General features: G+C 47.7%; 1 protein-coding gene across 1 annotated transcript; it reads right to left on the bottom strand.

Moving 5' to 3' along the window:
* Positions 1–25735: 25735 nt before the first annotated feature.
* MEGF8 (multiple EGF like domains 8) lies at positions 25736–66968 on the bottom strand. Its single transcript, XM_077259956.1, has 43 exons — positions 66862–66968; positions 60314–60527; positions 59966–60129; positions 58778–58987; positions 58457–58637; positions 58214–58302; positions 56911–57124; positions 55585–55765; positions 55262–55410; positions 55007–55132; positions 53410–53564; positions 53219–53326; positions 52980–53130; positions 52731–52894; positions 52256–52450; positions 51537–51737; positions 51179–51406; positions 50982–51100; positions 49991–50122; positions 41753–41866; positions 41434–41676; positions 41155–41339; positions 40868–41078; positions 40589–40787; positions 40362–40497; positions 39984–40198; positions 38249–38359; positions 37731–37849; positions 37445–37649; positions 37101–37272; positions 36862–37025; positions 33993–34137; positions 33610–33841; positions 33312–33441; positions 32679–32889; positions 32383–32597; positions 31480–31687; positions 31229–31394; positions 30210–30402; positions 29421–29591; positions 29206–29336; positions 28861–28987; positions 25736–28692 (listed from the first exon to the last, which is right to left on the bottom strand). The coding sequence occupies exons 2-43, from the start codon at positions 60498–60500 to the stop codon at positions 27466–27468; spliced, it is 8184 nt and encodes a 2727-aa protein (XP_077116071.1). The 5' UTR covers positions 60501–60527; positions 66862–66968; the 3' UTR covers positions 25736–27465.
* Positions 66969–72089: the final 5121 nt, after the last annotated feature.

Here is a 72089-nt window from a genome sequence, read left to right as displayed (position 1 = left end):
ACCTGCTAGCTAAAGCCTAGTCCCATACACCTAGATCCATCAATAGTGGACATATCAGAACAGGAACGGTTGTTGCCTTCAACTTGGACAAAGGATGGGGATTCATCAGGGAACAAGTAGGACACAGGGAACTATTTGTCAACTGCAGGGATGTGGAATCACACCTCTTAATGGGACACCCTGACCGTGACCTATATCCGGCACCATGGAGAAAGAGGATACTAAGCTATAACCGTGTAGCCACTGCGAGTGGACAGCAAACCTGGGCTACACAGACCTATTGGGAATACTTTTCTAAGGAGTCACCTGCTGACCCCCGTGTTTAGGAACTTCCCCAGTCAGGAAGCTGCACACGCCAGGACCTGCCCTGGAAGAAACAGTAATTAAAGAGACATTCACCTGCGTGAAAGTGAAGTTGTGAATATGTTATGTTGATGTTTTTCTTTACAGTTAAAATGGACAGTGCTACCTGAGAACTGTTTTATAAATAGTTTGGCACCTGTTTCGGTGCCCCTCTTCTTGAAATTGCCATGCCCTGGTAGCGTAAGCAGGACTGTAGTACACATGTTTTGCTTTTCAGACCTGGAGCAGAACTGCATGGCGCAGCGGAGAGCAGGAGAGCAGGAATGATCAATGCACCTTGTAAACTTTAATGTTTATTATTATTATTTATTGTTATAGCGCCATTTATTCCATGGTGCTTTACATGTGAGGAGGGGTATACATAATGATGTTTGCACTTTACCTGTGTGCACTTGTAATAAATAGTTTTGTTATGCAACGTTTAAGAACCGTACCTCCCATAAAGGGATGCTTAAGCTTTCACCAGTTAACCTGTTGACATGCATGTCCAAAAATTGTCTTTAACCTGTATGCTTATGTTTTTCTTTTCCCAGTCCGGGAGTACTGGAGTTAATGGGGGGGGGGGAGTGTAACACCCCAGAAAACCGGTTGTTACAGTGATGTTGCCTTCCTTTCGGAAGGAGGATTCTCTTTACCAGGTAAGCACACACATGCAACACATTCGGAATCCAGGCCAGGAGGGGGAGCTCAGGACCCGAATTCAGGGGAGCTTCCCTGAGCTTTAAGTATTCTGTCCTGGAGGAGGAGTTAGCTAGTTGGAGAAGGGAGTCCGAGAGAGACACTGAGTGAGAAGGACATCTGGAACAGACAGAGAGGCCTAGCAGCCACGTGGGAGCTGCAGCCTCTGGGAAGAGATATAACCTGAAGTGTTGTTGTATGCAGTGGAGCATTGAGGAAAGGAGCACAGGAGTGGAACAGGGCTCAGAGGGGAACTGTGACAGGGCACCCTCTGAACCAAAGTGCAGAAACCGGGTACCGGGAGCCCGAGGCTATTGTGGGACTCTAAGACACTTAGCAGAACCGGAGGGCACTAGCCTACACGTTAACTGCCCACACCAAGCCTGAGGTACAGCAGTACTCTAAGAGCCTGGGTCGTGGCAGAGACCCTATAAAAAGGCTCAAACTGCCTACCGTGTAGGCAACTGTCCCAGGACAGGATGAGAGGATTCCTTGCCAGCAAGCTACAAGCAGCAGGGACCTCGTCATCTTAGCACAAGTAGGAAAGGCTTACTTACCTCACCTGGGAGAGGGATCACCTTTGCCTCCAAGCAGGCCGGACCACATCACCATCCGTGCCTGGTACCCTGCACTGTGGACTACTACCACCAGTAAACCAGGTAAAGACATTACAACTTGTGTCCTCTACTTATTCATCAGCATACAACATCCTTGCCACACACCTTAGGAGCCCTGGGGACCCCGCTTTACCTGTGGGAAGCGTCACCAACTAGCCGCCATACCATCACCCCAGAGGACCCCTTTAAGCGGCGTCGGTCCCTAGTGACCGAAAACCACAAGTGGCCTCACAAATAGACTTTAATACTAAATCCCCTAAAAGACCTTTCCCCTTTAATTGGGCGCCCAGGGCCACAGACTGAGTCGCAGCCACCGTGACATCCCCTTTAAGTGAGACCGGACCTGGTGCCGAGAACCCCACTGCCCAGGTGGGCGACTCACATGCGCCACTACATCAGCACCAGAGGCGAAAGTGATGTGTGTGCTCTAGCCTGGAGCTCAGTGATACTTTCAGTACGCGAGTCATGGTCCAATGCACATGCACCACTACGTCATTCCCGGAAATGGAGGTGACGTGTGCACTCCAGCCTGGAGCACAACCACAGTGATACCTCTGGTATGTGCATTATGGTCCTACACGCATGCGCCACTACGTCATTCCAGGAAGTGGAGGTAACGTATGCGCTCCAGCCTGGAGCACAACCACAGTGGTACTTCCAGTACGCGCGCCATAGTCCAATGCGTATATGTCATTACGTCATTATATATTATATATATTATATATGTCATTACATCATTCCCGGAAATGGAGGCGACGTGTGCACTCCAGCCTGGAGCTGAACCACAGTGATACCTCTGGTATGCGCATCATGGTCCTATGCGCATGCACCACTACGTCATTCCAGGAAGTGGCGGTAACGTATGCGCTCAAGCCTGGAGCACAACCACAGTGGTACTTCCAGTATGCGCGCCATAGTCCAATGCGTATGCGTCACTACTTCGTTTCCGGAAATGGTGGTGATGTATGCGCTCCAGCCTGGAGCACAACCACAGTGATACCTCCGGTACACAATCGTGCGCACTTCTCATTATACACTATTGCACGTGTCATAGGTCGGATTGAGAATATAAAATATGATGAGGGGAACAAATGAGGGAGGGAGAAAGAAGAAAGGAAGGGTCTTTTCAGATTAATATATATGATAAAGTATCAAATAAAGACACACCTATTGATATGGAGTAGGGAGATGAATTATATATGTCCTACGATGGGAGTACCACTAACTCAGCAATGAAGAGCATGACATTCTAATTGGAAACATACCCCCATCAGTTGATTGATGGAGAAATAACCAGAGTATCTCCCAACAGAGAGGCAAAAGAGGACAGGGAAGACCACAAGGGAACCAAATCAAAGAAAACACATATACGAGAGCTGCTCATTTAGTCCCTTTGGGGATAGGGATGGTATCCTGAATATCCACTCAGACTCCCTTTTTACAATGGCTTTATCAAGGTTGCCACCTCTCGTTTTTGGTCTTATTAACTCAATCATAGTCCTTCAGCATTAGGATCTGCTAATCAAATTCCCCATTGTTTTTTTAGGATCTGGAATACTTTCTCAGATTGATTGTCAAAATGCCCCGTTTCAGGGCTACTTGATGGTGACTATCCCATCTTATGAGGCTGTTCATGGCTGTCAGTTTTCGATATGTGCAGGTGCCAATAGATCTATCCTCTTATTTTGTTTTTGTCAGACCAAAGAATGCAATATTGTATTTCTGACACTCAAACGTGAATCCAAAGCCAAGCAGGTTATTATGCTTCCCACGAAGAGCCTAAAATCAGCCTCTGAGCCAGACCAGAACACCAAGATGTCATCGATGTATCTGGCCCAGAGGCTGGTGTATGGGTGCCACCATCTTTCCTCTTCTCCCTTTCCTCCCACTAGCCCAGGAACAAGTTGGCACTAGCCCAGGAACAAGTTGGCATAAGTGGGGGTACATGGACTCCGTATGGCATTGCCCCTGAGCTGGTGGAAGCACCTGCCAAAGAGGAAATAGTTGTGGGTCAATGTGAACATTAGTCTGTTATGGTCCTAACATTCGACTGCTCTTGTCTTCAAGAAATGTCTGACTGCAAATAGACCTGCATCATGTGGGACGCGACTGTAGAGTTCATCCACGTCACTGGAGGCCAAGATGGTATTATCCTCTACAGTAACATCCTCCAATATGGTGAGCAGGTGTGACGTGTTTCAGACGTATCAAGGCAATGAAGTAACAAAAGGACGTAGTATACCATCAATATAGATACCAGTGTTCTGTGACAGGGAGTGAATCTCAACAACTATAGAGCGGCCTTTTCATGGATTTAGACTCTTATGGACTTTCGGTAGGGATTGTTGGCATCTCAGGTGTTAGGTATTTATATTCACTATTTGAGATAATTCCCTTATTCCTACTAGCCTCCAAAATATAAACACGGGTCTTGGTATAATCAGCAGTAGGATCGTTAAATAGGATTTCATAGGTGTTCTAATCTTCCAAGATGGATCTACACATCGTCAAGATATTTACTGTGGGAGAGGAGTACTAGATGTCCCTCCTTTATCTGATGCTTTAATTATCAACTGTTTATTTTTCTCCTGTTCCATTAGTGCTCGTAATTCATACTCAGAAAAATTAGAACTATGGTGGGGGGTTTTGTTTGTAACCTTACCCAGATCTTCCTCCACCAATTTCAGAAAAATATTGATATTTGTGTTCTCATTGTTGCGGGACATTCTGGTACTTCTCTTTTTTAAGTTTGTGTATGGCCCCTATCCTTATCACCTTCCTGTAGTAACCCCATCAGTGCCTGGTACCCCTCAATGTCTTCATCCATTAACCCAAGCTGGTGGCATTGCTCCCGGTCATGTTGTTGGAAAAAATATTTTCCACTTAAGATTCCCCCCAAAGATATTTATATCCCAGACCCAATTAAAGCAATTGAACGCATCCATGGGAACAAAGTTAAAAAGAACCTGTCATCAGGATTTTGCTAAGTAAACCACAGGCATTGTCAGGTTGGCGCTGTTACATTGATTAAAGTGATACCTGTTTTGAACAAATCCGTCTTGCAGTTCTTGTTTAATCTGCGTTTGAAGTTTTGAGTTAATGAGATGCTCGTGCTTCGGGGCGGACCTGTGGGTGGGTCTGTTTTTGGTGCTCTGGTCTCATCGTCATCATTCTGGGCTTAAACCTTCAGTGACCTGCCTCCTACTTTAAATATGGCACCTGCTCAGTTTTGGTCAAGACAACAGAGACTTGTCATCTAAGCCCAGATGACACCTCAGGCCTGCAGGACATCCAGACTACGCTTTCAATATTTACTGACACACATTGAAATAGATTTTCATCATCAACCCCCTCCTACCTCCTAAGTAAGACTCAATTATCCATTACAGTTAACGGCTGCCCACTCTCCCCAGTCCCACAAGCTCGCTGTCTCTGGGTAATCCTTGACACTGATCTCTCCTTCAAACCGCGTATCCAAGCCCTTTCCACTTCCTGCCTAATAGTGGTAAAATCATTGATACAGAAGACTACTGCAAAAGGCAAATACAAAAACTAGCAGCAGAGGAAAAACAGCGTAAAACCAAATGGGAAGCTATGGAACAAAGGAACCTGCTAGCTAAAGCCTAGTCCCATACACCTAGATCCATCAATAGTGGACATATCAGAACAGGAACGGTTGTTGCCTTCAACTTGGACAAAGGATGGGGATTCATCAGGGAACAAGTAGGACACAGGGAACTATTTGTCAACTGCAGGGATGTGGAATCACACCTCTTAATGGGACACCCTGACCGTGACCTATATCCGGCACCATGGAGAAAGAGGATACTAAGCTATAACCGTGTAGCCACTGCGAGTGGACAGCAAACCTGGGCTACACAGACCTATTGGGAATACTTTTCTAAGGAGTCACCTGCTGACCCCCGTGTTTAGGAACTTCCCCAGTCAGGAAGCTGCACACGCCAGGACCTGCCCTGGAAGAAACAGTAATTAAAGAGACATTCACCTGCGTGAAAGTGAAGTTGTGAATATGTTATGTTGATGTTTTTCTTTACAGTTAAAATGGACAGTGCTACCTGAGAACTGTTTTATAAATAGTTTGGCACCTGTTTCGGTGCCCCTCTTCTTGAAATTGCCATGCCCTGGTAGCGTAAGCAGGACTGTAGTACACATGTTTTGCTTTTCAGACCTGGAGCAGAACTGCATGGCGCAGCGGAGAGCAGGAGAGCAGGAATGATCAATGCACCTTGTAAACTTTAATGTTTATTATTATTATTTATTGTTATAGCGCCATTTATTCCATGGTGCTTTACATGTGAGGAGGGGTATACATAATGATGTTTGCACTTTACCTGTGTGCACTTGTAATAAATAGTTTTGTTATGCAACGTTTAAGAACCGTACCTCCCATAAAGGGATGCTTAAGCTTTCACCAGTTAACCTGTTGACATGCATGTCCAAAAATTGTCTTTAACCTGTATGCTTATGTTTTTCTTTTCCCAGTCCGGGAGTACTGGAGTTAATGGGGGGGGGGGAGTGTAACACCCCAGAAAACCGGTTGTTACAGTGATGTTGCCTTCCTTTCGGAAGGAGGATTCTCTTTACCAGGTAAGCACACACATGCAACACATTCGGAATCCAGGCCAGGAGGGGGAGCTCAGGACCCGAATTCAGGGGAGCTTCCCTGAGCTTTAAGTATTCTGTCCTGGAGGAGGAGTTAGCTAGTTGGAGAAGGGAGTCCGAGAGAGACACTGAGTGAGAAGGACATCTGGAACAGACAGAGAGGCCTAGCAGCCACGTGGGAGCTGCAGCCTCTGGGAAGAGATATAACCTGAAGTGTTGTTGTATGCAGTGGAGCATTGAGGAAAGGAGCACAGGAGTGGAACAGGGCTCAGAGGGGAACTGTGACAGGGCACCCTCTGAACCAAAGTGCAGAAACCGGGTACCGGGAGCCCGAGGCTATTGTGGGACTCTAAGACACTTAGCAGAACCGGAGGGCACTAGCCTACACGTTAACTGCCCACACCAAGCCTGAGGTACAGCAGTACTCTAAGAGCCTGGGTCGTGGCAGAGACCCTATAAAAAGGCTCAAACTGCCTACCGTGTAGGCAACTGTCCCAGGACAGGATGAGAGGATTCCTTGCCAGCAAGCTACAAGCAGCAGGGACCTCGTCATCTTAGCACAAGTAGGAAAGGCTTACTTACCTCACCTGGGAGAGGGATCACCTTTGCCTCCAAGCAGGCCGGACCACATCACCATCCGTGCCTGGTACCCTGCACTGTGGACTACTACCACCAGTAAACCAGGTAAAGACATTACAACTTGTGTCCTCTACTTATTCATCAGCATACAACATCCTTGCCACACACCTTAGGAGCCCTGGGGACCCCGCTTTACCTGTGGGAAGCGTCACCAACTAGCCGCCATACCATCACCCCAGAGGACCCCTTTAAGCGGCGTCGGTCCCTAGTGACCGAAAACCACAAGTGGCCTCACAAATAGACTTTAATACTAAATCCCCTAAAAGACCTTTCCCCTTTAATTGGGCGCCCAGGGCCACAGACTGAGTCGCAGCCACCGTGACATCCCCTTTAAGTGAGACCGGACCTGGTGCCGAGAACCCCACTGCCCAGGTGGGCGACTCACATGCGCCACTACATCAGCACCAGAGGCGAAAGTGATGTGTGTGCTCTAGCCTGGAGCTCAGTGATACTTTCAGTACGCGAGTCATGGTCCAATGCACATGCACCACTACGTCATTCCCGGAAATGGAGGTGACGTGTGCACTCCAGCCTGGAGCACAACCACAGTGATACCTCTGGTATGTGCATTATGGTCCTACACGCATGCGCCACTACGTCATTCCAGGAAGTGGAGGTAACGTATGCGCTCCAGCCTGGAGCACAACCACAGTGGTACTTCCAGTACGCGCGCCATAGTCCAATGCGTATATGTCATTACGTCATTATATATTATATATATTATATATGTCATTACATCATTCCCGGAAATGGAGGCGACGTGTGCACTCCAGCCTGGAGCTGAACCACAGTGATACCTCTGGTATGCGCATCATGGTCCTATGCGCATGCACCACTACGTCATTCCAGGAAGTGGCGGTAACGTATGCGCTCAAGCCTGGAGCACAACCACAGTGGTACTTCCAGTATGCGCGCCATAGTCCAATGCGTATGCGTCACTACTTCGTTTCCGGAAATGGTGGTGATGTATGCGCTCCAGCCTGGAGCACAACCACAGTGATACCTCCGGTACACAATCGTGCGCACTTCTCATTATACACTATTGCACGTGTCATAGGTCGGATTGAGAATATAAAATATGATGAGGGGAACAAATGAGGGAGGGAGAAAGAAGAAAGGAAGGGTCTTTTCAGATTAATATATATGATAAAGTATCAAATAAAGACACACCTATTGATATGGAGTAGGGAGATGAATTATATATGTCCTACGATGGGAGTACCACTAACTCAGCAATGAAGAGCATGACATTCTAATTGGAAACATACCCCCATCAGTTGATTGATGGAGAAATAACCAGAGTATCTCCCAACAGAGAGGCAAAAGAGGACAGGGAAGACCACAAGGGAACCAAATCAAAGAAAACACATATACGAGAGCTGCTCATTTAGTCCCTTTGGGGATAGGGATGGTATCCTGAATATCCACTCAGACTCCCTTTTTACAATGGCTTTATCAAGGTTGCCACCTCTCGTTTTTGGTCTTATTAACTCAATCATAGTCCTTCAGCATTAGGATCTGCTAATCAAATTCCCCATTGTTTTTTTAGGATCTGGAATACTTTCTCAGATTGATTGTCAAAATGCCCCGTTTCAGGGCTACTTGATGGTGACTATCCCATCTTATGAGGCTGTTCATGGCTGTCAGTTTTCGATATGTGCAGGTGCCAATAGATCTATCCTCTTATTTTGTTTTTGTCAGACCAAAGAATGCAATATTGTATTTCTGACACTCAAACGTGAATCCAAAGCCAAGCAGGTTATTATGCTTCCCACGAAGAGCCTAAAATCAGCCTCTGAGCCAGACCAGAACACCAAGATGTCATCGATGTATCTGGCCCAGAGGCTGGTGTATGGGTGCCACCATCTTTCCTCTTCTCCCTTTCCTCCCACTAGCCCAGGAACAAGTTGGCACTAGCCCAGGAACAAGTTGGCATAAGTGGGGGTACATGGACTCCGTATGGCATTGCCCCTGAGCTGGTGGAAGCACCTGCCAAAGAGGAAATAGTTGTGGGTCAATGTGAACATTAGTCTGTTATGGTCCTAACATTCGACTGCTCTTGTCTTCAAGAAATGTCTGACTGCAAATAGACCTGCATCATGTGGGACGCGACTGTAGAGTTCATCCACGTCACTGGAGGCCAAGATGGTATTATCCTCTACAGTAACATCCTCCAATATGGTGAGCAGGTGTGACGTGTTTCAGACGTATCAAGGCAATGAAGTAACAAAAGGACGTAGTATACCATCAATATAGATACCAGTGTTCTGTGACAGGGAGTGAATCTCAACAACTATAGAGCGGCCTTTTCATGGATTTAGACTCTTATGGACTTTCGGTAGGGATTGTTGGCATCTCAGGTGTTAGGTATTTATATTCACTATTTGAGATAATTCCCTTATTCCTACTAGCCTCCAAAATATAAACACGGGTCTTGGTATAATCAGCAGTAGGATCGTTAAATAGGATTTCATAGGTGTTCTAATCTTCCAAGATGGATCTACACATCGTCAAGATATTTACTGTGGGAGAGGAGTACTAGATGTCCCTCCTTTATCTGATGCTTTAATTATCAACTGTTTATTTTTCTCCTGTTCCATTAGTGCTCATAATTCATACTCAGAAAAATTAGAACTATGGTGGGGGGTTTTGTTTGTAACCTTACCCAGATCTTCCTCCACCAATTTCAGAAAAATATTGATATTTGTGTTCTCATTGTTGCGGGACATTCTGGTACTTCTCTTTTTTAAGTTTGTGTATGGCCCCTATCCTTATCACCTTCCTGTAGTAACCCCATCAGTGCCTGGTACCCCTCAATGTCTTCATCCATTAACCCAAGCTGGTGGCATTGCTCCCGGTCATGTTGTTGGAAAAAATATTTTCCACTTAAGATTCCCCCCAAAGATATTTATATCCCAGACCCAATTAAAGCAATTGAACGCATCCATGGGAACAAAGTTAAAAAGAACCTGTCATCAGGATTTTGCTAAGTAAACCACAGGCATTGTCAGGTTGGCGCTGTTACATTGATTAAAGTGATACCTGTTTTGAACAAATCCGTCTTGCAGTTCTTGTTTAATCTGCGTTTGAAGTTTTGAGTTAATGAGATGCTCGTGCTTCGGGGCGGACCTGTGGGTGGGTCTGTTTTTGGTGCTCTGGTCTCATCGTCATCATTCTGGGCTTAAACCTTCAGTGACCTGCCTCCTACTTTAAATATGGCACCTGCTCAGTTTTGGTCAAGACAACAGAGACTTGTCATCTAAGCCCAGATGACACCTCAGGCCTGCAGGACATCCAGACTACGCTTTCAATATTTACTGACACACATTGAAATAGATTTTCATCATCAACCCCCTCCTACCTCCTAAGTAAGACTCAATTATCCATTACAGTTAACGGCTGCCCACTCTCCCCAGTCCCACAAGCTCGCTGTCTCTGGGTAATCCTTGACACTGATCTCTCCTTCAAACCGCGTATCCAAGCCCTTTCCACTTCCTGCCGCCTTCAACTCAAAAATATTTCACAGATCCGTACATTCCTAAACCAAGAATCTGCAAAAACCCTAGTCCATGCCCTCATCATCTCCTGCCTCGACTACTGTAACCTCCTGCTCTGTGGCCTCCCCTCTGACACTTTCGCACCCCTCCAATCTATTCTAAACTCAGCTGCTCGACTAATCCACCTGTCCCCCCGCTATTCCCTTGCCTCTCCCCTCTGTCAATCCCTTCACTGGCTCCCCATTATCCAGAGACTCCAGTACAAAAGCCTGACCATGACATACAAAGCCATCCACAACCTGTCTCCTCCTTACATCTGTGACCTCGTCTCCCAGTACTTTCCTGCACGCAACCTCCGATCCTCACAAGATCTCCTTCTCTTCTCCCCTCTTATCTCCTCTTCCTACAATCATATACAAGATTTCTCTAGCGCATCACCCCTACTCTGGAACTCTCTACCCCAACATATCAGACTCTCGCCTACTATCGAAACCTTCAAAAAGAACCTGAAGACCTACCTCTTCCGGCAAGTCTACAACCTGCAGTAATCACCGATCGACCAAACCACTGCATGACCAACTCTATCCTCACCTACTATATCCTCACCCATCCCTTGTAGATTGTGAGCCTTCGTGGGCATGGTCCTCTCTCCTCCTGTACCAGTTGCAACTTGTATTGTTCAAGATTATTGCACCTGTTTTTATTATGTATACCCCTCCTCATATGTAAAGCGTCATGGAATAAATGGCGCTATAATAATAAATAATAATAAAATAATAATTATGGCCTCCCCTAGGCCTAAAGAGAACCTGTCACTTGCCATAAATATGTAATATTTTTACCTGGTGTAAATGCTGTTGTTCTCCTAAGTTTTTTGTCTTGCTCTTGCACCTCTCCATCACAAAGATATAGTCCCCATTTCCAAGTATATAAATCTAGACTATTCACAGCCAATTGAGTGTTGTCACACTCAAAAAAAACCACAGAGGGCCATGTCCACTTGCCTAACAAGACTAGATTTATATAGAGGGAATTGATGTCAATGAACACTAGGCTGAGGCTCTCTTGGACTCCGGGAGCCTAGCGACACTAATGCATGGGTCATTGGTCTCCGGGTTAAAATCCAGTGGTGGGGAAAATCAGGGTTGTTGGTATACACGGTGAGTTTCAGGAGTATCGGACGGCAGAAGTTACCTTTTCCACTTCATGCAGAGAGGTTAAACGTGGTGGGAGCAGTAAAAACCCTTCCTTATGGGACTGTTTTGGGAAGAGACTTAACCCTGTTCTGGTCTCTGTGGGAGAGCAAAATGAACCCTCCCAGGGTAAAGGTCTGCACAGGCGTGGAACTCAAAGATCCAGTGTCGGGGATACCTGCTCTACAGGTCACCCTCATAGGGAAAGAGTGTAAACCCAATAGGTTTCCCCTAGAAGTGTTAGCAGGAGAGGTCAAGGAGACCACATTAATCACAAAGTTACAAGTGTCCCGGGGGACTTTTGGGATAGATCAGCTCCAGGATCCCACAGTGACCCGGGCACGGGAAAAGGTAATAGAGATAAATGGGGTGGCTCAGCAACCCGGGGCAGAGGCAGTTTTTCCGCTTAAGGCAGTAAACTAGGAGTTTTTATATTAGGTTAACAAAATCTGAGGCAAAGCAATGGAACAGCTGACAGTGCCCCAATTGTACCATTGGGCAGTGCTCAAGAAGATGGCCCACAAATACATGCTGGGTGGTCACCTAAAGGATAAAAAGACGCAGGAGGCTATTCTACAACAGTTCTTTTGGCATAGGATTTATTCCGAGGTTCAGAGGGTTTCTGAGTCTTGCCCTTAGTGTCAGCTGATCATATCCACAATAGTCCACTGGTTCCTTAGCCCATTATAGAGGTACCTTTTGAGAAGATGGCTATTGATCTGGTAGGGCCCATAGTAAAGTTAGCCTGTAGCTACCAACACATATTAGCGGTAGTAGACTACGCTACTTGTTACCTGGGGGCATGTTCTGTTGCCTTGGGCTACCGATGGAGATCTTTATGGATTAGCTGTCTCTTTTTATTTCTAAGGTGACAAAGGAACTGTGCAAGCTGCTCCAGATTAAACAGTTGCGCACATCGGTGTGCCATCCACATACCGAAGGACTAGTGAAAGATTTAGCAAAACCCTTCAATCTATGCTCAAAAAAGTGGTCTCCAACAATGGGAGCGATTGGGATATGTTACTACCATATTTTATGTTTGCCATCTGAGAGGTACCGCAGACCAACAGGGTTCTCGCCATTCAAGCTTTTATATGGTAGACATCCCAGGGGCCTGCTGCATATAGCCAGAGAGACGTGGGAACAGGAGACTACTCCCCATAAAAGCGTAGAAGAGTATGTAGGACCGAATAGCGGCAGTGATTCCTATAGTAAAGGATCATCTTGTGGATGCACAGGCAGCGCAGAGCCAAGCGTATAGTAGAAAGGCCAGTCAGGTCCTTTAAAACAGGAATCGGGTATTAGTCTAAAGGTACCTTCACTAAGCGACGCTGCAGCGATATCGACAACGATGCCGATCGCTGCAGCGTCGCTGTGTGGTCGCTGGAGAGCTGTCACACAGGCAGCTCTCCAGCGACCAACTATGCCGAAGTCCCCGGGTAACCAGGGTAAACATCGGGTTACTAAGCGCAGGGCCGCGCTTAGTAACCCGATGTTTACCCTGGTTACCAGCGTAAATGTAAAAAAAAAACAAACAGTACATACTTACATTCCGGTGTCCGTAACGTCCCCCGGCGTCTGCTTCCTGCACTGACTGTGAGTGCCGGCCGTAAGGCACAGCACAGCGGTTACGTCACCGCTGTGTTCTGCTTTTACTTTACGGCCGGCACTCACAGTCAGTGCGGGAAGCGGACGGCGGGGGACGTGTGACAGACAGCAGAAGGTGAGTATGTACGGTTTGTTTTCTTTACTTTTACAATGGTAACCAGGGTAAATATCGGGTTACTAAGCACGGCCCTGCGCTAGTAACCCGATATTTACCCTGGTTACCTTTGTAAAACATTGCTGGCATCGTTGCTTTTGGTGTCAAACACGACGATACACGCCGATCTGACGACCAAATAAAGTTCTGGACTTTCAGCAATGACCAGCGATATCACAGCAGGATCCAGATCGCTGCTGCGTGTCAAACACAACGATATCGCTATCCAGGACGCTGCAACGTCACGGATCGCTATCGTTATCGTTGCAAAGTCGCTTAGTGTGAAGGTACCTTTAGTGCCCACCGCAGTGGCAACTTTAACGCCCCAGTTAACCGGTTGTTCCAGTGATGTTGCCTTCCTTTCGGAGAGGGTAATATCATGCTTGGAGGCAAGAAGGATTCTCTTTACCAGGTAACGCACCCACATTCAACACATTCCGAATACAGGCCAGAAGGGGTAGCTCAGGACCCGGATTCAGGGGAGCTTCTGCAGCTTTAAGTGTTCTGGTCTGGAGGAGGAGTTAGGCACCCTCCGAGCCGAAGCGCAGGAACCGGCACCGGGAGCCCGAGGCTGTGTTGTACCCTAGAACACATAGCAGAACCGGAGGACATAGGACTGTATGTTATTTGCCCACACCACGTTATTTGCCCACACCAAGGTGAAGCAGCACCTGAAGAGCCCGGGTCATGATAGAGACCCTATAAAAAGGCTCAAGCTACAGTAGGCAGCAGGGACCTCGCATACTAGCGCGTGTAGGAAGGCTAAGGCTATGTTCACACGTTGCGGATTTTGCTGCGGATCAGCAGCTGCGGGTCCGCAGCAGTTTCCCATGCGCTTACCGTACAATGTAAACCTATGGGAAACGCAATGCGCAGTGCACATGCTGCGGAAAAAAACGTGCGAAAACGCAGCATGTCAATTCTTTGTGCGGAATTTACAGCGGTTTTACACCTGCTCCATAATAGAAATCCGCAGGTGTAAAACCGCAGTGGAATCTGCACAAAAACCGTGGTAAATCCGCGGTAATTCCGCAGGAAATCCGCAGGTAAAACATAGTGCTTTTTACCTGCGGTTTTCACAAATCCTCTGCAGACCTCAAGAATACGTGTGCACATACCCTAACGGACCTCACCTGGGAGAGGGATCCACTATTGCCTCCAGGCCGGCCGAACCACTTCACCACCTGTGCCTGGTACCCTGGACTGTGGACTGCTACCACCAGTAAACCAGGTAAAGACTTTGCAACTTTGTCATCCGTTATTTACCTGCAACCTACCATCCTTGCCATACACCTTGGGAGCCCTGGAGATCCCGCTTCACCGGTGGGAAGCATCACTATCTTGCTGCAACAACATCATCCAGAGGACCCCTTTAAGCAGCGTCGGTCCCCTCTGAGAACCACAGGTGGCATCATGAATAGACTAATTCCAAATACCCTTTAAAGACCTTCCCCCCCTTTAAGTGAGCGCCCAGGGCCACGGACCGGGTCGCAGCCACCGTGACATCCCCCTTTAAGTGTGACAGAACCCGGTACTGAGTACCCCACTGCCCACACGGGAGACTCACAACTACAGTGGCCAAGTGCCATATTAAGTCCGGGAAAAGTTTGGGGAAGTGAATTACAGGGTATATCAGCCTGGGAAGAGGAAACCCGAGGAACTATATTATGTAAATCTGCTAAATATATGGAAAGACCAGGAGTGTATGGTTACAGATGTGACTCCGACCATAAGACACCGGCCCGAAAGGAAGCCAGGAGTCAAGTAAAGATAAGCGATGCTCTCTTAAGGTACCGTCACACTAAGCGACGCTGCAGCAATACAGACAACGATGCCGATCGCTGCAGCGTCGCTGTTTGGACGCTGGAGAGCTGTCACACAGACCGCTCTCCAGCGACCAACGATGCCGAGGTCCCTGGGTAACCAGGGTAAACATCGGGTTGCTAAGCACAGGGCCGCGCTTAGTAACCCGATGTTTACCCTGGTTACCAGTGTAAAATGTAAAAAAACAAACACTACATGCTCACCTTCGCGTCTCCCGGCGTCCGCTTCCTGCACTGACTGAGCGCCGGCCCTAACAGCAGAGCGGTGACGTCACCGCTGTGCTGTGCTTTCACTTTACGGGCGGCGCTCAGTCAGTGTATGAAGCGGACGGCGAGGGACGTGTGACAGACATCAGAAGGTGAGTATGTACTGTTTGTTTTTTTACGTTTTACACTGGTAACCAGGGTAAACATCGGGTTACTAAGCGCGGCCCTGCGCTTAGTAACCCGATATTTACCCTGGTTACCATTGTAAAACATCGCTGGTATCGTTGCTTTTGCTGTCAAACACAACGATACACGGCGATCTGACGACCAAATAAAGTTCTGAACTTTAATCAACGACCAGCGATATCACAGCAGGATCCTGATCGCTGCTGCGTGTCAAACACAACGATATCGCTATCCAGGACGCTGCAACGTCACGGATCGCTAGCGATATCGTTTAGTGTGACGGTACCTTTAGAACTGCGCAGCCGAACGTCTGTAATTCAACATGACTATGTCACCGAACCTCAGGGCAGGTACAAATGAAACTGTACCATGTGCTGGACCAGAGGCAAACCATCGCCGCTTAGGTGAAACAAATGCTCGAGCTAGAAGTTATTAAGGAGTCCAGGAGTAAGTGGGCAAGCCCCATTGTACTGATTCCGAATCTGGACAAATCGTTAACATTTTGTAACGATTAAAAAAAATTAATGAAATGCCAAAATTTGACCTTTATTCAATGCCTGGGGCAGGCCCAGTACTTCACGATGCTCGATCTGACGAAGGGAGACTGGCAGGTGCCTCTGACAGAGTTGGCAAAAGAAAAGACCACAGTCATAACGCTGGAGGGTCTCTGTCGCTATGTTGTCTTGCCTTTTGGGTTACACGGGAGATAGTTTTAGAGCCCCATCAGTACTATGAGTCAGCTATCATCTATAGCACCGACTGCCACACCCACCTGTCTCAGGTACAAGCTGAAGTGGATATTCTTTGAGTAGTGGGCTTGATGGTGAACTAAAAAAAAAAATTGGGGGTACTTGATTGGCCTTGGGGTTATCAAACCTCAAAGAAACAAAATCAAGACCATTCAAAACTGGACCCAGCCTCTTACTACTAAACAGGTAAAAGCATTCCTCAGGATAATTGGGTTTTATCAATGATTTATACCCAATTTTTCTGGGAGACCAGCACCTTTGACCGATCTCTTAAAGGGGAAAGAAATCGGTCATGGTTCAGTGGAACCCTCAGGCGGAGGGAGCATTGCAGTTCATGAAGTTGGAGTTGTGCGGACAGACCATCCTCACCAGTCCCAACTTCGAGAAAAGCTTCATAGTGAAAATGGATGCCTCTGAGGTAGGCCTAGGAGCGGTTCTGTCACAGGAAGTGAACGGAGAAAAACATCTAGTCGCCTAAGTAGGAAACTTAACCCAGCAGAGAAAAATTATAGCGTAGTGGAGGAGTGCTTGGCCATTAGGTGGACCTTGGAGTCCCGACGTTATTTACTCAGGCGTCTGATTCGATTGGTAATAATGGAGCATTCACCCTTGGTCTGGATGAGAAATACCAAGGAGAGGAATGCTCGAATCACCAGATGATTTTTGTCATTGCAAAACTTTAGTTTCTTGGTGGAACATCGAGCTGGGAAGTCACAGGGAAATGCAGATGCCATGTCACGGGCAGATGCCATGTCAGGGGAATCATATATGAGGGTAATTATGTGTCCCCCAGGATGTGCATAGAAACATACTGAACCTGCTGGAGAGTATTGCAATTACTGCCACAGCTGTGGTTACAATGCAAAATAAAAACCAGTGTGGACTTGGCCAAGCTATTTGACCAAAGTCAGATTTAGGAAAACCTGACATGGGCTTTTATTTTTGGAGAGATCTGTAGGAAGCTAGTGGGACTGATCTTTCCCTCCACAACGGGTCTTGGAAGGAGCCCATGTCCATGATTTCCATTTAAACTTTCAGTTAAAGTTTGGGTTTTCTATTTAGTTTGGCTGCTAAAAACATTTAAGTTGAATTCTCTTGGGTCAGAGCCTCTTACCGCACTGTCGTGAAAGCCGAGCATTACAACCTTTAGTTCTGATGAAGGCCATATGATTCACCAAAACATCAATTGTATACAGTGACTTACCTGTGTGAAATAACGTTTATTTACTCTTTTCGCATCAACTTTGGAGTGTCAAGTTTATCTCTTTTATACAGTTTTGGAGTGGAATCCTATTTGAGCACCCATTATTAGGAAAGCCGCACAGCCTTTTTTAATTAGATTTATATAGAGGGAATAGATGGCAATATCTACTCCTCCATGGTCACACCTCATCTGGAATACTGTGTCCAGTTCTGGGCACCACATTTATTAAAAAAAAAAAAAAAAAAAAATTGAAAAGGGGATCAAGCTCAGAAAAGAGCTACCAGGATGGTGAGCGGACTGCAAAGTATGTTCACGAGGAACGGTTAAAGGATCTGGGAAAGTTTAGCTTGCCGAAAAGAAGGCTAAGAGGAGACCTAATATCTGAAGGGATATCACAGTGTAGAGAGATCATTCTCATTTGGACATGACAACATGAGAAGCAATCGACTGAAAGGAAGAAGATTAGATATTAGAAAAACTTTCTAATATCTCGGGATTCTCGGGTATGCACTGAGTATCGCGGGTGCTCGAGTCACATATTAGAGTTCCAGCGGCTGCATGCTTTGTGACTGTTAGACAGCCACAAAATATGCCAGGATTGCCCGTGTTTGTCAGGTAGCCCCCGCAAGTTTTGTGGCTGTCTAACAGCTGCAAAGCATGCGGCCGCAGGGACTCAAACATGTCACTCGAGCACATACCCGAGAATCCTAGGCAAACTCAAGTAACAAGCACTTGTGCTCAAAACTAGTGGCGAGTTCTCCTTCAATGGAAGTCTTCAGAGGCTGGACAGACATCTGTCTGAGATGGTTTAGTGAATCCTGCATTGAGCAGGGGGTTGGATACGATGACGACCCTGAAGGTCTCTTCAAACTCCAACATTCTATGATTTTATGATCTCAGGATTGGAGAGGCGCAGGAAAAAAAGAAAATCAATGCCGGATTCAGGGGAACCGTGGCAATTACACCAGGTAAAAAAAAAATGACAATTATGACAAGTGACCAGTTCCCTCATAAAACTATTTTGACAGGCCCAGTAGACTCCAGGACTACCCACTCTGGCTGATGGTATACATACCAAAACTGGGTCAATATTTGCCCAATTCTTCCAACGCCAGGCCCTTTCAGTCCCCTAACCAAAACTCCGCCTTTTTTGGCCTAGTCTTCCTCCACACCTTCCATGTGCCCATCATCCAGATAACTCTCATTCCCCGCCCAGTCACAACGCTACACATGACGTCCCGGAGCTGTTGATCCAGCCAAATTTACAATAACCCCATAATTGTCTAAAATGCATCTATTTTATGCTTGTCTAAAATTTTGAAAAAAAATTGCCAGGCAAAATCCTCAGAAAAATATGTGAAAGCTGTAATGGCAGCCATGTTGGTTGTCACCCAGGTGTCCCATAGCAACCAATCACATCAGCTTATGTTTTTCAAAACTCCAAAAATAAATCAAAGCTGTGCTGTGATTGGTTGCTATGGTCAACAAAGACTTAGACTTTGATTTACTGCCGATTTGTTTTACCCCAGGGGTTGAACTTGACGACAATAGTGTTTAATTACTAGTTGAAGGGGTTTTTTGCCCTGCTCGCTCTTGACTCGTGGGCCTGCCATATTGAACTTACAGATACGGTGGAACGACTTTTGCAGCCGTAATAAAATTATACTCGTTACAATAATTGTGAGCCGCTGTCCAGGCCGGGTTGCCCTGACAACCTCGCTGTATCGCTGCCCCTATAATGCAAAGAGCTGTGAGGTCATTTAGAAAATTACAGCGTGAAATAATGGAAGGCATGAAAACACAGACAATGACTTCTTTTTAGCAATTCTGAAAAATATTGGCAGCGTAAAAAGCTTCTTTGTGAATGTGTTTCTATTTTTTTGTGTGCAAACAGTCGAAACGACAAACGATTCAGTAAACGGTAGTGATAGGCCGGGCAGGAATGAGTTAAGCAATCGATCTGATGATGAGTCCGTCTCGCAGGGGCCGCATTCACGAACTGTCGGATTGTGCCAAGGAAAGTTACATTTTTCCAGGGAGGACGTGGCTCCTTGCGATGGTCACATATAGCAGACATGGACGACTGCTGCTCTGCAGGCAGTAGTGGACACCGTGGGTGATGTAGGGGAACACTCAATGGGTGCTGTCCTCGCCACCCTAAACGGAAGCCTCTGGTGGAGAAGCTAAACATAGAAATCATGGCACCTATATCAAGTCTTAAATTGAGACATTCCACCAAAAAATAAAATTTGGCAGGGTCACGGTGCAGAGTAGGCAAGGTCAGTGGCAGAGTAGGCAGGGTCACAGCGCAGAGCAGATAGGGTCACCGTGGCAGAGTAGGTAGGGTTGCGGCAAGAGTAGGCAGGGTTGCGGCAAAAGTAGGCAGGGTCGCGGCAAAAGTAGGCAGGGTCGCGGCAAAAGTAGGCAGGGTCGTGGCAAGAGTAGGCAGGGTCACGGCAACAGAGTAGGCAGGGTCATGGCAACAGAGTAGGCAGGGTAGCGGCAAGAGTAGGCAGGGTCATGGCAACAGAGTAGGCAGGGTCACGGTAACAGAGTAGGCAGATAGGTCATCTAGTATGCGGAGACTCAGACACACAGGCTGATTGATGGTGCAAAAAGTCAATAGCCGGGCATGAGGGGTATTGTCACTTGAAACCAGGCTCCCATCCCCCTTACCTCCTGACTCAATAGCGACTGCAAAATCTTCCTCTGCTCTGCACCCAATCCATCCATGAGCACCAATTTTTGTTTCCCAGATGGGAGTCATTTTGCCCAGTAGGAAGACAACTGTCTCATAGCAGCCTCATGGTCTGTCTCTATTCCTTGTTTCCGGGTCGTCAACACGTGGAGCAATGCCCCATTTATCAAATGGAACTCTGTTCATCCTGTTGTCCATACCACCCCGTAACTATAACATCATCAACCAAACCATCGCCCCCTGTGCATGCCGTACCATCAACCAACCATTGCCCTGGAAGGTCACTTGTAATGTTGCAGATCCACTGGTAATTTTTGCTAATGACTGGCACCAAAAACTCCATAAAAAAATCATAACAGCAAAAATCAGCACAACCCCCATAATGGGACAGGAGGATGCAGCACTTAGTTGTCCACCTATACCTTCCCTTGTAGAAGAGGAAGTTGGAGAGACCATATGGGCTAGTCCCTTCTTTCCTAAACTCTGGTTCCAATTGACCATTGAACAACCTGTGGTGGTTTATCTATATGATAGGAATGGAGGATTTAGTCAACCTTGGGTTCCCCTGAGGGACATCTCAATGGCTTTTTTGGTGGCTGTCCATATCCTATTTAAAAAAAAGTCTACTTCCTTCCAAAAACAGCATCATCCCCAACCATGGCTTGAGTCTGCTATTGCAATCGAATTCCATTAAATTAAATGGAGCAGATGTGTAATACCAAACGCAACCTGAGCACAGGGGTGGCGCTGTTTCACCAGAAATATTTTTCTAATCCTGTTCAGCCGTTTAATATTTGCATGCTACACGTCTCATAAATATGTTATTTATCCCATAATGAGCGTTGCACATTCATTTTTACACGTTCCGCTCAGGTGTAACGCGAGATGCTGACCCATATCCAGCAATTAACCTTTCTTTTCCCTCGGCTGCTTAATTGATCAATTACATCTTAATTGGAGAAATAGTAAACGGTGTCAGGAGCAGGAACAGTCATATGAGCGATTGGGCAGCCCCGACCGACTGCGAGGGGAACACCAACACCACAAGAGGGTATTTATTGGCCCCTGGGGGTAAATTAAAGCCTAAAAAAAAATAAAATTAAAAAAAATTACATATTTATGCATAAGGAGGATCTCAGAAATGGAAGTATAAGAAAGTAAGGATCATCAAGGAAGGATTTTTTTGCCTCTGACATGGAACTTTTTGGAGTCAGCTCTGTCCAGCATGAAATTTTATTTTTGATTGAAAATTCGCATAAAAACTAATTTAAGAAAAATGCACCATACACATAAAAATGGGGAAAACACATTAAAAAAATTGCAGCCACATGAATAAGCTGTTACACTTTTCGGTACCTGTATTGGACATTCCGAAAACAAAAAATAAAAACGTAGTGTTTTTGTTAAGTAGAAACATGACCTTAAGGTTTATTCACCTTTTTTTATTTTTGCAGTGTTTTTTTTCTGCCTTTAAAAAAATGCTATAATTTTAACGTGTTTTTTTTACAATTTTTTTTGCTTTTCTATAATTTTTTTTTTACTTTTAGACAAGCCTTTGGGAAAAAAAAACCAAACCACCACAACATGCTGTGTTTGACCATAAAGTGTCAAGGACAAAAAGAAATGTAACTAAAATGAAGAAAAATTCCCAAGTAAATGCAGTTTGTGATGAGTTGAACATTTTCCTAAGTGCTTACTGCCCACAAGGTTTTTGGCAGCAAAAAAAAAAAAAAGCGAAGGAGAAAAAGAAACCCTAAAAAGGTGCAAATTGTAAAATAATCCTTAGCCCTTGTGTATATAAAAAAAAAATGTTTTTTTTTTTTTTTAACACAGCATTTTTTTTTGCCTTTTATTACAAGGCTTTAATGATTTTTTTTTTTTTTTAAACTCAAGTTGATGGTAGAGATCAGGTGTTTCATACCTGAATGGATTTTTATTATCCCTCGTTTTTGTCCCCTTGACAAAGCCTAAGGCCGGCCTCACACTAGCGAGTCTTACGGACGTATGAGCGCATAAACTACGTCCGTAAAATACGCATTACACACGGCCCAATGATTCTCTATGGCCCAGCTCCTATCTGCCGTATATTACGCATCCGTAATATACGGTCTTGTACGGCCGTAGAAAACTGCAGCATGCTGCGTTTGTCACCGTATTGCGCAAAAAAAATCGCCAATGAAAGTCTATGGGGGCGAGAAAAATACGGATTCCACACGGACCAGCAGTGTGACTTGCGAGAAATACAAAGCGGTGTTAGTGAAAAGTCGGTAATTCAATTGCCGGCTTTTCATTTCTCCTTCACAAACCCGACATGATATGAGACATGGTTTACATACAGTAAACCATCTCATATCCCTTTTTTTTTGCATATTCCACACTACTAATGTTAGTAGTGTGTATGTGCAAAATTTGGGTGCTGTAGCTGCTAAAATAAAGGGTTAAATGGAGGAAAAAATTGGCGTGGGCTCCCACGCAATTTTCTCTGCCAGAGTGGTAAAGCCAGTGACTGAGGGCAGATATTAATAGCCTAGAGAGGGTCTATTGTTATTGGCCCCCCCCTGGCTACAAACATCTGCCCCCAGCCACCCCAGAAAAGGCACATCTGGAAGATGCGCCTATTCTGGCACTTGGCCTCTCTTCCCATTCCCGTGTAGCGGTGGGATATGGGGTAATGAAGGGTTAATGTCACCTTGCTATTGTAAGGTGACATTAAGCCAGATTAATAATGGAGAGGCGTCAATTATGACACTTATCCATTATTAATCCAATTGTATGAAAGGGTTAAAAAAACCACACACATTATTAAAAAGTATTTTAATGAAATAAACACACAGGTTGTTTTAATATTTTATTGCTCTCTCAATCCACCTGAAGACCCTCACTCTGAAAAATAATAAACCAACAATATACATACCTTCTGATGATCTGTCACGTCCCACGAAGTAAATCCATCTGAAGGGGTTTAATCATTTTACAGCCAGGAGCTGTGCTAAAGCACTCGCTCGTGCCTGTAAACCCCGGGTACTGAAAGGAAAGTTAGGTGATCTGTACTTACCTTGAGTTGCGGTGATGCGCCCTCTGCTGGATGTCCTCATGAACTGGAGCCTTGGAAAAGTTCCCACGCTCGAGTTCATATGAGGACATCCAGCAGAGGGCGCATCACCGCAACTCAAGGTAAGTACAGATCACCCAGCTTTCCTTTCAGTACCCGGGGGTTTACAGGCACGAGCGAGTGCTTTAGCACAGCTCCTGGCTGTAAAATGATTAAACCCCTTCAGATGGATTTACTTCGTGGGACGTGACAGATCATCAGAAGGTATGTATATTGTTGGTTTATTTTTCAGAGCGAGGGTCTTCAGGTGGATTGAGAGAGCAATAAAATATTAAAACCTGTGTTTATTTCATTAAAATACTTTTTAATAATGTGTGTTTTAACCCTTTCATACAATTGGATTAATAATGGATAGGTGTCATAATTGACGCCTCTCCATTATTAATCTGGCTTAATGTCACCTTACAATAGCAAGGTGACATTAACCCTTCATTACCCCATATCCCACCGCTACACGGGAGTGGGAAGAGAGTGGCCAAGTGCCAGAATAGGCGCATCTTACAGATGTGCCTTTTCTCGGGTGGCTGGGGGCAGATGTTTGTAGCCAGGGGGGGGGGGCAATAACCATAGACCCTCTCCTGGCTATTAATATCTGCCCTCAGTCACTGGCTTTACCACTCTGGCGGAGAAAATTGCGCGGGAGCCTACGCCAATTTGTTCCGCCATTTAACCCTTTATTTTAGCAGCTACAGCACCCAAATTTTGCACATACACACTACTAACATTAGTAGTGTGGAATATGCAAAAAAGGGATATGAGATGGTTTACTGTATGTAAACCATGTCTCATATCCTGTCGGGTTTGTGAAGGAGAAATGAAAAGCCGGCAATTGAATTACCGGCTTTTCACATATATCGCGCTGAATTAAATTTAAATACAGTATATGTATATATATATGTGTGTGTCTCAATGATATATATATATATATATATATATACATACATACTGTAAATATGTTTTAACGAACATCTGAGCACATAAATCCATTAGATGTCGGTTTTGCAAGCCTGCGAGAAAATCTCGCAGTACGGATGCCATACGGATTACATACGGAGGATGCCATGCGCAAAATACGCTGACACACCCTGCCTACGGATGACATACGGATCACTATTTTGGGAACATTTCTGCGTATTACGGCCGTAAAAAACGGACCGTATTTATATACGCTGAGTGTGAGGCCGGCCTAACAGTTTCGCAGACACGAAAAAAAACTGCAGCTGCATCCCCTTCCTCACCTTCCACTGTCATCAACTTACTGCAGACAGATTTCTAAGTTTTAGGTTATTTTTATTTTCTACGTAAAAGACAGACTTGCTGTCACATGTTCAGGCTTTTGAACTTTTTTTTTTTTTTTAACCACTTCAGGTTTCTAAAAAGGTTTCTTAAAATAAGACCATTCTTTTCTGGTGTTTTCCGCTTGGAAAATTACTCTACAATACGTCAAGATGACAAGGTTTTTCTTTTGAAGAGTTTTCCCATCATTTTTGATTAAAAGAAAAAAAAAAAACACCAGCTGTTTACTTCATTATTCAGTGGGGTGAAAAAAACGACAGTAAAAAAAAAAAGTCACGTAAAAACTTTCCATAAAACCATTGTCAGAAAAACACTAAAGAAACAATAGCAAAAAAAACAAAACTCCAGAGATTCCTGAACAGTTTTCTGCTAGAAACAGTCATCGGTTTCGCATTAAAATAAAACCTGCACCGAAAACTGTCCAAAAATTCCATCAAATATTAAAACTTCTTAAAAGCTTGGAGTTTCTGCTCCAAAAACTCTTCAAAAAGTTTCTGTGCGCACATAACCTTTGGGGAATTTTTGGAGGAGTTTTTGCTTTCCTGAAGCAGTTTTGAAGAGTTTTTAAAGCGTTTTTTGCAGAGATAAACTAAAATACTGAAATTCTAAAGACTTTCAGAGTCTTTCACGTGTCTCGGCATCTTGTAAGTCACAGGTCAGCCGAGTGCAGCCCTTCTGAAGTCCACAAGTTACAGATCTGCTGAAAACCTATTGCTTTATGTTTAATCGTTCCCTTGTGGCGCATTAAATTAGGTTTGTTAACTGATCCTGTGCGTCATGAACAGCGGTCCAACATCTGCCACTGATCTCTCCGACCTGGATCATAGGAGGCTGGCTCCCTCTAGTGGCCATTTGTGAACAGTGCAGTTAAACACAACTCTGCATGCTGACAAGGAATGGAAACATCCTTTAATTTTCCCCCGGGTTGCAAACCTGTCTTGACCTATGTGCAAATGTCGGAGACGCAAGGGGTCGGATCACCGTATGACTTATGTGCCATGGGGTGCACAAGACAAGTGTGGGGGGGGTCAGCGCTGGCAACATTTTGCTGCCCCGGATGCCTGGTATAGAGAAATCGGATATGCACATTTTGTTTTTGAGTGAAGTTCTTTTTCCTTTATTGTGGTAAATCACAGCGATAATCAGTTTTTGAACCAAACATTTAGTATTGCGTCAAGATCTACGGGACTTTAAGAAGTATTCAAGTCTCCCAAAATCATCAAGTTTCCAAAAATTATCCCCTATCCACTGGCCTGGAGAATTTCTGGAAAGGTTTCCGACATTAGTTTCTTAAATGACTTGTCCGAATATGAATCTGCCACTGCATTAAGATCGTTCAGCTTCTGGAGCAGCCAACTATTCCACCAAAGCCCAACACTGGCTCCCTCACACTGCAAGAGAAGATTTGTAGGAAACAGATATTCATTGGCCACCCCTGAGCAACGTGTGATCTGGAGAAAGGGAGGATCAGAGTTGTAAGGAGTGTTAATGCGCACCTGCCCTTTTACACAAAACCTGCAAGAAAAAAAAAAAAAAAGGTACAGTCCGGCTGCCCTCATCCCTCACAAAAAGGTGAAACTGCTTCTGATGCACATACTAGTCTAATACATCCAGGAATTGCCCCGATCTTCATGCTTTGGAACTTGCTGTACACTCCTTTTGAGTGAACTGTTCCTCTTCATAAACATTCCGCAAGTACTATAGGTGTCGGACCTGTCATTCACTTCACAGAATGCACTGCTCCCACCATAGTCCAGACTGTCGCTTTGTTACACCTGTGTGTAGGTTGTCAAACAGTAGAGCAGAGGCATAGACTGTCCCCCTACTTCCTGTAGAGACAAAGATCCGCCCCACTTCCTGTAGAGGCAAAGTTCCGCCCCACTTCCTGTAGAGGCAAAGATCCGCCCCACTTCCTGTAGAGGCAAAGATCCGCCCCACTTCCTGTAGAGGCAAAGATCCGCCCCACTTCCTGTTGAGCAACAACGCCCCGCCTCCACTTCCTGTACAGTGATAAAATAACCGCCCTACACACTAGTTACAGAGCCCCGCCCCCAGTTCCTGTAATCAGTCTCAGCCTTCCTGAGAGGGATCACACTCAGCAACAGGCAGTGGCCAGCTATTCACACAGAATGGAGACCCCTTAGCGGCCAAACACATCGGAGGGATTCTTGGGGGTTGAGACATTATACATTTTTTTTTTATAAAGAGATTTTCAGATTTGCTATTTACCACATTAAGTCAACCAAATACGTTTGTCGCCCCTCGCCATGAAGAGCCCAGGTGCCTGTGTATGGGGGGGATCTATCGTGCGTGGCCAGCGCAGGCTTTATTCACTCGGCAATAACACCCCACTAAATGTTTGCTCTTTTGCTTCGCCCCCCGACATGACGGCGTTGTGCTGCCCGGATTGTGGACACGTTTATTGTTCGTTGCTGTGTAACAGTCAGTCCTGGCTGAGATTAACCCTTTCCCATGCACAGCTGCCTATGTACAAGCAGACATGGGGGTGAGGTGCGTGAGCGCTGGAGTTGGTGCATTGCTGTGCGACCCTCGGATTAGGCCAAGAGCCACAAAGCCGTGGATCGCTGCCCACCATAGTAGTGTTTGTGACAAAGAGGCCAAACTAAGAAAACAAATAAGATAATTGCACTAAACCCATCATAAGTATCGTCCCGGATACAGAAAATGGTGACACTAGCCGACGTCCCCGGAGGGTTTCTCCCAGGTGAGCGCATCCAGTACTGGCCCATCATAAAGTCTCCATTTTACACCAGTTATGGGTTTTGCCCCATTGTTCCTTTGGGTTGACCCCATTCCTTTAAAGTGACATGCTTGTAAGGTTCTCATGGCTGAGAAGTCCCTTCCGGGAGCTGCTGACAACATGGCTGGGCCCGCAGTACTCCTGAAGGTTATGGCGTAAAGTCACAAGGGCAGAACCTAGACAGGCTCTATTGGGGGCCTGGGCGCCGCCAGGTAGCTGCAAAAGTAAAGTGACCACACCGGCCATGCCATCATCTGTGGGCTCCAGGGTGATGGGCCCAACCCGGAAGTTGGAGTATGTGTATCCCAAAAGCTGGGACAAGAAAGGGTCCGAGTGCCGCAACGAGGGAGGCTGCGGTGCGGACGGATCGTAGGACTTTAACCTGGGCTTGGAGCGGTGGTGGTGATGGTGGTGGTGGTGATGATGTGGAAGTGATGGTAATACCGGTCCTCCTGGATGGCACCCAACTATCTCTACATCGGGGTGGAAATAGACCGTCAGTTTAGCGAACGGTCTGCTGGCCATTTTACTCATTTCTTGAAGGTGGCGCCGCTGCTCCCTGCGCACGTCCAGCCATTGCTTCACTTTCCAGAGCAGGACGCAGGCGGAGAGGAAGAGGAAGAAGCAGCTGAAGAAAACGGAAAAAAAGACAAAGAGGTCGATGTGCGCCTGGTCCTGACGGAAGAAGAGCAAGCCCTGAGACTCGGCAGGTCCGCCGGTGGCATTGCCCAGAAGCAGCAGATAAAAGCGGCTGTTTTTCAGGGTGTGCAGCTCGTGTGGGTAAGTGATGACCACTCGGTCTCGGACCCCCCGGACGATCAGCAGCGTCTGCTGGTTGCGGACTGTAATGTAGGTGATCAGACCTTTGGGACGTTCTTCACGAAGCCAAGACGATTTACTGACGGCAATCCACGCGCTGTCATTAGCCAGACCGGCCGTGAGGGGCTCGGGGCCGCCCGATGCTTCGCTGTCGGCTATTCGGACGGAGTGGACCCCTGTTAGGTGGTTGATGTTGACAGCGAAGCTCTCCGGGGAGGTTGAGACGAAGACGTCCACACAGCCGAACGTCACGTCTACGGTGACTCTGATGTCCACGTTGGTGAACTTGGGCTGCACCCCGAAAAAGACGCTGCGGCCGTAGGGCAGGTTCTGGATGTTGGGCTCATGGAAACAGTTACTCTGGGAAGTTGGGTCAAAGCAGTATTCCTGCTCCACCGTCATGAGGCGGTAACACTGCCGGCCGTTCACCGGATTCCCATGGAAGGAGTCCTTACACTTTGCACACTGCAAGACACAAGAAAAGACCAAGATGTCAGAGAAAGCGTAAGTGACCCCACTAAAGAAACATTCTGTATGTAAACTGAGGTTCCGCAGCAGCTGAGGTGTATTATGATTCTCTGCAGCAACTGAGGGGTTCTATCAGGTTCTGCAGCAGCTGAGGGGTCCTGATACCTGGTACTTGTAGCAGTCCTTCTTGTCGGCGCTGTTCTGACAGTTCTGGGTCTCGGTGTTGTTGCTGCAGGGACAGTTCGTTCCGTCCAGCTCGTTGCAGGTGTCAGCGTGACCGTTACACTGACATCTGTGGAAGATACAAGACACGAGAGGGTGAGAAAAAGGGGTCAGAGAATGCAAAGCCATTACACTACATTCGGGAGGTGCTGTGATAGTAACTGGTTATACTGGTGCACAGGTCAGTTCTGTAAATACAGTGCTGCCATCTAGTGGCGACGAGGTGCAATGACACCTCATCACTGGTCGGTTAGAGCCGTGTGCACACAGGGCAGAGATTCCACTCACTTGGTGCAGCGTTTGTCCAGTAAGAAGTACCCGGGCAGACATCCCTCGCACTTGTCCCCCAGACTGTTATTCTGACAGTTCACGCACAGGGCGGTGTCCTCGGTGGGGCCCTGACTCACCCAAGTTGGGATCTGCAGGCACAAAGTACACAGACATCAGTGCAGGGGATCTGACGTGAGTAAAGTTTACATAGGACTGCCGGTATCTCCGCTCACCTTGTCAGGGTCCAGGGAATACTTGTCCGGTTCCTTCAGGGTTTTCTCGTACTCCTCCATGGTCATACACACCTCACTGTTCCCACGGCAGAAGTCCAGACAGGGGCGACAGTTACCGCCATTTATAGCCGATCCCACAAACAGCGGCTTACACTTCTCACAGTGCTCCCCCTAGAGGCCAGACAAGGGAAGCGCAGAGAGGACGATGAGCAAATAGTGCGGCAGAGGAGACCCCAGCGATGCCCTTCTGTCCTGCCCTCCCATCACCCTCAGTGACAGGTTAGTCTTTCTTCCACTGTACAGTTATTTATTTACAAGCTATGCTGAGACCTGTAGTACCCCAATGTATCAGTGATGTACATTTATTCATGATTATGCTGGAAATTGCAGTTCCTCAATATTGTGGTGTCGCAGCTGGGACTTGTAGTAACTCACTAATGCAGCAGGCTTTATCGCATAGGTTATGCTGGGACTTGTAGTAGTGCTGCATTGTGCATTTATTCACAGACAGGTTATCCTTACACTAGTAGCACCTTTGTGCATTTATGTAGGTCTATGCTTTCCTGGGACTTGTGGTACCCCAGTGCTGCTATGTACATTGATAATTTCTGCTGCCATATTCGATGTCTCAGGCTGTGCGCTACTGTTGGGTGGTATATTTGCTGCACAGTGATATTTGCCAGCAGCAGTGTGGGGAGCTGCACGGTGGTAAGTTGCCGTAATATTAGGCACCGAGTCTAAAGTACAGTGAAATAGTCCTGAAGGTACAATGAAGTGTCCCCCTCCTACCATAGTATTATTGTGGCACTGCACACACATATCCTCCGCCCCAAGCCCCTCGCAGTCGCTGTGCTTGTTACAGCGGCAGGCCACGGAGCAGTTCTCTCCCACGTAACCAAAGTCACACCGGCACTTGTTGGGCTCCACACAGGTTCCGTTAACACAGCCATGTTCACACACGGGGTGACACAGACCTGTGGCACTGGATAGAGAGAAGAGAATTAGTCCACTGGCCAACACAAAAAGAAAACAAGCCCGGTATTAAAATGGCCAAACTACAATGTCAGTTCTCAAAGGAAATAATACAATCAAAGTGGACTAAAATCACAGTTACCCTTTAAAGAGGACCTATCACTTGCTCAGTAAAACAGAGTTAAATACCAGGTAAAAAAATCCCTGCGCTCCCCTGATTCAGCCGCTCTTTTCTGTTTTGTTGTACGGCGCTCCTATGCAGAGATATTCACATGTTTCTTCTGGAGCACAGCATGTGAAATCTCTGCTCGTAGCTCACAACTGAGAGTTTCTAAAGAGTCTTTTCTGGGGGCGTGTGCTTTCACCCCTCCTGTAATACGCTGCCAATCCCAGCCCGGCATTGTCTAAGACTGCTAAGCTGTGATTCGCAGCATCGGGGAGGGAGAGATAAAAGCACACGACCCAAGAGAAGACTCTGAAGAAACTCCCAGTTGCGCTACAAGCAGAGATTTCACTTGCTGTGCTCCAGAACAAATGTGTGAATATCTCTGCAAAGGAGAGACATAGAACAAAAAGGAAAAGAGCATCTGAATCAGGAAAGCTCAGGGATGCTTACAAGGTATTTAATTCAATTTTTTGAGCAAGTGTCATACAGGTTCTCTTTAAGAAGGTCCCTGCCAATTGCTAGAAAGGAGGTGTGAGCATCACTGAAACAAGTATGGCTTTCCTCCAACACTGAAGCTGGACTTTACAGACTTTCTTTTAAACCATGTTCAGTCTTGGAGAAAAAGCACCAGTCTGGTATCTAATCGTCGCAGTCTTGCCGGCACTCTTACTTGTGCAGGGTGTAGCCTTTCTTGCACGTGCACTTGAACCCGTGCAGCAGGTCACTACAGTTCTGTGTTTCGTTGCAGTCGTGATGTTGGTTCAGACATTCGTTTTCAGGGGGGCAGGACATAAAGGCCCAGTGAGACTCCAAGGAACCGCACTGCTCCCCCAAACCTGTGTCCAAAGAGCAGCGTTATACAATGCACGGTCCCATGTCCACAGGGTCTGTGAGATTACAGCCAGCCCGGGTATTTCCTACCTTGAGTGGGTCCACCGAGTCCCCCTTCCAAACATCTCCCTTCCCCGTTGCCTCCTCGACGGGCGCACCAGCCGCAGCGGGGGTGCTGGATGCAAGCGGCGCAATGAGTGTGGCGGGAACAGGAGGGTGAGCAATTCTCTGCTCCACTTAGGACTCTGCCGCAGGCACCAGCAGCACATCGCATGGGCAGGAAAGTGGGGCTCATGCACTAAAGAGGGGCAAAGATTAGTCACCAAATAACACATTCATTACAGGTCCTGCATGTGGCACACAGTGACTGCACCAGCAGAATAGTGAGTGCAGCTCTGGGGTATAATACAGGATGTAACTCGGGATCAGTAATGTAATGTATGTACACAGTGACTGCACCAGCAGAATAGTGAGTGCAGATCTGGAGTATAATACAGGATGTAACTCGGGATCAGTAATGTAATGTATGTACACAGTGACTGCACCAGCAGAATAGTGACTGCAGCTCTGGGGTATAATACAGGATGTAACTCAGGATCAGTAATGTAATGTATGTACACAGTGACTGCATCAGCAGAATAGTGAGTGCAGCTCTGGCGTATAATACAGGAGGAAACCCAGGATCAGTACAGTGCACTAGTGACTATAAATATATAACCACCGATCGACCAAACCGCTGCATGACCAGCTCTACCCTCTCCTACTGTATTCTCACCCATCCCTTGTAGATTGTGAGCCTTCGCGGCAGGGTCCTCTCTCCTCCTGTACCAGTTATGACTTGTATTGTTTAAGATTATTGTACTTGTTTTTATTATGTATACCCCTCCTTACATGTAAGGCGCCATGGAATAAATGGCGCTATAACAATAAATAATAATAATAAATATAACCAGTACACATCTGGATTTCTTCTATCTTGCAGCAATTAATTACCTGCTTTAATGCGACGCTCCACACACACTGCTGCCACCCACCGTCGGCCCCCTTAGAGCTGAGGCACTCGTGGCAGGTGCTGTGGTTGTAACATGGAGTCGGACAAGGAAGTGGCGGAGAAGATTCCACCGGCATCGGAGACACATTAAGCAACGAGTGGCTGAAGCAGGTCCAGTCATAAGTGGGCTGCACACTCAGGATCCGACGGGTCTCGCCTAGGAGGGAACGGAGCGAGATTAGCGGGGGAGATTAGACCAGGTGCGGGGGGCAGAAATATACGAGCCGCTCGCTGGCACCTGTTCGTTTAAATTGTCGCGTCCACATGCACTTCCCGGAGGCGATGCACTTGTGGCAATCGGAGGCCTCGCACGAGATCTCAGAGCAGTTGCTGGCCAGGAATATCTCCCGTTGGTTAATACGACAGTCGTTTTCTGAAGTGCAGCTCCCATCACTGCCGATACAGGCGCCCTCCGGACAGTTCGTACACCACTTACATCGTGGAGCACCCTGAGAGAGGACAAGATCATCAGATGAATGACCTGACGCTAAATGCTCTTGGGCAAATCATCAAGATCCTCTGCTGGCAGCTCCTCTGTAATGACGTCACAGATGTGCTCGATGGAGACGAGTCCGGAGATGCTGTGGTCACGGGAGCACGTTTAGGCCACGCACGCTGCACACAGTAGTGACCTGCTGTTGTAGTGTTGACCATGGCTGCAGCATTTCCAGACTTCTCTCCGTCATTGGTTGGTGATTACACAGGAGCTGTCAGCAGCGGATCTTGGTGATTTGCCCAAGTGCATTCAACGTGGCAGAACTTTCCAAAAAAAAAAAAAAAAAAAAAAAACAGGCAGCACTCAACTCCTGATTCCAAAACAGGAAAGTATTTATTGGCCCATGTGAACAGGTGGCAACGTTGCCGTCCTCACCGGGCTGAGCTGTGCACTCATGGAGAGCGGGTGCTGCGCCAGACACTCGCTGCACGTCTTCAGTCTCCTGCACTCGTCTGCAGATCTCGGCAATGGGAAGCAGGAGGAAAAACTCTGGGAGCAACTGCGCCTGCAAAAATAGACCCAGAGACCGGAGTATTACTACAAGAAACATGGAAATGTAACACCAATGCCTTGTATCTCACAGACCGGGATGTCCAGGGAAGGTCCTTGACTATGCGGCTATTCATCAGGACATATCTATCTACTAGCCCCTACACGGCGTTCGCCATCTTACCTTTCAGCGACATCGGCCGACATGCAGCTGTACTGGCACCAGACGCAGCTACCAGCGCTTTGATTGCAGGAGGTAGGAGAACTGAACAGCATGCAGGGGTCTGACGGGACAGACAGCGTCACCATTCGGCCCAGGGCCACGCCGTTAAACCCTCCTGAGATGTAGAGCCGTGCACCCACCACGGCCACAGCGTGTCCTATTGACTCATTCATCGGAACGCCCAATATGAGATCTAAGGAGAGGAGAAGATATCAGAGACGTACCCCACCGATACCGGAGCTGTGAGCAGAACGTCAGAGCTGCCCGTACAGAGTGACTGACAGCTTCATAGTGAGAGCTACGGACCCCGACATGGTGAAGTATTACCCTCGTCCCGTCCTTACCAGTCCTGTTGGGCCTTATCCAGGCATTGCAGTGAATCTGGTAGAAGAGAACCTGGTTACTGTACTCCTGGTGCTCGGTGCGACCTCCCACTACAATCATCGTGTCCTTTAACACAGCAGCGACGTGGAAGAAATGAGACAGGGGCTAATTAAAAAAAAAAAAAAGGGGGAGAAAATGCATCAGGCAAATCTCACCATGAGTCCTGTCTATATTTAATCACTGACAGAAGTCTCCACAGGACGAGTAACTATGCACAACACGAGACCCACAGGTGAGAGCAGCGACGACACGAGATCCACAGGTGAGAGCATCGACGACAAGAGACCCACAGGTGAGAGCAGCGACGACACGAGACCCACAGGTGAGAGCAGCGACGACACGAGACCCACAGGTGAGAGCAGCGACGACAAGACCCACAGGTGAGAGCGGCTCCTGAGTCGTCACTGACTCCACACAAGTTCTGTGAGTTGTGGGTCCGATCCACAGGAGACGCCGCCGCACAGCCATGTAATCAGGATCATTCTCAGCTTTTCTATGTAGGAGTGTAACGTTACCTTTTTCCATGGTGTCGAAAAAAAGGCACAAATGTTTCTGTAGCGCAAGATCAGGATGGCAAAATTCCCATTTATTTACATGGTGGTCTAAAGTAATAGAGGTTATTGCCTGCATCCTAGGTGGTCTATGGTACTGGAGGGCTACTGCCTACATCTCTGGTGGATTAGGACACTGGAGGGCTACTGCCTACACCTCTGGTGGTCTACAGCACTGGAGGGCTACTGCCTACACCTCTGGTGGTCTACAGCACTGGAGGGCTACTGCCTACATCCCTAGTGGTCTAGGGCACTGGAGAGTTACTGTCTACATCCCAGGTGGTCTATGGCACTGGAGTGCTACTGCCTATATCTCTGATGGACTAGGACACTGGAGGGCTACTGCCTACACCTCTGGTGGTCTACAACACTGGAGGGCTACTGCCTACACCTCTGGTGGTCTACAACACTGGAGGGCTACTGCCTACACCTCTGGTGGTCTACAGTACTGGAGGGCTACTGCCTACACCTCTGGTGGTCTTCAGCACTGGAGGGCTACTGCCTACACCTCTGGTGGTCTACAGCACTGGAGGGCTACTGCCTACACCTCTGGTGGTCTACAGCATTGGAAGCTACTGCCTACACCTCTGGTGGTCTACAGCATTGGAGGGCTACTGCCTACACCTCTTGTGGTCTACAACACTGTAGGGCTACAGCCTACACCTCTGGTGGTCTACAGCACTGGAGGGCTACTGCCTACATCCCTAGTGGTCTATGGCACTGGAGTGCTACTGCCTACATCTCTGGTGGACTAAGACACTGGAGGGCTACTGCCTACACCTCTGGTGGTCTACAGCACTGGAGGGCTACCGCCTTCATTCCCCGTGGTCTACAACACTGGAGGGCTACTGCCTACACCTCTGGTGGCCTACAGCACTGGAGGGCTACTGCCTACATCCCTAGTGGTTTAGGGCACTGGAGGGCTATTGCCTACATCTCTGGTGGTCTATGGAACTGGAGGGCTACTGCCTACATCTCTGGTGGTCTATGGAACTGGAGGGCTACTGCCTACATCTCTGGTGGACTAGGTCATTGGAGGGCTACTGCCTACACATTTGGAGGTCTAGGACACTGGAAGGCTACTGCCTACATACCTGGTGGTCTAGGGCAGAGGTGTCAAACTGCATTCCTCGAGGGCCGCCAACAGGTCATGTTTTCAGGATTTCCTTAGCATTCCACAAGGTGGTGGAATCATTCTGTGCAGGTGATTAAATTATCACCTGTGCAATACAAGGAAATCCTGAAAACGACCTGTTGGCGGCCCTCGAGGAATGCAGTTTGACACCTCTGGTCTAGGGCACTGGAGGGCTACTGCCTACATCCCTGGTTGTCTAGGGCACTGGAGGGCTACTGCCTACATCCCTGGTGTTCTAGGGTACTGGAGGGCTACTGCCTACAACGCTGGTGGTGTAGGGCACTGGAGGACTACTGCCTAAAATGCTGGTGGTGTAGGGCACTGGAGGACTACTAAAATCCCAGGTGGTCTATGGTACTGGAGGGCTACTGCCTACATCTCTGGTGGATTAGGACACTGGAGGGCTACTGCCTACACCTCTGGTGGTCTACAGCACTGGAAGGCTACTGCCTTCATCCCTACTGGATTAGGGCACTGGATGCCTACATCCCTAGTGTACTGAGGCACTGGAGGGCTACTGCATATATCTCTGGTGTCCAGGACACTGGAGGGCTACTGGCTACATCCCTGGTGGTCTAGGACACTGGAGGGCTACTGCCTACATCCTTGGTGGTCTACGACACTGGAGGGCTGCTGCTTACATCCCTTGTGAACTAGGTCACTGGAGGGTTGCATCTTACATTTTTGCTGGTGTTGGGCACTGGAGGGCTACTGGCTACATCCTTGGTGGTCTACGACACTGGAGGGCTGCTGCTAACATCCCTTGTGAACTAGGTCACTGGAGGGTTGCATCTTACATCTTTGATGGTGCAGGGCACTGGAGGGCTACTGTTTACATCTCAGGTGCTCTAGGGCACTGGAGGGCTACTGCCTATATCCCTGTTGGACTAGGACACTGGAAGGCTACTGCCTAGTGGTGGTCTAGGGCACTAAAGACGTTAAATTGTGCAGGGAGTGGATAGCAGGTCTATCTGACTGAAAATTCATTCCTGAGCTTGAGCTTGATTGCTGCAATTACTCTATGGCCAGTCAGGACTTCCCTCCATTGTCCGATCAGGCAGACGGACGGTCACGAGCCGACTACATTCTCATCAGCTTCTCTATGCGGGGGGACGCAGGGGCCACGCGGTCACTGGCAGGTACCTTTCTGCCCTGGGAGGGGGCGAGCAGGCTCCAGGTCAGGTTAGGGTAGTACAGGCTGTACAGCTCCGGGGACGGGGTCACGGCCTCCACATGGAACCGATGGCCGCCAAAAACATAAAAGGCGTCCGTGGCCTCGTGGTACACGGTGGAATGACCATACAGACCTGCGGACAGACAGACAGATAAGGGGGGGTATTTCCAGTTCTCCAATAAAGGGAAAACCGTCCATGATGACTGACCGGTGGGCGGCGTGCCGGTGTGATGCCCCACGTTCCAGATCTCCAGTTCAATGTTATATTCCAGCACCCGATTATTGAATCCGCTCTCGGGCGAATATCCACCAATCAGAATCAGTGAGGATCCGCGACGCGGGGTGAGGGTGTGGCCAGCGACGGACGGCAGCACGGGATCCTGCGGGAAAAAACTCAAAATGTCAAAAGTGTAGACGGCAAAGATCATACATTACACTGGTCATATCAGATAGCCATGACCTCTGACCTCTAGGACCGGCACTGACACCGCCTAGACGGGGCCAATCGCGGTGTCCCCGACATTGACTAGAGAAGAGGCGCCGTGCTCTCACCAGCTCTTTCCTCCACTGTAGGGTAGTGAGGTTCAGCACCCAGAAGTCACTGAAGGCCCCGTAGTTCGTGAGGCCGCCCATGATATACATGGCATTACGGAGGGGGTTGTAAGCAGCGGCGTGGAAGTAACGAGGACTCGGGCCGGGACCCCCACCCTCAGTCCCCGCCAACATCTGGGTCCAGCGGCGCTCAGAGATGGAGTACCTGCAAGAAAAAAAAAAAGGCATCAGGTGAAGTCCGCAGGACAGGTGCGGAGCAATGCGACTTATGGCAAGCTGAGGATACCTGTAGACACTCCCCAGCACGCCATCTCTTAACGACAGACCCCCGAACATCCAGAGAGTGTTATCCGGCCCTTCCACCATGGTGTGACCCAGCCGGTGTAAGAAGCGACTCGCTGTATCCTGACCGCACAAGTTTTTATCAATGCAGGGTAGGAAAAAAAAAATGGAGATTAGCATTTCTTGTTTCGAAAAATCTCTGCCCCCCCAGCTGCAGTTTGCTTTATAAATAAAACAAAAAAACTCACCCTCTCCAGGTCCAGCACTGAGTCTCCACCGCTGGTAGCAGTGTCAAGTCGACAGCGCTGCAGCCAATCAGTGAGTTTAGCAGCTCTGAGCAACTAGGGCAGACACACAGATCTGATTGGCTGCAGCGCTGAAGACAATGGAGCAGTGGTGAAAACTTGCCGGACCTGGGGAATGTGAGTAAAGAACTATTTCTTAGTAAGCTGGGAAAGTGGGGTGTTCTGATGCGGGAAAACTCCTTTCAACGTAAGATTTAAAGAAAGAAAAATGACTTACTGCTGTGAGCTGAGGGTCCATGAGACTTTCCCATACGATCTTCCCAGAATCCAAGCGAACAGAACAGTCTTCTCCAGCATAACCGGGCGAACAAAAGCAAACGCCGAGCGTCTAGATAAAAAGGTAAATCTGTCATTCATGCAAAAGGTTGCTAACTCCATAAACAGGCGAGATACAGACAAGGCCCAGCGCGCTGGCCGACACTGACCCGGTTGAGTGCGCTGGCCGACACTGACCCGGTTGAGTGCGCTGGCCGACACTGACCCGGTTGAGTGCGCTGGCCGACACTGACCCGGTTGAGTGCGCTGGCCGACACTGACCCGGTTGAGTGCGCTGGCCGACACTGACCCGGTTGAGTGCGCTGGCCGACACTGACCCGGTTGAGTGCGCTGGCCGACACTGACCCGGTTGAGTGCGCTGGCCGACACTGACCCGGTTGAGTGCGCTGGCCGACACTGACCCGGTTGAGTGCGCTGGCCGACACTGACCCGGTTGAGTGCGCTGGCCGACACTGACCCGGTTGAGTGCGCTGGCCGACACTGACCCGGTTGAGTGCGCTGGCCGACACTGACCCGGTTGAGTGCGCTGGCCGACACTGACCCGGTTGAGTGCGCTGGCCGACACTGACCCGGTTGAGTGCGCTGGCCGACACTGACCCGGTTGAGTGCGCTGGCCGACACTGACCCGGTTGAGTGCGCTGGCCGACACTGACCCGGTTGAGTGCGCTGGCCGACACTGACCCGGTTGAGTGCGCTGGCCGACACTGACCCGGTTGAGTGCGCTGGCCGACACTGACCCGGTTGAGTGCGCTGGCCGACACTGACCCGGTTGAGTGCGCTGGCCGACACTGACCCGGTTGAGTGCGCTGGCCGACACTGACCCGGTTGAGTGTGCTGGCCGACACTGACCCGGTTGAGTGTGCTGGCCGACACTGACCCGGTTGAGTGTGCTGGCCGACACTGACCCGGTTGAGTGTGCTGGCCGACACTGACCCGGTTGAGTGTGCTGGCCGACACTGACCCGGTTGAGTGTGCTGGCCGACACTGACCCGGTTGAGTGTGCTGGCCGACACTGACCCGGTTGAGTGTGCTGGCTGCCACTGACCCGGTTGAGCGTGCTGGCCGACACTGACCCTGTTGAGCGCGCTGGCCTACACAGACCCGGTTGAGTGTGCTGGCTGCCACTGACCCGGTTGAGCGCGCTGGCTGCCACTGACCCGGTTGAGTGCGCTGGCTGCCACTGACCCGGTTGAGGGCGCTGGCTGCCACTGACCCGGTTGAGCGCGCTGGCTGCCACTGACCCGGTTGAGCGCGCTGGCTGCCACTGACCCGGTTGAGCGCGCTGGCTGCCACTGACCCGGTTGAGTGTGCTGGCTGCCACTGACCCGGTTGAGTGTGCTGGCTGCCACTGACCCGGTTGAGTGTGCTGGCTGCCACTGACCTGGTTGAGTGTGCTGGCTGCCACTGACCTGGTTGAGTGTGCTGGCTGCCACTGACCCGGTTGAGTGTGCTGGCCACTTGTACACATGATATACAATAGATGTCTGAGAACGGAGTCCAGTGTCATGGAGAGTAGGCTGTGTGTGGTTGAAAAGCAAGTCCACCACTAGATGTGGATCCCAGCAGTGCCAAAAATGTTGGGGCTAGAGATAACCCATTTAAGGCATAAACCTGCAGGATGATATTCTGACATTAAACTGAAGCTGTCAACGTGGGGGGCAGGAGGGGGTGGTCACCTGGTTGCAGACACCTTTCTCTTCCTCCACGGAGCAGTTTCGGGGACACACATTGCGCAGGCAGGACGGACCGGACAGGGGACTTCTGCAGACGCAGCTCTGACCTCGGCACACCTTGTTGGGCCCACACGACGGGCGACATTCGTGCACCGTGTACGTGGCATTAAAACCACTTGGTTCGGTGTTGTTTGCTTCATAATACACGACGAGGACACCTAATAAAGTACAGCACAGCAAGCAGAGGTTGTGAACATGTAAAAGAATTGCTCATGGATGCTAAACTATCATAATGCATGCCTCAAATAATTCCATTATTGGACATGTCCAGGGTGGGCATTTATAGGGGCCTTGGCTAATTGCCGCAGTAGTCATAGTTACCGGTCGTCGCCTCCACCGTAAGTGGCGCCTCTCCCCGTCCTCGTCCACAGAACGCCCCCAATAAGCTGCGATCGGACTGCAGGAGTCCGGTGTCCAGGAAAGCAGGAACCCCATCGAAGACGTAGACGTAACTGTGCTGAAGAGGAGAAGAAGATGACCGGCGGACGATGAAGAGGGCAAAATAAGTGCACCCAGTGTGACCAGACGGAAGGAGAACCGTGGCTCACCGTGCACGGGATGCTGAAGTCCGGCTGCAGGCTGAGACTGAGCCGCGGGCAATTGGCTTCGGGGTGGCACGGCTCGGCGTGAGAAGACACGCTCAGCATCCACAGACAGTAGGAACCTCCGGGAGAGCCAAGAGCCGAGGACGTCACGCGGGACAGCAGCTGCCGACCCTGGCACTCCAGGAAACACGTGCCTCCATTTCTAGGGAATAAAAAAACATGGATTATTCAGATTAATTGGTCTCGGTCACATCTGGCAAAGAAAAGCAATAGGCAGCGTACCTGGGATCCCCGTAATACCCCGGGGCACACTTGTCGCAGTGTTCTCCCTGCGTGTTGTCCGTGCAGTAGCATATGCCCGTTTCTCGGTTACAGTAGCCCATGTCAGGCGTCCCGTGTCTGTGGCAGGCGCATTCCTGGCACCCGGGCTTCTGCGTGGCACTTCCATAGCTGCCAGGTTTGCAATCCTGGCACTGAGCGCCTTGAGTCCAATCTGCAAAAGAGAAAAATTAAACTGCTTACCCCGCTTTATGACCATCGTGGCACCGCGCCCACGGGTCACCTCTTACCCTGGCAGGAATCGCATATGCCAGGCCCTTGGGTGCAGGTGCTATGGAAGTTGCAGCCACAGTCCACGCTGCACTCCACTCCGCTTTCTATCACGCTGGTCTGGTTGGATGTCCACCCGAGGTCACACAGGCAGGAGTAGGACGGGGCCCCACTGCACGTTCCATGGGAGCATTCATTAAAACATCTATAAGTATGTAAAAAAAAAAAGAATGGATCATTAGCTAAATGCAAAAAAAAAAAAAAAATCCTATGGGATGATACGAAGGGGCCGCGCTCACGTCTGGTTGCAGTGGGTGACTCCGTCTCCTGTATATCCGCGGTCACAGTGGCATTCGTAGGACTCCGGCGTGTTCCTGCAGGTGGCATGTTTATGGCACGTGGCCATTCCCAGTCTACACTCGTCAACATCCGGACAGGAGTCGTAGGACCACTCGGCAGGTTCGGCCACAAGCCCAGTGACGGACAATGCACTGGAGCAGGTGGCGTTACTCCGGACCCCCGAATAATCACCGGAGAAGCACCTAGACAGATACAGAACGTGCGGGCTCAGGAGCTGAGCAGACGCAGAGGGTGTTTCACATCTGGGTACTGACTCACCTTCCCATTGTTGGGTTGTCGATGTTTCCGCACCAGCCGCACTCGAAATTCTGCAAACACTCCCGACAGGTGTTAAACCTGGAGCAGTCCATGCACTGAGGCACCGAGTGTACGCTGGACGGACGAGAGGGAAGGGGCAATTATGAAGGGTCCCTTTATATAAACCCGAGCACGGGTCTCACATTAAGGCCGGCGTCACACTCAGCGTATGAAAATATGGTCCGTATTTTACCGCCGTAATACGCAGAAATGTTCCCAAAATAGTGATCCTTATGTCATCCGTAAGCAGGGTGTGGCAGCGCATTTTGCGCATGGCATCCTCCGTATGTAATCCGTATGGCATCCGTACTGCGATATTTTCTCGCAGGCTTGCAAAACCGACAGCTAATGGATTTATGTGCTCAAATGTTCGGTAAAACATATATACAGTATATATATATATATATATATATATATATATATATATATATATATATATATATATATATATATATACATACACATATATACATATATATATATATATACATATACATACACACACACTGTATTTACATTTAATTCAGCGCGAGATATGTGAAAAGCCGGTAATTCCATTGCCGGCTTTTTCTTTCTCCTTCACAAACCCGACAGGATATGAGACATGGTTTACATACGGTAAACCATCTCATATCCCACACTACTAATGTTAGTAGTGTGTATGTGCAAAATTTGGGCGCTGTAGCTTGTAAAATAAAGGGTTAAATCGTGGAAAAAATTGGCGTAGGCTCCCGCGCAATTTTCTCCACCAGAGAGGTAAAGCCAGTGACTGAGGGCAGATAGTAATAGCCTAGAGAGGGTCCATGGTTATTGGCCCCCCTTGGCTAAAACATCTGCCCCCAGCCACCCCAGAAAAGGCACATCTGTAAGATGCTCCTATTCTGGCACTTGGCCACTCTCTTCCCATTCCCGTGTAGCAGTGGGATATGGGGTAATGAAGGGTTAATGTCACCTTGCTATTGTAAGGTGACATTAAGACAGATTAATAATGGAGAGGCGTCAATTATGACACCTATCCATTATTAATCCAATATTACGAAATGGTTAATAAAACACACACACATTATTTAAAAGTATTTAATTAAATAAAGACACAGGGTGTTGTAATATTTTATTATACAGGTAATCCACCTGAAGACCCTCGTCCTGTAAAAAAGGTAAAATAAAAAAAAATCAACAATATCCCATACCTTCCATCGTTCTGTCAGTCCCACGATGTAAATCCATCTGAAGGGGTTAAATCATTTTACAGCCAGGAGCTGTGCTAATGCAGTCGTTCCTGTCTGTAAAATGTTGTGAATGAATGTAATGCAGGAGAATGTCCTGTAGTTATCTTGAGTCGCGGTGATGCGCCCCCTGCTGGATGTCCTCATATGAACTCGAGTGTGGGTCTTCAGGTGGATTACCAGTATAATAAAATATTACAACACCCTGTGTCTTTATTTCATTAAATACTTTTAAATAGTGTGTTTTATTAACCATTTCGTAATATTGGATTAATAATGGATAGGTGTCATAATTGACGCCTCTCCATTATTAATCTGGCTTAATGTCACCTTACAATAGCAAGGTGGCATTAACCCTTCATTACCCCATATCCCACCGCTACACGGGAGTGGGAAGAGAGTGGCCAAGTGCCAGAATAGGCGCATCTTCCAGATGTGCCTATTCTGGGGTGGCTGGGGGCAGATGTCTTTAGCCAGGGGGGGCCAATAACCATGGACCCTCTCCTGGCTATTAATATCTGCCCTCAGTCACTGGCTTTACCACTCTGGCGGAGAAAATTGCGCAGGAGCCCATGCCAATTTTTTCCGCGATTTAACCCTTTATTTTACAAGCTACAGCGCCCAAATTTTGCACATACACACTACTAACATTAGTAGTGTGGAATATGCAAAAAAAAAAAAAAAAAGGGATATGACATGGTTTACTGTATGTAAACCATGTCTCATATCCTGTCGGGTTTGTGAAGGAGAAAGAAAAAGCCGGCAATTGAATTACCGGCTTTTCTATAGAACACCGCTGCGTATTTCTCGCAAGTCACACTGCTGGTCCGTGTGTAATCCGTATTTTTCTCACCCCCATAGACTTTCATTGGTGATTTTTTTTGCGCAATACGGTGACAAACGCAGCATGCTGCGATTTTCTATGGCTGTACAAGACCGTATAATACGGATCAGTAAAAAGGAGATTTTTGTTTACTTACCGTAAAATCTTTTTCTCCGAGCCACTCATTGGGGGACACAGGACCATGGGTGTTATGCTGCTGCCATTAGGAGGACACTAAGTAGCCAGAAAGATTAACTCCTCCTCTGCAGTATACACCCCTTCACTGGATACAATTTCAACCAGTTCGGTAGTAAAGCAGTAGGAGCATGAACAAAGACAACTATGTCAAAACCAAAGAAGTAACAACAAGCCAAAACAGGCTAACAGGGTGGGTGCTGTGTCCCCCAATGAGTGGCTCGGAGAAAAAGATTTTACGGTAAGTAAACAAAAATCTCCTTTTCTCCTACGCCTCATTGGGGGACACAGGACCATGGGACGTACAAAAGCAGTCCCTGGGTGGGGAACAATATGCTAATACCCCATGTACCACTGGCTTACGGCTTAAGGAACTGCCGCTTGCAGAATGCGCCTGCCAAGGGCGGCGTCTGCAGAAGAGATAGAATGAATGTGGTAATGCTTGGTAAAAGTGTGCAAACTGGACCACGTCGCAGCCTTGCAGACCTGCTGTGCTGACGCCTGGTGCCGAATGGCCCACGAGGCGCCTACCGACCGAGTAGAATGAGCCTTGATCTCAGCTGGGATAGGAACACCTTTGACACGATAGGATTCTTGAATGGCTGATCGAATCCATTTTGCCAGAGTGGCTTTTGAAGCAGGAGAACCCTTCCTGGGCCCCTCTGGAAGTACGAACAGGACGTCTGACGTGCGGAAGGGAGCCGTCCTTGAGACGTACCGACGAAGAGCCCTCACCACATCAAGGGTGTGTAGAGCCTTTTCGATGCGATGGACCGGTGCCGGGCAGAACGAAGGCAGAACAATTTCCTCATTGAGGTGGAAAGAGGAGACGACCTTGGGCAAAAAGGTGGGAGAGGTTCTCAATACCGCCTTGTCCGGATGAAAAATTAGAAAGGGAGGGCGGCAGGAGAGCGCAGCCAACTCCGAGACCCTTCTGATGGACGTGACGGCTACTAGGAAGACTACCTTCCAAGAAAGGAAGGTCAAGGAAACGTCCTGTAGCGGTTCGAAGGGAGTCTCCTGAAGAGCTCCGAGAACCAAGTTGAGATCCCACGGATCCAAGGGTGACCTGTAGGGAGGCGCCACACGGGAAACTCCCTGGAAGAAAGTTTTCACCGGCAACCTATTGGCAATCTTCCGCTGGAAAAGGACTGACAATGCCGAAACCTGACCCTTTAGGGAGCTAAGGGCAAGTCCCGACTCTAGTCCGGACTGAAGAAACTCCAGTATGGAAGGAATAGAAAATACTAGAGGAGATCGTCCCTGTGCATTGCACCATGAGAAAAAAATTCGCCAAGGTACGGTGGTAACTACGCATGGAAACAGGTTTCCTAGCTCTGATCATGGTGGAGGACACCCTGGGAGAGAAACCAGCTTGGCCTAGAATCCAGGACTCAACGGCCAGGCCGTCAAAGACAGGGCCCTTGAGTTCTGATGGTAAATCGGGCCCTGTGAAAGAAGATCCGCGCGATCTGGAAGACGCCAGGGGACGTCGGCTACCAGCTGAACCAGTTCGGCGTACCATGCCAGACGCGGCCAGTCTGGCGCGACGAGAATCACTGGTACCCCCTCTGCCCTGATCTTTTTGATGACCCTCGGTAGTAGGGGAAGAGGAGGAAAAATGTACGGGAGGCGGAATTGGCGCCAAGGCAGGACCAGGGCGTCTACTCCGAGGGCCCGTGGGTCGAGGGACCGAGCAAGGAACTGAGGAACCTTGTTGTTCATCCTGGAAGCCATGGGATCCACATCCGGGGTCCCCCAGCGATGGCAAATCTGCTGGAAGACCTCCGGGTGGAGGGACCATTCTCCGGAGGCGATGCCCTGGCGGCTGAGGAAGTCTGCCGCCCAATTTTCCACACCTGGAATGTGGATCGCCGAGATGGGCGAATGGTTCGACTCCGCCCAATGGAGGATGTGAGACACCTCGAGCATGGCCGTCCTGCTGCGAGTTCCGCCCTGACGGTTGATGTATGCCACGGCCGTGGCGTTGTCGGACTGGATTCTGACTGGATGACCTGCCAGAAGTCGGTGGAAGTGGAACAATGCTAGCCTGATAGCTCGAATCTCGAGGATATGGATGGCAAGGCGAGACTCTTGAATGGACCACCGCCCCTGGGCTGTGTGATGGTTGAAGACCGCTCCCCAGCCTATGAGACTGGCATCGGTGGTCACCACCAGCCACCGTACTGGGAGAAAAGACCTTCCCTGGGTTAGGGAGGACTTCAGCGTCCACCACCTGAGGGTCTTCCTGACCCGAGGGGACAGGATGAATCGGCGGTCGAGGGAGGACGGGTTGCCGTCCCAAGCCGACAGTAGCGCATGCTGCAGGGGACGGAGGTGAAACTGCGCAAATGGGACCGCTTCCATGGCCACTACCATCTGCCCGAGAACTCGCATGCTGGCGCGAATGGAGTGGGATACTGGACGAGAAAGACGCTGGGCTCCCTGCTGCAAGGCCAAAGCCTAGTCTTGAGGGAGTATGACCAGACCGCGGGAAGTGTCCAGTATCATCCCCAGGAAGGAGATTTGTTGAGATGGAATTGGAAAAGATTTTTCGAAGTTTATCTTCCATCCCAGGCGAGAAAGAGTATCCACTGTGAGAACGACGGACTCTTCGCACGCTGGGTAGGACGGACCCTTTATCAGCAGGTCGTCCAAGTACGGAATTACCACCACTCCCCTGGAATGAAGAATGGCCATGGCAGCCGCCATGACCTTCGTGAAAACTCTGGGAGCGGTGGCGAGACCGAAGGGCAAGGCCACAAATTGGAAGTGTTCCCCGCAAAAGGCGAAGCGAAGGAACTGCTGATGCGGAGGGAAGATAGGTATGTGCAGGTAGGCATCCTTGATGTCTATGGATGCCAGGAATTCTCCCTTTTCCATAGACGCGACCACAGAACGGAGGGATTCCATCCTGAAGTGTCGGATTTTTATGAATCTGTTTAGTAGCTTCAGGTCTAGGATCGGACGTAGTGATCCGTCCTTCTTTGGGACCACGAACAGATTCGAATAGAAACCCTTGAATCTTTGTTCTAGGGGGACCGGAATGATGACTCCGTCCTTTTGTAGTGCCCGTATTGCCTGGAGAAACGCTGTGGCCTTTGACCTTTGAGGGCAAGGCTGGAAGAAGCGTGTAGGGGGGGAGGAAAATTCTATTTTGTATCCGGTGGACACCAGTTCTCTGACCCACTCGTCGGAAACGACTGAGAGCCAGGCTTGACGGAACAAGAGTAGACGTCCGCCTACCTTGTTGGAGTCCACCGGATGATGCAAGGAGTCATTGGGCGGAGGATCCATGGGATGCGGATCCCTTAGACCCGGGAGGTTTAGGCCTGGGTCTCCAGTTACGATTAGGTCTGTAAGAGACCTGGGAGCCTCGGCCACCGCGCGAACCTCGTCCAGATGTGGGGGTAGAGGATGTAGAAGACCAGTTGGTATTGGACCGAAAAGGCCGAAATGGAGGTTGCTGCTGGTCCTGAAAGGACCGGGTAGGCTTTTGCTGGGGGAGAAATTTACTTTTCCCTCCAGTAGCATCCGAGATCATTTGGTCCAATTTTTCTCCAAATAACCGACCGGCCTGGTAAGGCAGGGCTGTTAGAGAACGTTTAGACGCCGAATCTGCTCGCCAATCCCTGAGCCACAGGGCTCTCCTGATGGAAATTGCATTGGCGGCTGCCTGTGCAGCGCAATTGGCTGCGTCCATAGAGGCGTTGACTATGAAGTCTCCGGCCTGCGCTATCTGGTTAACCAGTATGCTGGCTTCTGGAGGTAAATCACTGGTGTTAGAAGAAAGAGTCTCGGTCCAAGAGACCATAGCCTTAGCCACCCAAGAGGCGGCGAAGGATGGGAAGAGAGACGCTCCTGTGGCCTCGAAGGCGGAACGAGCCAGATAATCAATCTGGCGATCGGAGGGATTCTTAACGGAGGAACCGTCCGAAAGAGACAGGATGGTCTTGGACGCGAGGTGTGACACAGGAGGGTCCACCGAGGGAGACTGCAGCCAGTCTTTGACTAATTCCCGAGAAAAAGGGTATTTGGCCTCGATGGACTTTTGTCCTATGAAGCGTTTATCTGGACGATCCCTATGTTTTTGTACAATCTCCTTAAAGTGAGGGTGAATGACAAAAACCTTTTTAACACGTTTAGATTTCTTGAAAGACACCACATGTTCGGGTTCCGATGCGGAGTCCTCAGTCACCTTCAGGGTCTGGTTTACCGCCTCAATGAGAGAGTCGAGAGAGTCGAGAGACTCTTGGGAGGAGGGGGGGTCCTGAACGTAGGAAATGTCGGACTCATATTCAGAGTCATCCGAGTTAGGGGAAGGGGACCTGGAAGCAGAGCTTGCAGGTACTGAAGGGCCCGCTAGCTCATGGTCAGGGGATGAAACGTGAACACGTTTTCTGGAGCCCCGGGTGGAAAGTGACCGGGTACGCCCCCTGCTGGTAGAAGAATCCATACCGTCGTCTGAATCCTCCACGGTCCGACCTGGAGGGGGGCCCCGGAGGGAGTTAATTGCCCTGGTTAGGGAAGCCACAGATCGTGACAGAGAGGTTGCCCACTCAGGGGGGCTAGGCTCTACCAGGTCGACGGCTGCGGCATCGGCGACGGTACCGGCGTCGGCAAGGGGCGGCTGCACAGAGGGCGAGACGCAATCTGCACACAAGGGCCTAGTGTGGGCTCGGGGCAGGGCCGCATTACAAGTGGCACATACAGTGAAAAACACTGTGTGCTTCTTGTTACCCTTTTGTGTCTCCTTGGATTGAGACATAGTGCCTTAGGGACAGAGCGGGCAGTATACGCAGAGAAAGGGTTAAGCTTTTGAAACAGCTTACCCACGGTCCTGTCTGTGTCCCCAGAGAGAGATATGGCGGTTCTTTGTCCAGGAGTTCTCCTTGGAGCGCTGTAGAAGCGTGGACTCCGTGCAGGGAGAGAGGAAATATGGCCCCCGAGATTTGGAGGGCGCCTCTCGTCCCAGACGAGAAGCGCCGATGTAGGGGGCGGAGCTACGGCCGAGGGAGGATGTTTCCCACTGCGGCCTACTCCGGCTGAAGAAGCCGGGGACTAAATTTTTGGGGGCGGCCGACGATGTGCGGCGGCGGCCGCGACGGAGCGCCGCCGAGCACCACCGACCCCCGGTCGGCGTTGCCTCTCCCTGGGGACCCGGACCGCATCGCTGCCAGGAGCAGGGGAGAGTCCCCTGAAGGTACTTACAGCCGCCATTGTCCCGGTTCTCACAGGTCTGCAGGCGCTTCTGTGAGAATGCGAACTCAATCCATGTACCCTGGATGGGAATGAAGAGGCCCCTGATGCATCACGCTGCTGTAGCAGAGGGGGGCTGCGGCACAACATCCCCTCCGGACTGCATTCTTCTCCAGATTACATTGCTGTAATGCAGGGTCCTGGAGGGGGTTGGGGGAAATCGGGACCAAATAGGAACCGTTGCCCTGGCGCAAACTTTTCGTGCGCCATACGTCGCAGGAGAGGGACGGGGAGGTATACTCGCCGTGCTCGCCTGTTGTTGGTTCGGGGGAGAGCGGACCCTATGAAAAAAAGGACCCGTCGCCCCCTTCACTCCGTTAAATAAAAAATTAAAAATTTACATAAAATTAAAAAATCAAAAATTAAAATAAAGTTGGGGTCTGGGAAAAAAGACCCAAGTGCCTCCTAAGACACTAAGCAAGAACTGGTTGAAATTGTATCCAGTGAAGGGGTGTATACTGCAGAGGAGGAGTTAATCTTTCTGTCTACTTAGTGTCCTCCTAGTGGCAGCAGCATAACACCCATGGTCCTGTGTCCCCCAATGAGGCGTAGGAGAAATAAGGCTGATAGGAGCAGGGCCATAGAGAATCATTGTATCGTACGCAATCCGTATTTTCTGCACCTCTCATACGTCCGTAAAACTTGCTAGTGTGACGCTGGCCTAAGGGTGATGACGGGCAAACATGGGCCACTCACCTGTCGTACCAGTCTCTACAATCACCGTACGGATACTTGGCGAGGTACGCGGCAAAATAGAAGCAGCTGCCCGTAGACTGGCACCACGCGCAGTGACTGGAGTTAGAGAGGCATTCGGAGCAGGTCTTACGCCTGGAAGTAGAACGTAAAAACACAAGATCAAATACGTCCTTCCGACATAGACACTTGCACAGCTTAAAGGGGTTTTCCACTTTAAGGAACGTGGTCTCCAAGTGCATCAATAGTTGTATCTATGGGAGTTATGGAATCAAAGCAGAAAAGCCCCCGCTTGACCATATCGGTCATCCTGACCACCTCTGGTATCTGGTGGTTGAGCATTTTATCGTCACATTGGTTTCATTTCAAAGAGAGGTTCTTCTAGTAAGACAATTACTTTAAGGGACAACCTGTCACCAGGACATAAGTGACCAATTCCATTCTTACTTTCTTCTCCCTGTTCCCCTGATTATTCCAGTTTTTGTTTTTTGTAAATCCGCCATACGGTTCCAAAAATACGGACCTTTCTATTTTGTGCTCATTTTTATTGTCTTTACGAACCGGCGTGGCTCACTGGGTAATTATGCAGAGCAGCCTAAAGACACGCCCCCGAGGATCCTATTAGCAACCATAGATCTAAATAAAAAAGCCCATATCTCTGGAACAGTATGTCAGATTTACACAAATTAAAAAACTGAATACTCAGCGGAGCAAAGAGAATAAAATAAGAGCAAAAACTAATCCTTTTTCACCTGTGACAGGTCCTTCTTAAAGGGATTTTCCATTTATAAAGTGATGGCATATCATTCTATACCATCACTTTATGACCACAGCATGAAGAGGCAGCAGCGTTGAAGTATTGCATCCGCTCACTACGATTTTAATTATGCACCATGATGCCAAAGTAAACAGTATATGGATCTTGAGTTGGAACCTCGCCCTGTTAACTCTCGTTAGTTTGTATTCTTGGATGAAATATTTAGAGAACACTTACTGATGACAGGCCCGAGGACAGTCCTTGGGTGCTCGTATGGAGCCATTCACGCGCCCCCTTCGGCTGCACAGCGAGTCCCCCTTCTTATTGCTGTGCACTTGCCACTCGCAGTACTGGTCCTAGAAGGCAATAATATATTGGCGTCACCCCGTAATTTGCCCTGTAACTCGGTGCTGCCAGGGTCGGCCATCACTCACCTCACTGCAGGCTTCGCAGTCCCGGTATTCCTCGCATAGCTGGCAATTGCCCGGTGACAGGATTAAAGGGGTATCATGGCAGAACTTGGCCCATTCGCTTCCTAGGCGGTGGTGACAGCTCCGAGTCTTGGTGCACCAGCCGCAGCTCTGATCGGCAAGGCAGGCCAGGCAGGACGTATAGTAGCAATTTTCAGACCGATGGGGCTCCAAAAAAAGGAAGGAGATCTCCTGCGCAGCGGAAGAAGAAGAGCACAAAGTGGAAGTGTAAAGTATGGTGTATAACGTTACATCCGGCTTTATTAATTTTTAGGATCAGAGAGGGTCTCCGAAGTGGGACCAAAGACCGCAAACTACTTACGCTGCCGCCATGTACGCCGGTGCGGTCCCACGTCAGGCTCAGCTCGCTCGTATGCCCGATCCCCGTGTTGTTGAGAAATCCTTCGATCTGCACGGCGTAGCGGCTTCCCCGATCGGCGTTAGGAAATAGGCGCTCCCCGCTATTCCGCTGCAGAGACCGCCGCTCCTTATCCTGGTGCACGAACCAGCGTCCCACCTCCTCCTGCCGAGAGCAAACAAGCCAAGAAAACATAAGAAAAAGAAACATTTGGGAGGTTTGACTATCATATGTAACTGGAGGGATACATAGATCTGCATAGGAGCTGTGTACACAAAAATCGCATAAAAAAAAAGTAAGTATTTCATTACTGAAGATCATATAGAGAAAAATACACTTAACCAGGTTGTAATAAAAATGATTATTAGCAAAAATATTAAAACATTAATACAGTTCAAGTAGAAAATAACGAGCAAAAAAAGGGTAAACAGACAACGAAAATTACCAAATGATCCGATGCATAAAAATAGAGTCCAAAAATACCGTAATAATAAAGATTCACATTTACGCCTTTAATAACAAGTAAAAAATGCACATGTGTGAAGTAGTTCCAAAGTAAGGCAAAGAGTGAATAGTAAAAGGATTAAAGGGCAAAGAGAATGGGTGGAAAGTCAGCCGACCCCTACGTGCGTTTCGGCTGAGTGCCTTCTTCTGGGGGAAGAAGTAATTCTAGTAATTCTTACCAGGGGATAGATGGTCCCTGGATAGCGCCCAAGTCGGGCCACAACATAAAACCGTTGGATGCGAGCCCAGATGGAGACACGTTCGGGAGAAGCGTTTTGGCTCAGCATGGGGTATATGAAACCTTTATAGACCAGAGACACGTCCATTTCCGTGCTGGGGCTCAGAGTGATGGTCGTACTACGCACAATGGACACCTGAGGAACACAAGTTTGAAAAATTAAAAAATGGAGAATTTGATGCAAATTTTCTCTGCACGTCTTCAGTCATTTATAACTTTAGGAGAAATATTAAAGCAGAATGAGTTAACTGAGGACCTGTCAGTGAGATCGGTATGACTGCCGTGGAATTAGTAACTCTTAGGTCTCATTTTTTTTCTGGTGATTTTTGACCACGAGATTGGAAACTTCAAAAAGGTGCAAAGTTTTAATGGAACCTAATTGCAATAATAATGTCAAGAGTCGGACGGAAAAGTACCCGGTCCGGTTGGGACTCATTGCGCGGCTGCTGGTAGGTGATGAGGTGAAGACCGGGAAGGAAATTGTTGGTCCGACAGCCATCTAGAGACGTGACGAATGTGTTCTGACTGCCCCACCAGCCATACGTTCCCGAGATCTGCCCGACCCGACAAGCCGAGCGATCTGGAAAAAGAGGATACAAAAGTCAATGAAAAAAAAAATAAAATAAAACAATTAAAAAAATCCACGGATATAAGAGATCCGGCACCTAAAACAGGCATGCAAGTCTCGTTCTGGACACACCACCCGAAGGTGCGAGGGATGTGAGCCGAGCTGCTCAGGTTGCTGCTGAACACCAGGCAGGACTGGCAGTCGGAGAGGAGTCGCGCCAGTCCTAGGCAGCTCTTGTCGGGACATTGCTGAAAAAAAACAACAAAAAAAAGCCAAATAAATAAGATAAAGCCATTGTGCTGGAAATGAGGGTGAAGGATCTACGACAGCACGTACGATCTTATTATTCTGGGGGGTCTGGCAGCTTGTATGACACCACGTGCACTCGGGATCCTTGGAGCAGATTGTTTCGTCCGTGTACATGGAGCAATAGTCCAGGTGGTACTGCAACGGGGGGCACGCACAAACGTTATTTACGTCCTACGGGCAAAGACGACCACAAGGCTCGACCACCACGGGATACTCACTTCTTGTACGGGGGGCTGGTACACGGATACCGGCACCTTATAGGCGAGAAGGTCTCCACGTGGCGTACCGCTGTACCCACCGGCCACCAGTAACACCCCACCTTTCATGACAGCGGCTACATGGGAATAGCGGCCACCGCTCACAGTCTGCGGTCCTGCAACAACAACAACAAAAAAGTACAAGGGATACAAAAATAGTGAAAAAATAAAAATAAAATAATAAACAATCCCACAATTACTTTTTGAATGATCGGTAAAAAAAGACAGATTAATTATCCAGGGCAATAATTAGCTAAAAGTTTTTAGTGGTTAAGAAAAAAAAATGAAATTTGTATAAAAAAAAACCAAAAAAACAACAATATAAAAATAATAATAAGAATAGTAAAAATAATAATATATTATATAACAATAAGATTAAATTTATTATATAATAAAATACAAAGAAATATAATTATATATTTACATTAATAACTAAAATATTAATATAATTATCATAAAAATGTATTAATATAACGTAATATTGTATTTATAATAATTACATTATAGAATAGATTATAGTTATATTCATATATCATTAGTATTTAATAAAATGAAAATAATAAATTATATTAATATTTAATGAAATACATATTAACATAATATGAATATAATTATATAATAAGTAATATTGTATTGATATAATAAATATTACATTATAGAACAATAGATAATACTAATGATATATTAATATAATTATATACTAAAATAAAATGAAAATAAATTATATTTAATTTTTAATGAAATACATATTAAAATAGAATATTAATATAATTATATAATGTAATATTGTATTGATACAATAATAATAATAATAATAATAATAATAATAATAATAATAATAATAGATCTGTGTCTGCATTTTCTGAGATCTGTAACTTTTCTATTTTCTCATTGATGGAGTCATTCTATTTAGTTGTATTACTGAATTTTTTGTTTGGAGAGGGGGTTGGAGCAATGTCTTTAAAAAAAAAATAAAATGACAATTTTGGTCATCTTTTCTTTACATGATTTGATGCTTTTGCAAACTTTACATTTTCATAGAACGGATTTTTAACTATGCAAATATAAAATCTAATTTACTTTATTCCTCGCTTTTTGAATTAGGAAAAAGAAGGTTAATTCAATTTTTTGTATTTTTATTTTTTTAATTGTTTTAATACTTTTATAAACTTTTGTAAAATACAACTTTTTTAAAGTTTTTCTAGGGGGGGGGATTTGAACTTTTATTTCCTTGTACACAAGACAGCGCTACACTATATAGTGAAATCGACATTCTCATATAAAGCCCAGCCTGCTGAAAGTTGGTGAGATGGCAGTGATGGGGGTCTTAAGTAATGCTATGGCTACTCAGCCCATGGGGATGATCGATGGGTGACGATGGAGGCGATTTAACCATATAAGTGCTGCCGGCAGTGACTGACAGCGGCCCGCGCATCAAAATAGTCTGTCTTTGGCGAGCTCCCCCTAGTGGTGGCTGCATTGAACTCCTTATCTCCCTCACTATGGGAAAGTAAGATGGCGTCGCTGTAGAAGTATGGTAATTGGCAGGTACACGCACCGTGGTGAGGAGGCATGATCTGGCTCAGCGTACTGCTGGGGATCCACTGGTGACAGCCAAGATGGTAGAAGAAGATTTCTTGGTCGTAGCATTTCTCTTCCTGGTAGTGAATGTGAAGGTTGCCTCCTGCAAACACAAAAAACGATGCAACATATTACAGGATGCCGATAATCCCAAAATTAAATTTCCCCTGCAACGCCGTAGCCAAAAGGATCGGTGGGGGTCCCAAGGATAAGATAAGTCATGGCGTCGCACCGTAGATCACCATGTAGTTTCCTATGATGGCAGCGCTATGAAAGGCTCTCTCACGCGGACCCCCGCGGTTCCCCTCGCGGGGCTTCAGGGTGGTCCAGTAATTAAAATCCACATGAAACAGATCTGTCGCGTTCACACGTATACTGAACCTGGGGAGGGAAAGACATAAAAACAGTAAAAAAAAAAAACAACAAAAACACTGTATTTTATAGGATGACTCCACAGAAGATTTACTGCCGAGCCCCCTCCTAATCCACACATCTCGGTCAGAGATCTCCAAGAACAGCAGCGCTCTCTTCCCCATCGGTGTCAGCGGCTCTTACCGTGCGGTGGACGGCCTGTGCCCACCATACACTAACAGGGATCGGGACGCAGCATGAAACACCATGGAGTGGCCAGCGGCTGCCGGGGGCTTTCCTCCAGCGGGCTGCACCTCTTCCCATTCCCACGAGTGAAGGTTAAAACGGAACATCTTGGAAGAAAAAATATCCCGAGACGTGCGTCCTGAGAAAAAAAAAACATTTATATGGAAGAAAACACATAAAACTGTAAGGGTTTGAGACTTTAAAGAAAAGCTAAAATACATTGCATGACTAATACTGTATTATACTCCAGAGCTGCACTCACTATTCTGCTGGTGCAGTCACTGTGTGCATACATTACATTACTGATCCTGAGTTACATCCTGTATTATACCCCAGAGCTGCACTCACTATTCTGCTGGTGCAGTCACTGTGTACATACATTACATTACTGATCCTGAGTTACATCCTGTATTATACCCCAGAGCTGCACTCACTATTCTGCAGGTGCAGTCACTGTGTACATACATTACATTACTGATCCTGAGTTACATCCTGTATTATACCCCAGAGCTGCACTCACTATTCTGCAGGTGCAGTCACTGTGTACATACATTACATTACTGATCCTGAGTTACATCCTGTATTATACCCCAGAGCTGCACTCACTATTCTGCAGGTGCAGTCACTGTGTACATACATTACATTACTGATCCTGAGTTACATCCTGTATTATACCCCAGAGCTGCACTCACTATTCTGCAGGTGCAGTCACTGTGTACATACATTACATTACTGATCCTGAGTTACATCCTGTATTATACCCCAGAGCTGCACTCACTATTCTGCTCACTATTCTGCTGGTGCAGTCACTGTGTACATACATTACATTACTGATCCTGAGTTACCTCCTGTATTATACCCCAGAGCTGCACTCACTATTCTGCTGGAGCAGTCGCTGTGTACATACATTACATTACTGATCCTGAGTTACCTCCTGTATTATACTCCAGAGCTGCACTCACTATTCTGCTGGTGCAGTCACTGTGTACATACATTACATTACTGATCCTGAGTTACCTCCTGTATTATTCTCCAGAGCTGCACTCACTATTCTGCTGGTGCAGTCAATGTGTACATACATTACATTACTGATCCTGAGTTACCTCCTGTATTATACTCCAGAGCTGCACTCACTATTCTGCTGGTGCAGTCACTGTGTACATACATTACATTACTGATCCTGAGTTACCTCCTGTATTATACCCCAGAGCTGCACTCACTATTCTGCTCACTATTCTGCTGGTGCAGTCACTGTGTACATACATTACATGGACACAGACTTACCCCCAAACACATACAACCAGTTATCCACGGTGGCGGCAGCATGATTAGCCAGGGCAGGGGGGTGCAGGGTGCTGTACGGGCTCAGATCCACCCAGCGCTCCTCCAGGGGCAGGAAAACCCAGGTATCATTAGTCAATCTACCACCAGGTAGCTCCCCTCCAAACAAAACCAGCGTCCCGTTCCACTCCACCGCGACGTGCGAATGCCGAGCAGCCTGCGGAGACACAAGATTAAGCGAATGGTCAGAATATCACACACTGGAGTTTAAAGGATTCTACTACTTTATCTTGATGTCCTTGAGGCCCAGATGACACTTAAGGTACCATCACATTAAGCGACGCTGCAGCAATATAGACAACGATGCCGATCGCTGTTTCGTCGTTGTGTGGTCGCTGGAGAGCTGTCACACAGACAGCTCTCCAACGACTAACGATGCCGAAGTCCCCGGGTAACCAGGGTAAACATCGGGTTACTAAGCGCAGGGTCGCGCTTAGTAACCCGATGTTTACCCTGGTTACCATTGTAAATGTAAAAAAAACAAAAAACACATACCGTACATTCCGGAGCCTGTCACGTCCCCCGACGTCCGCTTCCCTGCACTCCTCCTGCATCCTGTGTAAGCGCCGCCGGAAAGCAGAGCAGTGACGTCACCGCTGTGCTCTGCTTTATGGCCAGCCGGCGCTGACACAGTGCAGGGAAGCGGACGCCGGGGGACGCAACAGACACCGGAATGTAAGTATGTAGTGTTTGTTTTTTTTTACATTTACAATGGTAACCAGGGTAAACATCGGGTTACTAACCGCGGCCCTGCGCTTAGTAACCCGATGTTTACCCTGGTTACCAGTGAAGACATCGCTGAATCGGCGTCACACACGCCGACTCAGCGATGTCAGCGGGAGATCCAGCGACGAAATAAGGTGCTGGCCTTCTAGCTCCGACCAACGATGTCACAGCAGGATCCTGATCGCTGCTGCGTCAAACACAACGATATCGCTATCCCAGGACGCTGCAACGTCATGGATCGCTATCGTTATCGTTGTTAAGTGGTTCAGTGTGAAGGTACCTTTAGATGCTGGCTGTGAAACACAGCCGGCACCTAATCCCACTCCTTACATCCGCACCCAAGGTGCAACCTAAGTGTACGTCATACAGCGGGAAGGGTTTAACTTCAGATAAGAATTCTGGCATGAATTTTCAAAGTAAGTATACCAGTCTCATCAGTCCAACCACATCTATTTAATAATGTATGCAGTTTATATTGTGAATCTGATGAACGAGGAATCACGTGGCTAATCAGACGTACCGGACTAGTAATAAAGTTTTTTCTCTCCCATGTATTTGATGTAAAGTTATAAATGGACATGTCCCGAAGAGCGGAATTCAGATCCAGACCTAAGTAGGAAGAAAAAAAAAGTGACGTCACCATCATTAGATGGAGCAGCTGTGGATGCCGCCATTGTGGTCCAGTGGCCAAGGACTACGAATCAATTTGCTCATCTCTAATCGACCCCCATTGACGCAGACGCTTCAAAGCGATCTTCCTCACCTCCGAAAATATAAAGGGCATTGGTCGGGGACAAGAAAGCTCCGGCAGCGGCGGTGCGGGGCGTAAAGGACAGGTCCTGACTGCTCACGTTGTACCACGTCCCGGAACCCTGGTTGTCGGTCAGTGACAAGTCACAACGTTCCCCGATGTATCCAGGAAAACAGGCGCAGCGCTGAGTTTGCTGCAAGAGAGGGAATAATACGGGCACCTATGGTGTAAACACTACAATCCCCAGCATGCCCTGACGGCCAGGATATGCTGGGAGTAGTAGTCTCCCAACAGCACGAGACTAGAGGTCCCGTATAACTTTCTCCATGGTACCTGGTTGCACGTTCCGTGGTGCACATGGCAGTACGTGCTACAGTCCGGGATCTGACAGCCACCTCCGCTCCAGCCGGGGTCGCACACACACTCGCTGCTCTCCTGACATATTCCATGTCCAGAACAACCTTGCGGGCACAAGGAGAAGCTGTACGTGGCGTTAAACCCCAGCAGGTTGTAATTGGCGTCGCTGAAGAGATGAAGGAGCATCTGCAAGAAACAAGGGTGCAGGGAAATTTGTACAGACATTTGAAGGGAAATTTGAAGGGAAATTTGTATGTGAAGAGAACTTTGCAAGGAAATGTGCAGGGACATTTGCAAGGAAATGTGCAGGAAAATTTGCAAAGAAATGTGCAGGAAAATTTGCAAGGAAATGTGCAGGAAAATTTGCAAGGAAATGTGCAGGGCAGGGAAATTTGCAAGGAAATTTGATGGGAAATGTGCAGGGACATTTGCAGGGCAAGGAAATTTGCAAAGAAGTTTTATGGGAAATGTGCAGGGAAATGTGAAAGGAAATGTGCAAAGACATTAGCGCACAGAAGAGTAAGATGGAAAAAGCGGGAATTTTAGCATATAAGTGGCTGCGTGCAGGATAGAAAGAATCAAAGATAATTGCAAGCTGGATGTCTCATGGTTCGTTTTTTTTTACACAAGTGGAGAATTTAGGTTGGGGGGAGGGGGGAGTCTGTATTTCACAGTTGCAACAGATGGAAAAGGAGGAATAGTCTACAGGATCGGGCATAATGAATCTCAATATGTCTGATCCTTTATTCCTACGTTGGAGCCAGAGGTGATGGCCGCAAGTAATACCCTTCCTACTACTCAAAACACATAATATGGTGGAGGCAGATAGGAGGAGGTCACACCCATTTAATAGTGGCCGGATAAAAGCCTGTTTGGCCGGCAGGAGAGACGAGCGATTTGATTTGCGCTGCCCTAGTCCAGGGTCCAGTCCGGTCCTCCACTTCTGCAACCTGCATGATCGGCACCTCCGATGCTTATTAGGTCCAGGATGACCAGAAGTGAAGATCAGCTGCCATCGAGGATCAGACTGGAAACCAGTGCATCGCGCGCAGCACAGTTCGAACTGCCCATCGTTACCCAGCAGCTATAAGCACCTATCACCACTTCTTAAGGGTGGGCCGTCAGTTTTCTGATACAGAGAGTAGGTCAAGCAGTGCTGTGTACCTTTCCAGAAGTGGCCTCCAGGGTTGGGGGCAAGCTGCTGCCACTCAGGCTGGCCAGGAGGCGGTCGCTGTACGAGTCTCCGTCGTATACGAACAGGTAGTCGTAGGTGCATTCTGTGTCCATGAAGAGAAACCGCAGCAGGACACGGTAATGGCTGTTCGGGGCTACAAGTAAGAACAGGAAGAAAGGCTGAATGGTAGAAAACCCAGAACGTACTGACCACGATGTGAGGCCCAGGTCACACTACGCAGCTGTCTACTGCCATGAGGGACCGCAGCACATAAACCCTCCGAGGAAGACATGAACCGAGCGGCTCCACGCCAGCGCCTCTTCTCCCGGGTCACGCACCTTCTATCAGCCATTCACAGTTGCCGTTCACCGAATAGTTTCCTGGGCCATCACTGACAAATCCGGGCAAACTGCGGAGCACGGTGCGATGCCCCTTACAATCCCCGGATGTAGCAATGCCGGCCTGACATAGAACCAGGAGGAAGAGGTGCCAGTCGTATGCCCAGAAGCCGGCATGGGCTCCCATTACTGCTCAACATTCCTGGGAGGGAACCTGGAATCAGGAAAAGAAGAAGATGCAGAAAACGGACATAAATTACATTACTGATCCCGTATTCTACCCCAGAGCTGCACTCACTATTCTGCTGGTGCAGTCACTGTGTACATACATTACATTACTGATCCTGAGTTACATCCTGTATTATACTCCAGAGCTGCACTCACTATTCTGCTGGTGCAGTCACTGTGTACATACATTACATTACTGATCCTGAGTTACATCCTGTATAACACCCCAGAGCTGCGCTCACTATAATAATGTATAATACAGGATGTAACTCAGGATCAGTAATGTAATGTATGTAGACAGTGACTGCACCAGCAGAATAGTGAGTTCAGCTCTGGGGTATAATACAGGATGATATAACTCAGGATCAGTAATGTAATGTATTTACACAGTGACTGCACCAGCAGAATAGTGAGTGCAGCTCTGGGGTATAATACAGGATGTAACTCAGGATCAGTAATGTATGTACACAGTGACTACACCGGCAGACTAGTGAGGGCAGCTCTGGGGTATAATACAGGATGTAACTCAGCATCAGTAATATAATGTATGTACACAGTGACTGCACCAGCAGAATAGTGAGTGCAGCTCTGGGGTATAATACAGGATGTAACTCAGGATCAGTAATGTAATGTATGTACACAGTGACTGCACCAGCAGAATAGTGAGTGCAGCTCTGGGGTATAATACAGGGTGTAACTCAAGATCAGTACAGGATTAGTAAAGCTTTGCACGTAGTAAATATACATTTCACTCTGAATAATAAAATACACAGAGTAAATCCTTCTAACACAGTAACTAATTCACAAAACAAGCAGAGTGTAATGATCTGTGGAAATGAATCATTTACAAGTTCATAAGAAGGTCACATCATAACAAATCATCTCCTAGAGGAAGCAGCACTGACCCGTACATTACATGGCTGGCGCGCGGCCGCTACACCCCACAGGGGTGCAAGAACAACACAGCACCTCCATGCTTCATCCTGAGGCCTCGCATAACTAGGGCTATGGGTCCGAACCTCACCGGTGCGACAACAGAGCGACAGGGATAGTCACAGCCCCCAATATCACTAGGATATGTGACAGCTACTGCTGTACTGGTGGTGACACGGGGTAAAGTCAGATCCACCTTTTCTGGTACTGTTACGAATTGTGGATTTTTGGACAGAATCTTCTTTGCATCTGCCCTGTTGGAACAAGGACTAAAAGTCCTAAAACTACCGACGCTGCGCAGGGGGTGTAGAGCGTGCTGACGTTACAGCATGGTCCCGGCATTGATCCATAGATATATATATTTCATGCCTTGAAGCGGCACAGCCCGGGCACTGCAGATACGAGCTCAGCAATAATGTAAGAGCTCCGAAGAACAAGTCTGCCCTTTTCTTATAGCACGTTCTTAATTATCTTGGTTTAGGACGACTTCACGTGTCGGAGGTTTATGGTCCATGTACGGACGGGGTATTGTGCCGAGTCGCGTGTGTTGTGTCGTAACACCACCACTCCGATGCAGAAGTGACCGACGCCTGAAAACCTCGTTAAGCTGTTAGGTTACCCGTCTGACTGCTGGGAGGACAAACTACTGTCCGATGAAAGCAGCGTCATACAAAAGTAAAAAATAACACGCAAATATAAAATAAGAAAAGCAGCTTTAAGAGTAGCTGCCCCTTTAGAAAACCATTGACAAGTCAGAAGTTCTGATTAGTGGGGGTGCAAGTGCAAGGAAAGAGCAGAAGTGTCCAGCCGAGTGCTGCTCACTTTTGGGTCGGTCATCACTGCTGAAGGAGAGCAGCACTTGGCAGAGATCTTCAGCTTTTATTTTTTTTCTCGCGGCTGTTCGACAGGCGCAACACACGCAGGGATCGTCTAACAAACAGGCAATCCCTGCATGTGTTGTGTCTGTCGAACAGCCGCGAGACATGCAGCCGCGGAGACTCGAACATATTTTTCGAACACGCCGAAGACCCTCGGTTAACACCCGAGCATGCTCAGATAACACCTTATCCCAGCACGCTAACTCATCACTAAACGATTCACATTTAATAGAAACATCTCAGGATGCCATATTTTAGGGGATCTGTATAATGGCACCCCGAGTCTATGGAAATCCTGGGTCTCGACAGCAATGCAGTGTGCTGGAATTGGATTGTGGCGGCCTCCCTCTGCAAATTCGGGGACCTATATTTTACAGTTAGGCACTGATCCCGCAGGACATTTCCCACGCGCCGATTCCTCCGGATATGCCAAAAATGTCAAAGAATGGGATAGGCAATGCCAGTTTATCACATCACACAAAATATTGGTAAATATCACAATTAACATCATTTATTGTAAAATAGCCATGCCAGGAACATCCACAGCCGCCATATAAAATCTGCCACCTGAGGTCATGGCCAACCAAGCAAATTTAGTTTTCCATGGCAGCCATTCAGAAAAAAGGCAATACAAGCGCGGTTTGAGATCGCCAAATCAGCTGTCCGTTCTGGCTCATAGAGGGGGTCTTCAGCAAGAGGCACACATAATAATATATATACACATACATACATACATATACAAATGCCTGTCACATTGCAGAAGGGTGAATTTGTGACATCTCTGCACAAGTATAAGGATTTCCTTCTCCTTTGTGACCCATGAAAAGGCGTTTTCTTTATATGCAGGGCTGCATCAGTAATTTCACCATCAACAGACAATCACTGGCTTCCGTGTTTTTGAGCCACCCACCTCAGCATCACCCATGATTGGCTGCAGCGGAGATGTGTTATCCCCCTGCAAACAAACACCATCGGGGAGCTGAAGAAGAGAAGCGTTGGAGCAGTATCCCTTAAAACATTTCAGTAGCCCCAAACTGTGCTGACAGGTTGCTCCACTGTGTCAGCGCAGGTATATAATCATTCCTTGGGGTCCCAACCAGTAGTTTGTGAGTCACATATATCAGGATCACTGCTGTCTGCTCAGGTGAATGCTGTTTAACGGGGTACATGAGCGCAATATTAATCATTGGGGGCAATCGGGAAGCATTACCTCTTTACAAGGGGGCACACAGGGCTATTATTACATTATAATGGGGCACCGGGATGTTGTTACTTTATAAGTGGGCAACTATTACTTTATAAGGGGTCATCGGGGTTATTATTACTTTATAAGGAAGCACCAAGGCTACTATTACTTTATAAGGGGTAATTACTTTATAAGGAGGCAGGGGGGTTACGATTACTTTATAAGGAGGCAGCGGGGTTACTATTACTTTATATATGCAAATTGCCTCTTCTGAGAAAAAGAGGACTTAACTCTATAGCGCCACCTATTGGAAGTAGCGATCCTACAAGTCACAATCAACCCTTTAACGAGTCGTGCAATATGACTTAGGATTAAAGCCAAATCAGTATCTCAATTCGCAGACACGGTGTTTCGGGCTGTTGGCCCTCGTCAGTGCGAAGCATGAGAACTGATTTGGCTAGGTGAGAGGCTCTGGAGTGGGGTCTAAGGGGTAACGTTTCTCCTTATGGAGAGTGACATACCATCTCTGGCTTGTCAAGGTAAGGAGGCTTATTCGCCGTGCAATGCTCCTCTGGGAATTTACATATGCAAATTGCCTCTTCAGTTCTCATGCTTCGCACTGACGAGGGCCAACAGCCCGAAACACCGTGTCTGCGAATTGAGATACTGATTTGGCTTTAATCCTAAGTCATATTGCACGACTCGTTAAAGGGTTGATTGTGACTTGTAGGATCGCTACTTCCAATAGGTGGCGCTATAGAGTTAAGTCCTCTTTTTCTCAGAAGAGGCAATTTGCATATGTAAATTCCCAGAGGAGCATTGCACGGCGAATAAGCCTCCTTACCTTGACAAGCCAGAGATGGTATGTCACTCTCCATAAGGAGAAACGTTACCCCTTAGACCCCACTCCAGAGCCTCTCACCTAGCCAAATCAGTTCTCATGCTTCGCACTGACGAGGGCCAACAGCCCGAAACACCGTGTCTGCGAATTGAGATACTGATTTGGCTTTAATCCTAAGTCATATTGCACGACTCGTTAAAGGGTTGATTGTGACTTGTAGGATCGCTACTTCCAATAGGTGGCGCTATAGAGTTAAGTCCTCTTTTTCTCAGAAGAGGCAATTTGCATATGTAAATTCCCAGAGGAGCATTGCACGGCGAATAAGCCTCCTTACCTTGACAAGCCAGAGATGGTATGTCACTCTCCATAAGGAGAAATGTTACCCCTTAGACCCCACTCCAGAGCCTCTCACCTAGCCAAATCAGTTCTCATGCTTCGCACTGACGAGGGCCAACAGCCCGAAACACCGTGTCTGCGAATTGAGATACTGATTTGGCTTTAATCCTAAGTCATATTGCACGACTCGTTAAAGGGTTGATTGTGACTTGTAGGATCGCTACTTCCAATAGGTGGCGCTATAGAGTTAAGTCCTCTTTTTCTCAGAAGAGGCAATTTGCATATGTAAATTCCCAGAGGAGCATTGCACGGCGAATAAGCCTCCTTACCTTGACAAGCCAGAGATGGTATGTCACTCTCCATAAGGAGAAACGTTACCCCTTAGACCCCACTCCAGAGCCTCTCACCTAGCCAAATCAGTTCTCATGCTTCGCACTGACGAGGGCCAACAGCCCGAAACACCGTGTCTGCGAATTGAGATACTGATTTGGCTTTAATCCTAAGTCATATTGCACGACTCGTTAAAGGGTTGATTGTGACTTGTAGGATCGCTACTTCCAATAGGTGGCGCTATAGAGTTAAGTCCTCTTTTTCTCAGAAGAGGCAATTTGCATATGTAAATTCCCAGAGGAGCATTGCACGGCGAATAAGCCTCCTTACCTTGACAAGCCAGAGATGGTATGTCACTCTCCATAAGGAGAAACGTTACCCCTTAGACCCCACTCCAGAGCCTCTCACCTAGCCAAATCAGTTCTCATGCTTCGCACTGACGAGGGCCAACAGCCCGAAACACCGTGTCTGCGAATTGAGATACTGATTTGGCTTTAATCCTAAGTCATATTGCACGACTCGTTAAAGGGTTGATTGTGACTTGTAGGATCGCTACTTCCAATAGGTGGCGCTATAGAGTTAAGTCCTCTTTTTCTCAGAAGAGGCAATTTGCATATGTAAATTCCCAGAGGAGCATTGCACGGCGAATAAGCCTCCTTACCTTGACAAGCCAGAGATGGTATGTCACTCTCCATAAGGAGAAACGTTACCCCTTAGACCCCACTCCAGAGCCTCTCACCTAGCCAAATCAGTTCTCATGCTTCGCACTGACGAGGGCCAACAGCCCGAAACACCGTGTCTGCGAATTGAGATACTGATTTGGCTTTAATCCTAAGTCATATTGCACGACTCGTTAAAGGGTTGATTGTGACTTGTAGGATCGCTACTTCCAATAGGTGGCGCTATAGAGTTAAGTCCTCTTTTTCTCAGAAGAGGCAATTTGCATATGTAAATTCCCAGAGGAGCATTGCACGGCGAATAAGCCTCCTTACCTTGACAAGCCAGAGATGGTATGTCACTCTCCATAAGGAGAAACGTTACCCCTTAGACCCTATTACTTTATAAGGAGGCAGCGGGGTTACTATTACTTTATAAGGAGGCAGGAGGGTTACTATTACTTTATAAGGAGGCAGGGGGGTTACGATTACTTTAGAAGGAGGCAGCGGGGTTACTATTACTTTAGAAGGAGGCAGCGGGGTTACTATTACTTTATAAGGAGGCAGCGGGGTTACTATTACTTTATAAGGAGGCAGCGGGGTTACTATTACTTTAGAAGGGGTCACCAGGAACACTGTTTATTTTTAAGGGGGTACAGAGAATTTAAGCTTCATATTGGCTCACGGGGCCCGAGCGATAAAGGTTGGGGACCCTGCTTTGGACCCTTGCGCTGCTTTAGTACATTCCACCTCTATTACTGGAAGACAGCACTTCGGGGGGAGGCAGGGGCGTGTAGACTGGTGCAAATACAAACAGATGGTGTTGTCCATGGCAACCAATATAGCAACAATGTAAACTTCTCAATGAGAAAAGCACAAAATGCAAATTATGCTTTTTGCACTACAAATCCCAGCATGCCCAGCCTAGCCTGAGCATGCTATGAACCTGAGATCAACAACAAATAAAGAATATAGTTCCATAGGGTGCAGTGTTCTGCAAGGCTTGCTGGTATTTATGGTTCCTCCACATCTGGAGAGTCACTGACCAAGCCTGCTGTACAAATGCATGGGAATACTCCTAAATGTGCTAAACCTGACTGCAAAAAAATGAAACACGGCGAAACCTATGAGAAAAGCAGCAGCCAGCACAATGCACTCACCTCCTGCGCCTCAATCCGCTATCTGCAGCTGCGGTCACCTGCGAACCGGAAGCAAAACTCCCTGGGAAAGGAGGAGGTCGGCGAAACAGGAAGCTGGAGCGGCGGACACGCCCACTCTATGGAAACCCGTGACGTCACGCTATATATACAGAGTGCGCGATGAGTGAAAGAGCGGTCAGTCGCCTCAGGAGTCAGGATGAGTCCCGCGGGTCGCTGCTCTCTGTGGGGCCGGTCTAATCTGACTTTCTCCATTCGTATCTTTTATAATATTGACACAAACTAGCTTTTAAAATCAGTTGTACCAGTAGTTTCCTGCCTGACATGCTTGGCTGCTACGGAGATTACTAGAGTCTTTGCCTTTTTTCGCGAGTCTGCCTTTTTTTTTAGAGTCTTCGCCTCTTTTGAGAGTCTTCACCTTTCTTCGTGATTCTACGCCGACAATACCCTTGAGACTCTACTTCAGCCGAAAAAAAATCAAATTTACCATCATATTATGTGAATTTGGTGAACTTGCCAGGATAGTTTGTGGCAAATTACAGGGTTGTTTAACCCCTTCCTACACTAGGACATTAACATCCTGAAATGTAGTCTGTGGGAGAGGGGGGTCCAAAAACCGGCAATTGTATGGAGCTTTTAACTAGTTAAACACCAATGTCAGTCTGCCTGGTGCATTTACATGGCCCGCACACCAGTTCCTATCACCCACCCCTCCTGTGATGTGACCACGGGGGACTCATTGGTTACTATGACAGCCAGGGGTCTATCCATCCCTGTCGCTGAGATCTCAGTCCTCCATTGAAGGTTTTCACTTAGAACTGTGGTATTGCAGCATATAGCATCAGAGATGCTAGACCCCTTTAACCCCTTCATGACGAAAAAAACGTAATTCTGGAGTTTCTAATTTTTTTCTCGCTATGCCGTTTAGCGATCAGGCTAATCCTTTTTTTATTGATAGATCGGGCGATTCTGAACGCGGCAATACCAAATATGTGTAGGTTTGTTTTTTTTTTTGTTTTTTTTAATTTATTTTGAATGGGGCGAAAGGGGGGTGATTTAAACTTTTATATTTTTTTTTATTTTTTTCACACTTTTTTTTTTTTACTTTTTTTTAACTTTTGCCATGCTTCAATAGCCTAGAGGCTAGAAGCTGGCACAACTCGATCGCCTCTGCTACATAGCAGCGATCATCATGTGACAGGGGGCGGCGATGCGCTCATTTCCGGCCGGAAGCGCCAGTTAAATGCCGCTGTCAGCGTTTGACAGCGGCATTTAACTAGTTAATAGCGGCGGGTGAATCGCGATTTCACCTGCCGCTATTGCCGGCACATGTCAGCTGTTCAAAACAGCTGACATGTCCCGGATTTGATGCGGGCTCAGCGGCGGAGCCCTGCATCAAAGCTGGGTTTCTGACCTCGGACGTACTATCCCGTCCGAGGTCAGAAAGGGGTTAATATTGACTACAAAAATTATAGAAAAATTAAAATCAACCCATTTTAATCCTATTAACCCCTTCACAACCTTGCAATTGTTTTTTGCTCCCCCTCTTCCCAGAGCTATCACTTTTTTTTTTTTTTTGTCAATATGGCCATGTGAGGGCTTATTTTTTGCGGGACGAATTGTACTTTTGAATGACACCATTGCTTTTACCATATAGTGTACTGGAAAATGGGGTGAAAAAATCCAAATGCGGTGAAATTGCAAAAAAAAGTGCAATTCCACAATGCTTTTTGGGTTTTTTTTTATTTGCCATATTCACTAAATGCTAACCCTGACCTGATTTTTCTCCAGATCATTACGAGTTTGCAGAAACCAAAAATGTCTAGGTTCTTTTTTATTTAAGTGGTGAAAAAAAAAAATACAAAGCTTGAAAAAAAAAATCAAATAAAATAATAATAATAATTTGCCAATTTCCGAGACCTGTAGCGTCTCCATCTTTTGGGATTTGGGGCCGGGTGAGAACTTATTTTTTTCTTGCCGAGCTAAAGTTTATATTCATACCATTTTGGGTTAGATATGATGTTTTAACCCCTTAACGACCGCCGATACGCCTTTTAACGGCGGCCGCTAAGGGTACTTAAACCACAGCGCCGTTAATTAACGGCGCTGTGGAAAAAGTGAATAGCGCCCCCCAGTCGGATTTTCTCTGGGGTCTCGGTTGCCGAGGGTAGCCGAGACCCCAGAGAACATGATTCGGGGGGTTTTTACCGACCCCCGAGTTGCGATCGCCGGTAATTAACCGTTTACCGGCGGTCGCAACAAAAAAAAACGCGATTTGCCTTTTAATTTCTCTGTCCTCCGATGTGATCGCACATCGGAGGACAGAGAAATAGGGTCCCCGATAGCCCCCCAATACTCACCTATCTCCCCCGGTGCTCCTCGTGGCTCCCGATGGGCGCCGCCATCTTTTTTCCGGGAAAAAATGGCGGGCGCACGCGCAGTACGCCCGCCGCCCGGCAGCCGGAAGATCTTTGGGGTCTCGGCTGCCGGGGGTAGCCGAGACCCCAAAGAACATGATCGGGGTCGGTTTGCACCGACCCCTGTTTTGCGATCGCCGGTAATTAACAGTTTACCGGCGACCGCAAAAAAAAAAAAAGCGATCTGTAATTCTCTGTCCTCTGATGTGATCGCACATCAGAGGACAGAGAAATAGGGGGATTCGGGGACCCTATAATACTCACCCGGTGTCCCTGGGTCCTCCTGTGTCTCCTCTTGCCGGCCGGCTTCTTCGTCGGGAAAGAAAATGGCGGGCGCATGCGCAGTGCGCGCGCCATCTGCTGCCATCTGCCGGCCGGCAGGAGGGACGAGTTGGGGCTAAAATTAGGGTTAGGGTTAGAGTTAGGGTTAGGGTTAGAGTTAGGGTTAGGGTTAGAGTTAGGGTTAGAGTTAGGGTTGGGGCTAAATTTAGGGCTAGGGTTAGGCTACTTTCACACTAGCGTTTTTTGGTTTCCGTCGCAATGCGTCGTTGGAGAAAAAACGCATCCTGCAAAAGTGCTTGCAGGATGCGTTTTTTCTCCATTGGCTTGCATTAGCGACGCATTGCGACGGATTGCCACATGTCACATCCGTCGTGCGACGGATGCGTCGTGCTTTGGCGGACCGTCGGCACAAAAAAAGCTACATGTAACTTTTTTGTGCGACGTGTCCGCCATTTCCTACCGCGCATGCGTGGCCGGAACTCCGCCCCCGCCTCCCCGCACCTCACAATGGGGCAGCGGATGCGTTGAAAAAACAGCATCCGCTGCACCCGTTGTGTGGCGCTTACAACGCTAGCGTCGGTACGTTGGCCTGACACACTGCGATGGGCCGAGTACGACGCTAGTGTGAAAGTATCCTTAGGCTTCTTTCACACTTGCGTCGGTACGGGGCGGCCGCAATGCATCGGCCCGACGTACCGACGCACGTTGTGAAAATTGTGCACAACGTGGGCAGCGGATGCAGTTTTTCAACGCATCCGCTGCCCAGTCTATGTCCTGGGGAGGAGGGGGCAGAGTTACGGCCACGCATGCGCGGAAATGGCGGACGCGACGTACAAAAAAAAGGTTACATTGAACTTTTTTGTGACGACGGGGCTAAAGTTATGGTTAGGGTTGGGGCTAAAGTTAGGGTTAGGGTTGGGGCCAAAGTTAGGGCTAGAGTTGGGATTAGGGTTACGTTTGGGATTAGGTTTGGGATTAGGGTTACGTTTGGGATTAGGGTTAGGGGTGTGTTGGATTTAGGGTTTTGATTAGGGTTATGGTTAGGGTTGAGATTAGGGCTGTTTTGGGGTTAGGGTTGTGATTATCGTTAGGGTTTTGATTAGGATTATGGATCGGGTTAAGATTAGGGTTAGGGGTGTGTTGGAGTTAGGGTTGGAGTTATAATTTGGGGGTTTCCACTGTTTAGGTACATCAGGGGGTCTCCAAACACGACAGCCAATTTTGCGCTAAAAAAGTCAAATGGTGCTCCCTCCCTTCTGAGCTCTGCCGTGCACCCAAACAGTGGTTTACCCCCACATATAGGGCATCAGCGTACTCGGGATAAATTGGACAACAACTTTTGGGGTCCAATTTCTCCTGTTACCCTTGTGAAAATAAAAACTTGGGAGCTAAAAATCTTTTTTGTGGGAAAAAAAAATATTTTTTTATTTTCACTACTCTGCATTATAAACTTCTGTGAAGCACTTGAGCATTCAAAGTTCTCACCACATATCTAGATAAGTTCCTTAGGGGGTCTAGTTTCCAAAATTTGGTCACTTGTGGGGGGTTTCTACTGTTTAGGTACATCAGGGGCTCTGCAAATGCAACATAACACCCACAGACAATTCTATCAAAGTCTGAATTCCAAAATGGCACTCCTTCTCTTCCGAGCTCTGCCGTGTGCCAAAACAGTGGTTTACCCCCACATATGGGGTACCAGCATACTCAGGACAAATTGGAGAACAAATATTGGCATCCAATTTCTCTTGTTACCCTTGTGAAAATAAAAACTTGGGGGCTAAAAAATCTTTTTTGTGAAAAAAAAAATATTTTCTATTTTCACTACTCTGCATTATAATATATTATGATAAAGCGTTCCAGAGTTATAACCTCTTAAAGTGACACTGGTCAGAATTGTAAAAATTGGCTCGGTCATTAAGTACCAAATTGGCTCTGTCACTAAGGGGTTAATTGCCTGTGATTGCATTTTATTGCAGTGTTGTCGTGACAAAAAAAACCGTAATTCTGGCTTTTTGACTTTTTTTCTCGTTTCACTGTTTACTGATCAGATTAATTTTCTTTACTTTGAGAGATCGGGGACTCTGAACTTGTCACTCTACCTCGAAATCCTCACTCAGGAAAAAATAAAACGAAACATAACAACATTACAGGTCTCGGAAAATGGCGACACAAAACAAAACTATTTTTTTTTGTAAACAATATTGTAATCTTTTTTACATCTCTTTAATAGGGGGAAAAATCGATACATGTTCGGTATCGCTGTTACTGACATGGACGATAATGTTTCCACGTTGTTTTTACCACGTAATGAATACTGAAAAAAAAATGGTGGCATTGCAATTTTTTTTTAACATGAATTTTTTTTCTTGTTTTTTCAGTACATTATATGGTAAACTGAAATATGTCATTCAAAACTACAACTCGTCTAGATTTTTTTTTAAAAAAAGCTCTTAAACATCTGTGTTGACAAAAAATAAACTTATGGTTTGTGGAAGAAAAAAAACCAGAGCAAGGTGTCAATGTCCCAGGGGG

This window comes from Ranitomeya variabilis, chromosome 4, assembly GCF_051348905.1.
Source record: "Ranitomeya variabilis isolate aRanVar5 chromosome 4, aRanVar5.hap1, whole genome shotgun sequence".
In the NCBI taxonomy this organism is placed as follows: domain Eukaryota; kingdom Metazoa; phylum Chordata; class Amphibia; order Anura; family Dendrobatidae; genus Ranitomeya; species Ranitomeya variabilis.
The sequence above is the reverse complement of the archived record's forward strand: the minus strand, read 5'-3'. Positions and strand labels throughout refer to the sequence as shown.

What these genes read in the sequence shown, in the direction of transcription:
- MEGF8 (XM_077259956.1), bottom strand. Translation starts at nt 60,500, where the DNA reads ATGGGAGCCCATGCCGGCTTCTGGGCATACGACTGGCACCTCTTCCTC. An exon ending in CAGGGACCATCTATCCCCTG is followed by an intron (nt 51,738 to 52,255) that starts GTAAGAATTACT and finishes TGCTCTCGGCAG; the next exon opens with GAGGAGGTGGGACGCTGGTT. An exon ending in ATTCCCTGGACCCTGACAAG is followed by an intron (nt 29,337 to 29,420) that starts GTGAGCGGAGAT and finishes TTGTGCCTGCAG; the next exon opens with ATCCCAACTTGGGTGAGTCA.